Source organism: Pediculus humanus, genomic scaffold, assembly GCF_000006295.1.
Source record: "Pediculus humanus corporis 1103172108293 genomic scaffold, whole genome shotgun sequence".
Classification (NCBI taxonomy): domain Eukaryota; kingdom Metazoa; phylum Arthropoda; class Insecta; order Psocodea; family Pediculidae; genus Pediculus; species Pediculus humanus.
In genome coordinates this window covers 525,337-597,061 of record NW_002987862.1, presented here as the reverse complement: position 1 = coordinate 597,061, position 71,725 = coordinate 525,337, and the positions used below count along the sequence as shown (strand labels likewise).

The 71,725-nt window shown below is 27.3% G+C and overlaps 2 protein-coding genes across 2 annotated transcripts; both read left to right on the top strand.

The window, feature by feature from the left end:
* Positions 1-14,661: 14,661 nt before the first annotated feature.
* Positions 14,662-42,002, top strand: Phum_PHUM547190 (Homeobox protein Meis1, putative; the record flags this gene model as incomplete). The annotated part of the gene is made up of 6 exons (XM_002431741.1): positions 14,662-14,840; positions 19,591-19,732; positions 28,952-29,002; positions 30,151-30,201; positions 41,663-41,860; positions 41,958-42,002. The coding sequence occupies 6 exons, from the start codon at positions 14,662-14,664 to the stop codon at positions 42,000-42,002; spliced, it is 666 nt and encodes a 221-aa protein (XP_002431786.1).
* A 29,264-nt stretch (positions 42,003-71,266) lies between these two features.
* Phum_PHUM547180 (uncharacterized protein) lies at positions 71,267-71,599 on the top strand (the record flags this gene model as incomplete). The annotated part of the gene is made up of 1 exon (XM_002431740.1): positions 71,267-71,599. One exon carries the CDS (start codon positions 71,267-71,269, stop codon positions 71,597-71,599), a length of 333 nt encoding a protein of 110 aa, XP_002431785.1.
* Between the last annotated feature and the right edge of the window lie 126 nt (positions 71,600-71,725).

Genomic DNA, 71,725 nt, shown 5'->3' with positions numbered 1-71,725 from the left:
CGGTTATTGTGTTTTTCTTAAAACAATTATGCGGTAGCTAAATTCCGCCGTGGTTTTTTTTTATTAAATGCTCACCGTTTCTGATTAATAATATTTTATTTATTTTTAAATAGAATTCGTTCATCTCTCTCTCAATATCTCTATCTCTCTCTCTTTCTTCGAAAGAGTTAATGAGGAATCGTTAAAGATTAATAATAATAATAATAATAATAATAATAATAATAATAATAATAATAATAATAATAATAATAATAATAATAATAAAATCGATGACGATAAATTAATTTTTTTTCAAATTATTAACTTTGACGTCATCGTGATTCGGCCGAGTCTTTCCTCATCCCGAAAAAATAAATAAATAAATAAATAAAATTTTATTTAATTTATTAAATTTATTAATATAATAAATATAAATAAATAATAAATTTTTTTTCTGATAATGTTATCAATTATCATCGACTACGACGACATTAACACTTTCAGTTGACCTTGAAAATCCTTTTTTTTTTTTTTTTTTTAATAAATACAGCAGAAGATGATATTTTTTTAAAAAAATAAAACATGTTTTTTCCCAAATTATTAACATATTATTATTATTATTAATATTAATAAATAAATTATTTAACTTGTTTAAAATTATTAATAAATTTTTTTTTTTGGTTACCTTTTTTTGTTGGACAAATTTTCACACCCTAAAAATGTTAAAAATTGTGAGTCGAATGAAGAAAAAAAAAAAAAAATTTATCATTATTATTATCATCATCATTATTATTATTATTATAAAAAGGTAAAAGGTTTTTTTTTTTTAAAGGACCCCTGAATGATTTTCGGATGATCTTTGTTACGTAAATGAGTATAGAAGGAATTGAAATAGAAATAAGAATAAGAAAAAGAAGGAAATATTCAAAAAGGAAAAAGAATAATAATAATAATAATAATAATTTTTTCTCTCTCTCTCTCTCTCTCTCTCTTCCTTTGTTCGAAATACCTGAAGAATAAAAAAAAAAAGTCAGTCAAGTGAAAAAATGAAAAATCAAAAAGTTAAAAAGATTCAAAAAGAAATGAAAAGAAAGAAAAAAAAAATTTTTTTTTTTTTAAATAAACCACCGTTTAAATTTTTTTTAGTTTACGCGGTTTTAATAAGAACAAGCAGAAGAAATCAAATTTTCTCTCTCTCTCTCTCTCACTCTTTGTTTCCGCCATTTTGTTTTTTTTAAAATATTTAAAGAGTATTTTAACCATTATTATCATCACCTCTCATTATTATTAATCGTTACGAAACGATTTCAATTTTTAAAAAATCGTCACAAATCGAAAAACAACCAACAAATTGTTTGTTTAACAAACAAACAAACAAATTTGAAAAATTTATTATCATTATAATAAATTTATCAAGACTAGAGAAATAATAATAATAATAATGAAACAATGGGAAAAAATAAATACGAAACGCAAACAAATAAAATTCAACACGTTTTTTTGTTAAACAACCACAAAGACAACTTGTTATTTCCTATTTTTAAAAAAAAAAACGACAATAACAAACAACAAACAACAACAACAACAATCACACATTTTTTATTACGTTGTAATAAATATTATATTTTATTACTATTAATACGTAATAAATTTTTTTTTTCTTTTTATTATTACAACAAACAGTTATGAATTTAAAAATATTTTTTTTTTATTTTTAAATTTCCCGCCAAATTTTTTCCCCGCCCCCCGCATTAAAAAATCAAATTATTATTATTATTATTATTTTGCTATAAATTATCGATGCCGTATCATTTCTACCTTTTTTTTTTTGGTAGCAAAAACTTTTGTAATAAATCATCGAATCAAATCAATGGTTGGTGGTTGACGCGGCGTTTGTCAGTTTGAATTTTCGGTATCTTGGGGGTAAAAACCACCCTTAAAATTTTTTTTTATATATAATGCGTGTGCGTGCGTGCGTGCGTGCGTGCGTAAGTGTGCGTATTCGTGTGAAATTATCACCGATCCCGTTTAAAAAAAAAAAAAAAAAAATTTAAAGTTTTTTCGACAAACGCTAAAATTTTATTATATATTTTGCGCTATGTAAATTATCGTCGTGTCATTAGATTATATGGGTGAAAATTATGAAAATTTAACCCGTGACCTTGACGACTAATTTTCCCGCCATTTTTTTTTTTTTTTTTAAATAAAACAAGTAAATCCTTGAGAAAAAAATTGCGTGGGGGAAGAGATTGGGGGGGGAGGGTTTAACATTTTCGGACATTTAAAAACTTTAAACCGAAAAAAATCATTATTATTATTATTATTATTTTTTCGTACGAATTTTTGTTTCCAGTTGATCGAATCGAGAATTGAGTAAAAATATCAATTTCAATAATGGAAAAAAAAGAAAAAAAAAACGTTTCCCGTTAAATTCTTTTTATTTAAACGTTCTTTGTTTGTTGTTTGTTTTGTATATGTGACATTCATCAAATATTTTTTTTTTTTATTATTTACGAATTGCCAGCCAGATTTTATCCAGCAAATTTTTTTTTTTTTTTTTTTTTTATTGAGATTTGAAATTAAGTCTGACAAAAACGTTCTAGAATAATCGACGATCGATCTATCGATCGATCATTAACGCGATGACGTTTTTCGTGGGTTTAAATAAAAGAAGAAAAAAAAAATTTTTTTTTTTTGATCTTTTCGTCGAGAGGAAGGCGGGTGAATATTTTAATAAGAATAATAATGATTATTATTATTATTATCGATTTGAAAATTTTTTTTGTAATAATTTTTCAACAATACAACAACCGTTAATACTTAACAAACGCTATAATAATAATAATAATAATAATAATAATAATAATAATAATAATAAAATATTCTTTTTTTTCTTGGGTTCTAAATTTTTTTTTTATGTAGGTGTGTCTCGCAAACAACAACAACCACATCAAATTCATTATCATTATGATCATTATCATTATTATTATCATCATCATTATCATTATTATTATTTTACACAAAATCTCATCCTATTTTAATCTAAAAATTATTAACAATAATAATAATAATAGTAAACAAACAAAAAAAGAAAATTTTTCAAATTTCAATTTCCGTCGTTTTTTAACCGTTATTATTATTATTATTATTATTATTATTATTTGATCCTGGAGAAATTTTTACGACAATTCTCCAGGAAACCAATCGATTTTTTCAAATTTTTTCCAGCGCAGAATAACATTATTATTATTATTATTATTATTATTATTATTAAACGAGAGAATTAAAAATTCGTAAAAAAAAAAAAAAATTCGTGAAAATAATAAAAGAAAATTTTCAGTAGTGTGACGTCAGAAATGTAAAAAGCGCGGGAAATTCGAATCATCGTTGACATATATTAAACCCTTAAATATTATTATTATTATTATTAACACGATCGAGTTTGTATTTTTTTAAGGTTTTCAAAAGTAAAACGAAAAAAAAAACGAAGAGAGAGAAGGGGGGAATAGATAAAATGATAAGAAATAGAGAAAGAGAGAGAAAGAGAATTAATATCGTAAATTTGATTTTTTTTGTTTTGTTTTGTTTTTTAAGGATCGGCTGCTAGTATCGCCATGTTTTTTTTTTTTTTTTTTTTTTTTAAATCAAGTCAATAAAATATATTTAAATAAGGTTTTGTCGTCGTGACTTTTTTGTTATTAAATGATCATGTAAATAACATAATAAAGGAAAGAAAAAAAAATTAATTTCGGAAGCTGGAATTCATTTTAGATTTGTACCTGAAAAAAAAAAGAAAACCTAATCATTATTATTATCATCGTTTTGTATTATTCGTCGCGTTTAAATTTATAACCGATAATGGAAAAAAAAAAAAAAAAACATTTTCGTTTTTTAATTAATAGTTATTATTATTATTATTTGTTCATTTTGTATTCGTCGAACGTATACAAATTTTTTTAGGTTTTCGAGAGAATAAAAAGTAAGAAAAAATGTCGACGTTTTTTTTTTTTTTAGGTTTGGTCGTACCTGAAATTTTTTTTTAATTTTGGTTTATTTATTACAAAAATTTTTAAAAGTAATAAAAATTAATTTTTTATGTCTTTTGCGAGACAATTTTTTTCCATCCACCCGTTTAAGGTTTGGTTGTTGTTTGTTTGTTTGTTTATTTGAAGAATTTTATCTGATGTGATAAACAAACAATGAATAATTTAAAACTTTTTTTTTTTTGGGGGGGAGGGAAGGGGGAGAAGGAATTAAAAATTTTTCAAGGTTTAAATTTTTGCAATTATCCTTTTATAAAAACTGGAATGAAAAAAACATTTTTTTGGAGAATTCCAGGAGCGACCGGACGTTATAATAATAATAATAATTATTTTAATGTATTTATTATTTTAATAAAATTTTATTTATATATATCAAGGGTCGATGATGATGATGATAATAATAATAATTTAGTCGTTAATTAAAACGAGTTTTAATTACCGAAAAAAAAAATTTTTTTATTTTTTTCCTGGAGCGACGGTATAAAAACTACTGGAAAAATTTTTTCCTTAAAATTTTACCTTAAAAAATTTATATAAATATTTCTCCAGTTTTTTTGTCAGATCACTGGAAACGTTTGGAGTTGTCAAAACCGACATTTTGTTTTTAAGAAAAAAATTTTTTTAAATTCCAGTAATCAAAATTGAAATTTTAAAAAATTCCAGTTTTTTTTTTTTTATCAAATAAAAACTCTCTCCTGGAATTATTATCAAAATAATTTAAATATTAAGGGTGTGTGTGTGTTAACTTATGAATCGATTCCAGAACTAATTTTTAATATGAGTTTTTTTTCGTTTCTCCAGTTTCCGCCTTTTTCATCTCCTCTATAATATTTGACTGTAGAATTTTTTTTTATTAAAATATCATCAGAAAAATTTAAAAAAAAAAAAAACGAATTCGTGAATTTAAACGTCCATAAAAAAAAAAAACCGGAAACGTGGCAGTAGATTTCAATCAATCAGATACAACAAAATAAAAAGGAAAATTTTTTTTTAATTTTTTAAATAATTTCCCGATCGTTTTGTTGTTTTCTTATCGATTTATATAATGATAACTCGTTTCATTTTTTAGATAAGAGAGAAAAAAAAATCGTTTAAAAAATTGTCCAGGAATTCTCCAGTGAGGTTCATAAAATATCCTCCTCATTCATGGCTTAAAGGTAAAATAATTTTTTTTTTTTTTTTAATTAATTATCGTTTATAGTTTAGGGTAAAAAGGTGGAGTAGAAGTAAATTTACAAAAAAAAAAGTGTTATTAAATATATATAAATTAAGGTCGTAAACAGTGTGTTAATATTTTTCTCCAGCGGATTTCTCCAAAGTCTTTCTCTTCTTCTTTGGAAAAATTAAAATTTATTAACTGATAAAATAAAAATACGTTTGTTAAAACATGCGATGACCACCAACGTGATCATCTCGAGGCTGTTTTTTAAATATTTATTTATTTATTTTTGATTTCAACGTTTACGTTTATTAACGCGCCCCCCACACCCCTCACACTCCCCACCCCCCAACTCTTCCAGATGGAAAATTCTCCAGTAAAAATACAATTTTTCTTTATTTCCTTTTTTAATTTCATCAATTAAAATTTTCTTTTTTTTTTTTTTAAACTAGTCCCACGATTTTTTTTTTCAATTTGATTTTTTTTAAAATTTCCTGGAGAATTTTTTTTTCTCCATTTCCATTCTCTCCATCATTTTTCTCCAGACCGAAAAAAAAACAAAAAACCGTTAAAATATAATTTACCAAAAAAAAAAAAAGAAAAAAAAATGTCCGAACATTAATTTTTGGATGAACTCAAGTAAAAGATAAAAATTCGCCACGATTCGGTTGATTACAATTTATCCAGGTAATAATGATGATAATGATAATGATAATGATAATAATGATAATAATAATGATGATAATTTTCTCTCCAGGTTTTTTTTTTAAACTTCGCCAATTATTAATGTATTCTAACGTTTTTTTATTTTTTTTTTAATTTTATGATCCGTAACAAAAATTTTTAAAATGTTACATAAAGAGAGAGAGAGAGAGAGAGAGAGAGAGAGAGGTAAAGATAGAGAGAGATAGAGAGAGAAAGAAAGAGAGAAATAATAATAATAATGATTTTTTTTAAAAACTTTTTGCGAAATAGAAATGAATTTTTTTTTTTTAATGTATTTTCTCCAGTAATCGATTGCAATCAGACGGGATAAAATGGGGGGTGGGGGAATGGGGGAATGAGGGGAATAAGAGGGTAACCGGAAACAGTTCGCGGTAAAACGCGGCGTAATTCAAACGTTTCGCAACGATTCGCCATGTAAGGCATTAAAAAAAATTTTTTACATTTTGCATTAAACGACGCGCGATCTTTGTATCTCTTTTGACAAAAATGGCTTCGAAATAATAATAATAATAATAATAATATATATCTTTACGCAGGTGTAACAATTTAAATAATACAAAAAAAAAACAAATTTAGGTATAAAAAAAAATTTTTTATTTTATTTAATATTCTTTTGAATCGAGTTCCAGGTTTTGTTGTTCCAGGTTCGTTTCGGCTTTTAAAAGTTTAAACAAATTCAATCAAATTTTAAAATTAGAAAAAAAAAAAAAAAATTTTTTTTAATTATGTTCAACGACTTTAATAAGGCGGTTGACCTTTTATTAACCTCAACATCCATCCAGGTTCGGTAAAAAAAAAAAAAACCGCCCATCGTCGTTTAATTGTCTACAAAACGATCGAAACCTACAGAAAAGAATAACCAATCAAATTTTTTTTTTTTTTTTATTCGAATTTTCGGCGCCAGGTTTTTTTTAATAAACAGCAGAAGAAAAATAATAATAATAATAATAATTATCGTAAAGTTTTTTTTTCTTCTTTGTTTTATAATTATTATTATTTAAAAATCAGGTAGGATCGAGAAAGAGAGAGAAAAAGGTTTTTTTTTTTCTAACCGTCGATAAATAGAATTTTTAATAAGTGGGGGTTTTTTTCTTTTTCGTGTAATTAATCATTTAAAAAAAAAAAAATTATGTTTAGTCGTGGAAGGAGAATGTGAAGAGAGGAATGGAAGAAGGGGAAGAATCGGTTTGTCTAATTATGATATTATCCTTAAGAAAAAAAAAAAAGGCTTTCGGTACCCGCGAATGGAAAAAAATAAATTATAATTAACAAAATAAGGATGGAATACGCACACAGGCACAGACAGTACGCGGGCGTTTTACTGTCGAAATAATTTTTTAAAAAAATTTTTTTTACCGTCGTGGCACCAGCGTAGAAGTTTTAATTAAAAATTGATTATTAATAAATAAATTTATTATATATAAATCGACGCCGCGTTATTTTTTTTTCTTTGGAAAATTTACGTTATGAAAAGCCGGTGTAATTACGCGGCGTAATTATTTTTGTAATTTTTACAAACGTTTCCTTCGGGCGATTTTTTCTTTTATTCAATCGTCTCGTTAATAAAAATAATTTATTAACCATTTATTGATTTAAAAAATTTTTTTTTCACGTGTAAGCACGTAAAACGCGCGTTTTTTTCTCTTTCTCTTTCTTTTATTAAACCCGAACGAAAACCCGACGAAATCATTAAAACAATTCATCGTTCGTTTCTTCGTTCGTTTCTTCCTTCGCTTTTTTCTTTCTATTTACACGATGAAAAAAATAATAATAATAAAAAAATAATCATCGTTAAGTTCTTCTTAAAAAGGAAAAACGTTATTAATAATAATGATGATGATGATGATGATAATAATAATAATAAAATCATTGAAATAATTTTTCGTTTTTTTTTCTTTTTTTTTTTTTTTTTTTTCTTCTTTTTCTATCATATTATTATCATTATTTATTAGTGATTACGATTTTAATAATAATAATAATAATAATAATGATAAATACATACCGAATGGCGACGACGATAATAAGGAGAAAAAAAATGATGATGATGATGATGATAATAATAAATAAATAAACGAACAATGTTGGTGGATTAAACCGCGGATTTAATTTGCAATAAAAATTTTATTAATAATAATAATAATAATAATAATGATAATGATGAGGGTAGTATTCGTTCCATAGATGACGTTTAAAAAAAATATACATAAAAGAGTTTAATAAATTAATAAATAAATAAATCGATTGTTAAAAAAAACTTCAGTTTCTCTTTTTTTTTTTTCTCTCTCTCTGAATTTTCCATACGTAAATTATTAATAATAATAATAATAATGAAATTCCCATATTATTATTTTTTATTCGGACGTTATTTTAATAAAAAAAAAATAGTTAATAATTTATTTATTTATTTATTAACGAATGAAAAAAAAAATGAATAAATAAATAATAAAACGGTTTTCACATCATCATCATTCGATAATTTCCTGAATGTCTGTTTATGTGTGTGCTTGTTTATTATTATTATTATTATCATTATCATTATTATTATGTTTATTATTATTATTATTACTACGGTTAATAATTTTTTTTTAGTGGCGCTTAAATCGCATATTTACGTATGTAAAAATTTATCGTTTACAATAATAATAATGATAATAATAATTTTTATGATTTGTGTTTAAGTGACGTCACACACAATAAATAATAATAATAATAAAGTTTTTTTTTTAAGAAAAAGAAAAAATTTACCATGGGGGCGGGGGGATTTAATAATTAGAAAAAAGGGGGAGTAAATGACGTAATAAACGAATCTCTCGAACGTAAAAAAAAAAAAATTATTTTCGTTCATTTCTCTTTTCTTCTTCTTCTCCGTTTCTTCCTCTATTCATGCCCCCTTTTCCCCTCCATTTCTCCTCCCCCAAATCCTATCGAATTATTTAAAAACTCAACAACAACAACAACAAAAACATTAACAGAAGTCAAAATTAACAGAATTAAAAAAAAAAAAAAGTCTTGATTTTGTTATTGAAAAAATAATAATAATAATAATAATAATAATAATAATAATAATGATAATAACACGAGCGATGATTGGTTTTATTGCCAACACAAAAATTAGAATGTTTGTATACGTGTGTTAGTGTGTGTGTGTGTGTGTAAGTGCGGGGGCGAAGAGGGATTCAAAAAAAACATTAATGTGTTATCACGTAATTTTATGTTTCAACAAAACAAAAATGTCTTCCCTCCTCCTTTTTTTAAACAAAAAAATAAATAAATAAATAAATAATTCATTAACAATTTTGTTGTTGTTGTTTGGTTTACTATTTTAGGTTAAAAAATTAAAAAAAATAATCAATAATCGATTTATTGATTTGGATAAAATAATAACGAGAGAGAGAGAGAATTAAACCTACCGCAACATTATTTTGTTTGTATAAAAACCTTGAATACCTAATGATTTCATTATCAAACCTGAACAAACTTGGACAACTTGTGTAACCTTATTAACATATATCGATTATTATTATTATTATTATTATTACGTCGTCGTCTATTTTTTTTTCTTCTGCTAAAAACTAGTTTTCGTTATTTATTAAACTTGCTAAAAAAAAAAAACTAGTCGGTAAAATGATCTCTACTCGTTTTTCTCTTTTCTCCCAGAGATTTCTCGTTTTAATTTTTACACTTTTTTATCAAAATCAAGGTTCGTAAATATTATTAATGGCGTCGAAATAATAATAAAATCAATGATGATGATAATAATAATAATGATATAGAGAAAAAAATTCTGGAATGGATGCGAAAAGAAAAAAATTGTTTTTGATGACGTAATCGTAACGTTTATTTTTTCCTTTTGGAAAAAAATTTTTTTTTCTTTACTTATTGATCACGCACGCACTCGCACACCTCCCCACCCCCCTCTTCTCCTTCTCCTCTTCTCTTTATCCCCCCAAAAATTCGTTCCAGAATTTGGAGTCGATTAAATTAAACGGATTTTTTTTTCTTTTTCTTTTTTTTTTTACGGGGTTTTGTTTGAAAAACGTCAATCAAATAAATTTAAGTCGTGTTAAATATATATATGTAGAAAGAGAGAGAGAGAGAGAGGAGAATAAAAAGCAGACGACGACGACAACGAGGAAGAGGAAGAGAAAAAAAAAAAATTGTCAAGAAAGCAAGATGTGTCACTAATGAACCATAACCAAAAGTGTCAAGGGAAAAACTTTGACTGATGATTTTCTGTGTGTGTGCATCAAAAAAAAATTTTTTTCTTCTTATTTTTATTCTTATTCTCATTCTCTATGTGAGGAAGAAAAAAAAAATTTTTTTTGGAGAAAATTCCAGCGATTCCAAAATTAAAAAAAAAAAAAAATCGACCAAATTAAAAAAATTTTTTTTAAATTTTTTTTCTCCCGGATAAATTTCAATAACGACTGGAGATTATTTCATCCCCCTTTTCAGGGATTCATCCCTTACCAAATCCCTCCCCCCGGTTAAAACTCCTGGAAAATTATTAAAATTATATAAAATCACGGAAAATTTACTGAAAAAACAAAATGGAAGGTTTGAACTTTAATGTCAACCATTTTTTTTTTTTAATCCCCTCAATAATGCAAAATAACAACAATATAATAATCGATTGAATTTATTTAAAAAACATTTTCTTATCACTAAAAACGTGATAAGAAAACCTTTTTCTTCTTATTTACGATCAAACTTTAAAAAAAAAAAAAACCCGCGTAAAAAAATTTCCGCAGTAGAATTTTATTCAAGTATTTATCATTTTAGTACTATTAAATTCCGATAGGTGTCTCTGATTGCAATAACAATTTTTTTTTAAATACGACAACAACAACAACAACAAAATTTTAATGGATTTTTTTTTACGTTTCCAATCGGATAATTTTCTTATCAATCCGGGTTTTTTTTTTTTCGTTGATAATTTCATATCGATTGGAAATTTTAATTATAATTATTATTATTATTATTATTATTATTATTGAAATTTTAAAATTTTCCTCGTTTGCGATTATTAAAGAAAAAAAAAATTTTATCCCACATTTTCAATTGATTTTGTTAAAAAAAAAAAAAAAACAAACTTGTATATAAAAATAAAAATAAATATGTATAAAATCGATGGCCTATATTTATACGTCACGTGACAAATAGTAATAATAATAATAATGACTTTAACGTTGAAAAAAAAAAAAAAATTCGGGAAATTTTTAAAAATTTGTTTGGAAAATTGCCTAATCATCATTTTTAGGGCGAAATTTCAAAAAAAAAAAAAATTAAAAAAAATTTTTTTCTGAGATGATCTTTCCAATAATAATAATAATAATTTAATCGGACTCACGTTAAATAAATAAATAATAATAATGATAAGGTTTAATAAACTTTCCCCTCCTCTCCCGCTCTTCCTTATCATACCCTTCGAAATAAAAAAATTTTAAAAATTAATAATGATAATAATTGTCAAATCCGAAACAAAAACAAGAACAAAAACAATTTTTATATAATAATAATAATAATGATGATGATGATGATGATGAAAAAGTTAAAAGGAAAAAAAAAAAGAAAAAAAAAAAAAATTAAAAACGATATTCATGATGGTGGCAAGTGGAATGCAATCGGACAAGTGGTTGCCTACGGATCGCGTTAAATCTTCCCGCCCATCGACCCATTGTCGTATTTGATCCTCCAGTTATTTTACGCGCCAAAGTTTTTATGGGCGTTCTTTAACCTGCGCAGAAAGAATTCTAAATAAAAAACGTATCGCGCAGCCCTCTTTAGAATGTCATAACACCGCCGCCGCCGTTGAGCTTACAACTACTCCCCTCTCGGCGGTGATTGACAGTTAGCAGACGGCTGCTGAACGCGCAGGGTCTGTCCAAAGTGATCGTGTTTGTAGTTGTTTTCTTATTTTTTTATTATTATTGTTGTTGTTGTTGTTGTTTTTTTTTTTTTTTTTTACTGTAATTCTTTCGAATCGTGTTTGTCTATCTATCTTAGACAAAGAGAGAAAAAAGAAAAAGTTTTCTTTAACGCGCAGTAGCAAAAGTTCTATTTAGAAAAAATATACACACATACACACACACACACCGTGTCGTGAATGTCTTTCGGTTAAACATAAATAATAATAATAATAAAAACACAAATTTGTCGGTTGTACTCTCTCGCGCACAAATACACACACACACACACATACACGAACGTGTAGAAACACACAAACGTTATCGTGTGCACGTGTAAAGTTTTTCGTTTTTTTTTTTTCTATCGAATACACACAGACCCTGATTATTAAATGCGTTGTTTGCAGCCTTTTCCGGTTCGGGTCGTTGTCGGTATCAAAGGCTGCTACTATAAGTGAAAATCGTAAAAATAATAATAATAATGTGCTCATACTGGAAATGTGTTGTGAATACGAGGTGACAGCGTCACCCCGAATCTGATATAATAATAATATAAGTGAATACTCTTGTTTTTTTTTTTCTGGATAAGAATAAAAATAGTGGAAGAAGACAAAAAAAAAAAAAATTTATGATGTTTAAATCAATTATTATCGATCGGTGTTATTTTTGTTATTGTTGATAAACGTATCAACGTGTCGTGGTAGTAGAAAAAAAAAGAAAAAAACGTTTAAAAAAGGAAAAGTTTTTTCGTTTTCCTTCCTTTCTTCCTTCCTTCCTTTTTTTTTCTATTTTTTTTTTCTTTCTCGAAAATATTATCACTTTCCTTATTATCATTATTTCTATCTCTCTCTCTCTCTCTCTCTTTTTTTCTATTTCCACTTTAAAGTGTTTGTTAGAAACGACGACGATTTTTACGTTTAACCGGTCGATAAAAAATTATTTACAGTGGCTCAGACTGCGGAATTAACCGCGGTAGCCAGGGCGTTCATGGCTCAACCCAGGGTGAGTTTTGTCGTCAATTCAATTGACATCACAAACAAACAAACAAACGAACGAACAAACAAACCTTTCCTATTATTTCCTAACGAAACGAAAAATATATAAAAAAATTATTATTTTTTTTTTTTTAAAATAAAAAACGGCGTTGAAGCGAAAACTGGCTTAGACGATAAGATCGCGAGGATCCCATGTGCTCTCTCTCTCTCTCTCCGATGTGTTTTCCTAATGTCACCATCAATCACTCGTGGAAAGAATGCCGGCGGCCATGTTGGTTTCAAGCAACAACGGAAACAAACGGGTCCACGATTTATCATCCTTATATTAGTTTTGCCTTGCTCTATTGAAATCGTTTTTTTTATTTTTCTTCTGCTTCCACTTCTTCTTCTTCTTCTACTTCTTATTTCCTTTTGATTCATTTTCTTTTTTATTTTTTCCAAAAAAAAAAAAAAAATTTTTTTTAATTTTGGGTTCCTGTTTCCTTTATTATTATTATTATTATTTACAACTTTCCACAATTTTTATATTTCCTTCCGTTTGTTATTTTAATATCATCATCCGTTCATTTCATCTCTATCGATTTTCTTTTGCCGGTTGTATTTGTTATATTATCATTCGAAACGTACCTGAAATAATGATGATGATTGTTGTTTGTTTGAATGCGACGGCGATGAAATTTCCCATAATGTTCGCTAAAACGTGCGTATAAAACAAAAAAGTAAATATGGCGCGTTTCGTTGTGTTAAAATTTTAGGAAAAAAAACTCTGGAAAGAAAATAATAATAATAGTAAGAAAACCTGGAATTGATTACGCGGCGTACCGCCGGTAATAAATTCCAGGTTCGTATCCGACGGAGATCCGCCGATTTTTTTTATTTCCGGTTTGGATTTTTTCCCGTAAAAATGAAATTAAAAAAAGTTTTTTTTTAAAGTTCCGTCGCTCCCCGTAAAAATCTTTACGGATTCGACGTACGTCGGTCCCCTCGGTAAAAATTATTTTATTGGAAAATTTAAATTCTAATCGTTTTTCCTTTTTTTTTTCCATTACTTTTACCGGAAAATTTGTTACAAATAAAACTTTTCCGCCGATTTTCATTTTTCCCTCTTTTTCTTACAAAAAAAAAAAATTTCCGTGTATCGTTTTTTTTTTCTAACCCTCCTGGAAAATTTTATTTATTTTTATTTTTTTTTGGGGGGGGGGGTTTTAACGGAATTTTCCCAAAAAAAAACTTTTCGTAATTTTCCGGGGAAAAATCGATTTGTGGAATAAAATTTTTTTTTTTTTTTTCGTTTCTCAAATCTTTAAAAAATTTTTTGTTTGTATAAATTGTCCGTGTGCGAGTTTGTCGTTGTTTGTGTTTGTTATTGCCGTCGGGAAGATAAAAAAAATAAAAAAATTTTTTTTATGGATTTCAAAAACGGATATAATAAAATTTAAAAGTTATAGAATTTTTTTTTTCTTTTTGTCTAAAATTTCTGGAGAATAAGTTTTGCCAACATAAAAAAAAAAAAAAAATTTTTTTGGCAAAAATTTTAACGTTAAAAAAAAAATGGAGTAGAAATTCGAGTTTTTTTTTATATATTTTCGTTTCTTTGTTAATCCCACTTTCCTTTTTTTATACTAATAATAATAATAATAATATTTTTCCATGATGGATATATTCCGGATTTTGTTGGGGATCCGACGGAATCGAACATTCCATAAATAATCCATTATCTTCCTTAAAACAACAACGACGACGACGAGATTTGCCATTTTTCCTAATTCTTTTTTTTTTTTGTTTTTCCCCGATTGTTTTTGTAGTATGACGACGGAATCCACCCTTACATGGACGCTGCTAGCGGGGGAGGCATGTACGACCCCCATGTGGGGCACAGACCTTTACAAATGGCTCATCATTCGCCTCACATGAATCATGCGGCTGCCATGCATGGATATCATGGAAATCACGTTAGTTCGGCTGTTACTAATCATGTGATGAGTTCTGGAGTTCCTGACGTACACAAACGGGATAAGGATGCTATTTACGGGTGAGTTATTATTATTATTATTAACATAAACCCGGATATGGAAGTGAACGAGAAAAGATATAACGAAAAAAATAATAACAATTCGTTGTGGGTGTTTGTTGTTGGTTTAGATTTCGTTAAAAAAAATTTTCCGAAGGTTTTCCACCCACTTAAATACGACAAACTCTCGCCGCCACCCCCTTCTTCCACCTTCCTCATCAAATGACGCCACGAAATTTTTAAAAATTATTTTCTACGAAAATTTTGAATTTAATTATTTTTTCGCACTCTCTCTCTCTCTCTTCTCTTTGTTAATATTATCGTAGCAGAAGAAAATCATATCCGATGATGACCAATGATCAATGATTTTAATTATTATTATTATTATTATTATTATTTGAGATTGTCGTTGTTGTTGTTGTAGTGTCATCGAGGGTGAAATTTCAAACTGAAAACAAACAAAAATAATCCGTAATATTAATTTTTTTTTTTTTACAAAAAGAAAAGAGAACGATGCGAAAATTAAAAAAACGAATTAGCGAAAAAAAAAACGATCGTGTCAGAAGATAATTTTATTATTTAAAAAAAAATTCCGACGATACCTGATTCGAATCACAAATTTTTTTTTTTTTTGTTTTATTCTACCGAAATTTAAATAACGTGTCATTAATTACAAAAAAATTCCGCGTGCGAATTTTATCTTTTTTTTTCATTAAAAATTCAACGACGTGTCATCAGAGTAACGTTCGTATAAACGACGTTCGCGGTTTTTAAAATTTTTAAATGTGCGTGTGCGTGCGTTTTCGTACGTGTTCGCTTAAAAAAATTTTTTTTTTTTTTTTTTTAATTATTTTTATTTTATTTTAAATTAATTTTGTTATTTTTTAATTCCATGCCAGGTACGATTTCTCTCTCTCTCTTTCTTCGCATAACCCTTACGACACAAACAAAATTATTATTATTATTATTATTATTTTACGCAACCGATACGATTAGATAGATAGATAGATAGATATTGACCCCCGGGGTGGGGGGCTACCGTACATAAGTTAAAAAATTTCATTTTACAAAAAAAAAAAAAAAACTTTTTAGAAATGATAATGATAATAATAACGACCATAATGATGATTATGATGATGATGATAATAATAATTTTTTCGTGCCTTTTTTTTTTTTTACAACTGGTTCAATTTGGTCGATCCGGTAATTACTATTATTATAGTTTTTTTCTCATTACAAAATTACAACTCTCTCTAATTTATATGACAAAATTTTGACGCCTCTCGCTATATAATTGTATAGCGCTATAATTTTTTTTTTTTTTTACTCTCGACGGTTTAAACTATTAATAAATATTTACGGGGGTGTGCGCGAGTGCGTGTGGGGGGAGGGGATGGGAGGGAGAAAAAGAAAAAAAGGGTGACGAACGAGCGCAAGAGTAAACAAATAAAATAAAAATAATTCTAATTATTTTTTATCATTATTATTATTATTATTATTATTATTATTATTATTATTATTATTATTATTATTATTATTATTATGGATATATAAAATGTCTTTTTTATTTACGTTTTTGCGGTTGTTGTTGTTTGTTGTTTGTCGTAGAGAAAATCAAGGCAAACAAGCGTTAAAGCTAACTGAAATGTTTATTATTTTGTTCTCTTGGAAAAAAAAAAATGCGAACGATTACGCGACGTTTATTATTTAATTTATATTAATTACAAATAACAAACGGATGATGTTTGTTGATTGTGTTTGTTACGTTCACGTGAAGTGTTTGTGTTTATTCTCGCGCACACACGCACGTGAAAAATCCCCGAAAAAGGGAATTAATTGATAAAGAAGAGAAGAAAAAACGTCATCGATTAATTATTATTATCATTATCGGAAAATTACGTCATATGATAAAATTTTTTTTTTTTCTACTAAGAGAGAGAGAGAGATTGTTATAGTCGATCGATGATTACGTCATCATCATCATATTCATATAGGTGTTGGTTTTTCGTCGAAAGGTGATGGATGTTGGTATTAGTTGTAAGGCGGGAAAAAATAACCACCCACCAATTTATCAATTGAATTGCTCCCGCGTATACGAAATTTTCCTTTTTTTTTCATTTCTCTCGTCTTCCTCTTTTTTTTCCCTTCCTGTTTTTCTCCCTTTTTTTAAAAAAACACTTCGATTCGTTCCAGAACAATATTCTGGAAAAAACAAGGAAAAAAACACACACATCGTTCAATTTCAAATCCGTGAAATTTAAATATTATTATTATTATTATTATTATTATTATTATTATTATAGTTTTTACTACGTCGATCGTGCCACGACAAAAATAATAATAATAATAATAAATAAAAAGAAATTCTAAAACCACGACGATTTTATTATTATTTAATTTAATAATTAATATAAAAGTAGTTAATGTCAACAAACAAGAATTGAATCCATCTTTACCCCATTCGCACCCCTCCCCCCTTTCTTTTCGTTTTTTTTTTGATTGCGTTTAAAAGGTTAAACCACAAATGCTAAGTAAAGAAGTGGAAGCAGAAGAGAAAAAAAAATTTCAAAGGATTACATTGTAAATATTTAAAACGTAAAACTCTCATTTTAAAAACCCATAAAATGATTTATTACTTTTACTACAAAATATATAGTATCGTGAGTTTTTTTTTTTTTTCGGGTCGAATTAGTGCGTGTGTGTGCGTGAGTGAGTGCGTGTATGCGTGCGTGCGTGTTTGTACCTTTTCGGTTAATTGAAAATTTTTACCTTTAAGAAGAGCAAACGGTTTTTTTTTTGACGTGACTTGAAAATGTTTAAAAACGCATTAGTTTTCTTATGTTTTTTTAACGTTTAGCAAATAACTACTACACTTCATTTAATCAAAAATGCAACGAATTTTTCTACTTACACGTTCGTTCTACGTACACGTTCGTGTAAGAGAGCAAACGAGAAAAACTCCCCTTAAAAAAAATTTTTTTTCATTTTCATTTCATTCAAAGTAATAAAAAAATTTTTAACTTGTAAAATAATAAAATGTTACCCTTAAACCTTATAAAAATATCAACAACAAACAACAAACTACAACAAATCGGAAGAAGGAAGGAAAAAAAAGTGCGTGTGTGTGTGTGTGTGAGTCTACGACACCTGGCTTAAAAGTAACATCATCCATTGCCATGATTTAGTTTTTTTTTTTTTACTCATCCGCCATTTTGGATTTTATTTCTGGAAATTTCCAGAAAAAAATAAATTTAGAACTGCCATCGCCACCACCACCCCGGCTACTACCGTCGTACGCAAAAAAGAAAAAATTTTTTTTACGATTGTTTCTAATAGTTTTTTTTTTATGGTGGCAACATTGATTTTCTTTTTTGTATAAAAATTTATCGACGTTTTATTATTATAATAAATATTATGTTTAATAAAATAATAATAATAATAACAATTTCAACAATTCAACACCCATAAAAAAAAGAAAGTTAAAACTCGTTAAACATGACAAATTGTTAAGCAAACAAACAACAAACTCAATTCGTAGTAGTAAAAGGGCGGGGGTGGTGGTAGTGGCGGTGGTTGTACCGGTTTGCATTAAATTTTTTCGATAAAAATTAGTTCCACCGCCTTGTTTTAATAACGTTTCCGATTTTTTTTTCTTGGTTTAATAATAATAAAATTGTCTGATTCCACGTTTGAAATGAATTTTTTTTTTTTTAATTTTCTCATCGGTTTTTCACGATTATTATGAAAAAAAAAAATGATTAATTTTTTTTGTTGCTATTTGTTTGTTTGTTTTTATTATTGTTTGTTAAGACGTGAAATTTTCCGTTCGTGTGGTTGTTTTCTTTGTTGTCGTTTGTAGGATTTTTTATTTATTTCATTTACGATTAATTTTTTCCTCTTTTTTTTTATTCGTTTCGCGTTGGTTTTTTCTTTTCTTTTTCAAAACGTCTTCTGACACTTTTTTTTAAATTTATAAATAGGGGAGGGGAGGGAGAGATAGTACGAACGTAATCGTAAAAACGTTCGATTGATTCGAACGTTTTTCTTCGATGAAACAAACAAACAAAAAAAATTTTTTTTTCGAACGTTTCATTGATTATATTGTTGTAAAATTTTCTGGCAGTTTTTTTTTTTTTTCATATAATTTTCGTTCGAATTTATTGAAATATTTTTAAACGTGGAAATAGGCAAAGAGAAAGAGAGAGAGAGATAGAGATAAAGAGAGAAATGGCAAACGTTTCAAAATAACTTTTTTTTTTTTTTTTTTTTTAATAAATTATTTTTCATTTTGTTATTAAAAACTTTTTCTTTTCGTTTTTTTTTTGTTGCTGACGTCATTCGTCTTTCTAATGCCACTTAGTTTACGTTTTTTTTTTATAATTTCATCCCGGATTTTATTATTATTATTATTTAAAAAAAAAAAATTTTTTTTTTGATTGTTTTCGTAAACAAACACAACCGACAGGAAATTAAAATTAAGAAATTTTTTTTTTATAAACATTTTGCGGTTGTTTTATAAAACAAACAAACTCGTTTGCGCCAAAAAAATTTTCTTATACGTAATTAAATTGCAGAAAACAAAATAACTACAACCACGACAACAACCGCCACCGCCATGTTTTTTTTTTTTTATAATTCGATAATAATAAGTTAAAATTTCAATTTACTCTTTTTTTTATTTAAAAATCCAGATAATTTTAATAACATTCGGACGACGGAAACGGGATTTTAACAATAATAATAATAATTTTTTTTTGTATTTTCGTTCCAGGCATCCGTTATTCCCTTTGCTAGCGTTAATATTTGAAAAATGCGAATTGGCAACGTGCACGCCTCGGGATCCTGGAGTTGCCGGTGGAGACGTTTGTTCTTCCGAATCATTCAACGAGGATATTGCCGTTTTTTCTAAACAAGTAAGTTTTTTTCCGAACTCACCCGAACATACCCGAACGTGTCACCCTGTCTCTCCAACCCACCCCTAATAATAATAATAATAAATTTAATTATTTGACGTATTCATAATCGACGCGTTTATAAAAAGCTACTAATAATAATGATGAAAATTAATAATAAAATTTAAATCGATTTATCGATTTATTGATTTATTCGTACTTCGAGGTAATGATAATAATAATAATAATAATCGGTACTTGTTTCTTATTGATTTTTAAAACCAGACGACGACGACAACGACGACGCCATTTTTAAATCCTTTTGTTCGATTTTTAAAAAAAAAAGTTTTTGTCATTTTTCAAAGGAAAAAAAAACCGTTACGTTTAAAAATTTTTTCCATTCATTAAAAAAAAAAAAAACTTTTTATTTAAATAATAATAATAATAAAAGGAAAAAATTATTTTTTTTTTAGCATTTCTTTCTTACGGGGGATGGAAAGGGGAGGGTGGGAGGGGAAAAGGATTATTCGAAATAATAATAATAGTATTCTTATTGTCATCCTTTTTTTTATATTTTTAGAAAGTTTATTGATCTTAACTAACCGAGCCCCCAAAACTAATAATAATAATAATAATGATTTACAACAACGACAAAAAAAAATTTTTTTTTAAACTCACCCTTTTCTGGATTATTATTATTATTATTATCATTTTTTTTTTGTCTCGAAAAATATTTCGTTCGTGTTTTTAGAAAGACAAAAAAAAAAAAAAATGAGTTGAACGAACCAAAATGGCGGAATTATTGTAAAAATTATTAACGACGATGATGATGATGATGATACTGATGGTGGTGGTGATGATGATGATGATACTGATGGTGGTGGTGATGATGATGATGATGATGTTGTTAGCGATGATGATGATATTGTTTTTATAACAGTTCGAGAGTTTGAAACCAAAAAAAATTTTTTTTGCTTCTTGTGTTGTTTCGAAAACGTTCGAAATTTATGAGTGTGCACGTGCGCGTGCACGTTTAGACTGTATATATCTGTATATTTTCTACAAGGGATTTTTTTATATTGAGGGTTGAGAACCATCGCTAATCTCACGGTGTTGCATTTAAATTGAAATTGGATATTTTTTTTTTTTTAAGGGAAAAAAAAACTTTGCCAACCATCGTAGTTTCACCCGCATTTTTATTTTTCATTTTTTTTTTTTGACGAATTCAAGGTCGTTAAGGTTTTTTTCGAGTATGCGCGTGCGCGTAAAAGTCCGTACCTACGTACCGATCTATAGAGATTTGAAAAAAAAATGAAATCCGAACGGATTTCGTACATATATTTAATAACGATCATTTAAATGATAATTAATTATTCCACATTACGTCGTTTTTATCTAATCCCACGTTTTTCACGGGTTTTTCTATAGTTTGCTAACACGCGAATATTATTTTGGCAATCGTTCTTACCTTTTTTTTTTGGCATGATTAATTCAAAACCATCTTTTTTGTTTTTTCACGTTCGAAAAAGTAACGCAAAAGAAAAAAAAATTGATTTAATTTATTTCGACGTGTAATAATAATAATAATAATAATAATAATAATGATAATGCTAAAGAAAAATAATAAAATTCTCACACGGAACAAAACAATAGGACGACAAACAACAACAAGTCCTTGATATAAAATTCATATTATGTATGTATCGTAATTATCATTATCATAATAATAATTCGTGGCACAAGTAAAAAAAAAATACCACCCATGATTACGTGTAAAATTTTATTTTTTTAAAAATATGAATTGATTCTAGTGCCACGTTAAGTATATTTTATATAAAAAACGATATTATATTTAAAATTAACCGTCAAACAATAAAAAAATTTTTTTTGTTTTGTTTTGATCTTTTTGACATCATTTCCCGTTTGAAAAATTTTTATGAATTTTTTTCGTTTGTTTGTTTGTGTTTGTTGCAACGTGGAATTTAAACCGATTTTAACATTCGTGCCACGTACTATGTAAATTCTTATGTAAAATGACAATTGCAATTGCATTATGAATTTTTTTAAATAAACAAACGTTTTTAAAAAAAAAAATTTTTTTTTTTTTTTTAAAACGATAATATTTTTTTTTTGTTTTTAATCGTTAATGACACGTTTTTTTTAAGTTATCGGTGTAATTGATAGGCGTAACTAAATGCCAAAATGGCACAAAATAAATAGGAAAACATCTCAGTTAGGAGCCTTTTATGTGTCACAGTTTGCGGTGATTTCATTGTTTGAATTCTCTTTATGACGACGACAAAACTCGTGGTCTCATAAAAAAACTACTATCTACTGCTTTTTTTTTCCTTTCTTCTGCCACGTTTTTTTTTTTTTTTTTTTTTTTTAATTTTCTTAAAAGTTTCGAACGTAAGATTTGTAAAAGTTTATTTATTACGTCGACCTTGTTAATCCCGAATTTATTTTATGCCCAATTTGGCCAATATGATAAGTACGATCAATAAATAAAATGAGAGTGAGAGAGAAAGAAGAGAGAGAGAGAGTAGATGTGGGTGTGCGTGGATGCAAAAAAACGGTTTAAAAAAATATTTTCTTTCATTCATCCACCCCGATCCGTTCCATCGTGTCGTCCATTTTCTAATTTTCTTTTTTTTTTCGTTGTCTATTTACACGTTATTTCGTAAATTTTTTTTTCTTTCGTTTCTATCAGACATATATTCGATCATTAAATGACTGGCAGCTTGAAATTTTTTTTTTTTTAAATTTCAAAGGAGGGTTAAAAAAAAAAATGGATAAATTCGTTCGTTCGTTCGTTTCCTCGCTCGCTAGCTGGAGTTTTTTTTTTGGAGAAACAAAATAATAATAATAATATTTAAATATAATGACGTTGCGTTATTTAATTCCACGCATCGTCGTTCGTAACGAACGAACAACAACAACATTAGAAAAAAAAAAGCCTTCGTTTTAAGGCTGCAACCTTTTTTTTTTCTACAAAAGATCCCTTTTTCTTTTTATTAAACAAATAAAGTAGGTGAGAAGAAGTAAAAGAAATAATAATAATAATAATAATGGCGTTCGTCGAACGTATCATCATCATTATCATCATGAATAAATTTCCAGTAATTTTTTTTCACTCTTTATTTAATCCCCGCCATATTTGTTTTTAATTTATCGATAATTTTTTTTTCTGATTTAAAAAAAAAATCGAAATTTATTATTATTATTATCATCATTATTATCATTATTATTATTATTATTATTATTATTATTATTATTATTATTATTATTATTATTATTATTAGTATTAATATTATTTCAAATAAATGTTTATATAACTTATTTAAAAAAAAAGAAAAAAGCACACGAAATTGAAAAGAAAAGAAAAGAAATAATAAAAAAAAAAAAACGTTTCAGGTTTTTTTTTCTTCTATTTTTTTTTAAGGTTCGGTTTTACCGAGAAGATAAAAAAAAAAAGTTGGTTTTGTGGCTGAAAAGGGACTCCCCGGGGAGAGAGAGAGAGAGAAAGAGAAAGAAAGAGAGAGATAAAGATAGAGAGAGAGAGAAGTTGTCGTAAATAACATAAAAAAAAAGAAAAAAAATTCAAGGTATTCTTTCGAGTAAACGTAGACGATATTTAAAGGTATATACACATAATTCAGGTATCTCGCAGTGCGTGTGTGTGTGAGAGAGAAAGAAAGAGAGAGAGAGTGAGAGAGATGTTTCCTATGAGTTTCTCTTGTATTAAATAAAAAAAAATCTTTATAACGAGACAACATAAGGATTTAAAACAATTTTTTTTTATCTATCTCTCTCTTTCTCTCTCTCTCTTTCATTAATTTCCTCTCACCCACTATCTCTCTCTCTCTCTCTCTTTTTCTTTCTTTTTAATACGTATACGGGAATTTTTCTTTCTTTTCTTTCTTTCTTTCTTTTCCCCTTTAATTATATATCATTTTTCATTGTGAGTTTTTTTTTTAATTCCATAACGTCTGGAGAATTCGATTATTTAAAAAAAAAAAATGGCGGATTCCTTGTTTCCGGTTTTATTCGAACAAATCGAACCCATTGATATTTAATTTACATCATTCTCATTTAATTATTATTATTTATCGAAACTATTGTTTATCATAAAATCCATTGTACCTTGATCAATTTATAACGAACGAATTTTTAATAATAATAATAATAATAATAATAATAATAATGATGATGATGATGATGATGATGATGATGATGAATGCCTTTTCTTTGTAAAAAAAAAAAAAACATCAACGTTCCATATCTTTCTCATCGCAACAATTAACATTAATATCATATCTCTCTCTTTCTCTCTCTCTTTTCCAGTAAGAAAAATTTACGCTTCGTAATAATAATAATAATAATAATAATAATAATAATAATAATAATAATAATAATAATGATAATGATAATAATAATAAATGATTTGCAACGTTGTTGTTTGAATTTAAAAAACAAAAGCAAAAAAAAATTCTCGAAGGTTTTTTAATACGAAAAAAAAAATACGTAAAATGATAATGATAATAATGATAATGATAATGATAATAAATAAAAGTTCGCACCCTCATATTTCACAACATATAAAGAAAAAAAAACTAACAAACTGGGCGTTAAGTAATTGTACGTAATATTAATTACCTGTAGACAAATTTTTGTTTGTTTACCTTCAATATTTAAATTTAGTTAAATTCAAGTTATGGTTAAAATGTCGCAATTAATTATTATTATTATTATTATTACTTAACTTGGCAGGGTTGTGTTATTTTTCTTTTGACACGACTCCAATAAATTTCAAATCGCTCACAAAAAAAAAAAAAAAAATTATTTTAAATTTTATTAATTAAATTTTCGATAAGTTAAAAAAATGTCAAATTTTATTATATTTTAGTATTATTATTATTTGGTTAATGCCACGACATTTTTTTCCATGATGATAATAATGATAATGATAGAGAAAAATTTAAAGGGTTGTTATTATTATTGCTATGTAAAAAGGATTTGTTGTTTTTTTTTAAATTTGATTTTGCGGTCATCGAAAAAAGAGATAAAATAAAAGTCCATTTTGATATCTTGCATCTGTCATTTACATCCCTCATTCGCAACAAACAATAACAACAACAACCGACGGTGATTTTAAAAACAAACAAACAAAAGCAAGCAAAATATATTCTTAAGTACCGATAATATAAATTATATTAAATTTTTTTTTGTTTCTGAGTGAGTGTATGTTTCAAAAAAAATAAAATAAAATGGACGAAGTTTGTTACGTATTATACAATAGCAGAAGATTTTAACCAACAACAACAACAACAAACAAAAGCAGAAGTTTTTTTTTTCTTTGGTAGTAACGCTTCACGTAACACACGTTTCGGGATTGGTTTTCATATATATACGTATTGCATCCCTTTTTGTTGCTCTCTTTTACTCACCGGAACCGGTCTCCTTTTATTATTATTATTATTATTATTTCTAACTAAAAATTTTTAAAATTTAACATTCCCAAAAGGAAAAAAAAAATGTACGGGATAAGGGGAAGAAGGGAAAATGAAAATAATAATAATAATAAATGAAATGACGAGGGATTGACATTTTTAATTTGTACTATTATAACACATAAATTATATTCGATTCAAATTTTTTTTTTTTTTGTTACGTAATAAATTGTTTTTTTACTACTACAACTACAACTACTACTGCTGCCACGACGACGTGACGTTTGTATTTAATACATTTTTTTTTTTTTAATATCGTGATTGTAATTATTAAAAAAATTATCAAAACGATAAATTTCGGACACGTTTTTTCTACTTTTTGTGTTGTCACATTTGTATTCGTTTCTCGATTTTTTTAAATTTAAACCTTTTCGAACGTGTGCGAAAAATATAATAATAATAATAATGATGATAATGATAATATTTTATTATTGAACGATCGATAGAGAAAAAAAAAATTACCGTAATAATATTTTTTTTTTTTTTTCCCCCGTCATTTTATATTTAAATATATCGTTCGGTTCTTGTCAAATTTTTCCTTCTTCGAGATATTTTTGTGCATTTCCGGTTTTTCGGGAATATTTTTTTTTTGAGGGAAGGGGGGAAGGAGAATTTGATCGTTTGGGTATTTTGTTAAAATTAAAAATTCCCGCCAAAAAATAATTTTTAAAAACGTTTAAACGACTTGGAAAAAACAGAATAATGCTCGCATATTTTTTTTTGTTGTGCGTTTGTTTGTACGTGTTAGTGTGTGCGTGTGCGTGTGCGTGTACGCGTTTGTAGTTTTATGATTCACTAAGGTAAAAAAAAGAAAAAAAAAAACATTTTTTAGAAAAGGAAAAAAAAAAAATTTTTTTTACTCGAATAAAAGAAGCAGGTAAAAATCATTTAGATTTGAATAAGCAAACAGCAGGGGTGAACAACAACAGTTTTAAGCTAAACAATGGACATCAATAACAATAGATTTGGTTGTTGTTGTTGTATGTACGTATATGAGGAGAAGGAGGAGGACAAGGGTGACCGTTGGCCTTGAGCTTTGAATGCAACAAATCTTTAATAATAATAATAATAATATTTCTATCGGATCAATAACCCCAGGTATTTAAGGTTTCCTTCTTTTTTTTCGTGAATTTTAACTTTGTTTTTTACTACCACGACGGTTTCATCACTCCCGTTTCTCTTCCCTCTTCCTTCTTCCCCTTTACATCCCGTTTCCCCCCTCCTCCCTTCCCCTTCCACGTTTTCGCTCCGATATCTGTTAAAACTAAATTTAATTTCAAGAGCGTTAAATTAATGACGGTTGTAATTTTCTTTTTTTTTTAATTAAATTTTATTTAACTCATGTTTAATTAATAAATCCTTTTTGTATGTGTGCACGGTTCGCGTTGTTGTTTGTTGTTTGTTGTTGTTGTTCTTTTTATTAACAAATATGGCGGCGTAATGTATATAATTTTAAATGTTTTATCCGTGGTTTTCACTTAAAAAAAAAAAAATTGATTTTTTTATTAATAATGAGGTTTTTGGCTCTCGTTCAAACCGCAATTTTTTTTGTTGTTGTTTGTTTGTTTGTTTGTTTCTCTCTCCCTTTAAACGTATCGGTTTTCTCATGATTTAACAAACGCCAAAGGGTTTTTTTTACCAACCTTATTCATCGATCGATTTCTGACTATCTTTTTCCTTATTGGTTTCAACGTAAAACAACATTTTACGTTTGTGCAAATAACTAAAAAAAAAATTGATAAATCTAATGCCACGTTCGTTCATTTGCCGCACGTTTTAAAAAATTTATTATTATTATCACTCATAAATTAAACGTTTTAAATACGACGAGAATCAAAACGTTATAAGAGAAAATAAAATGTCGAGACGGTGACGATCGGGGAGAGGAAGGAGTTTCCATCGGGAAAATTTACAACGATGATGATGATAATAATGATAATAATTAAAAGAAATTTGTCTTTTTTGTTGCTAAATCTAGCGCCTCTTATTTAAATAAATTACAATTAATAAAACTCGGTGTAAATTGGATCGTAAAAAAAAAAAAAAAAAAAAAAAATTTCAAGCGAAACAAGTGCCAGTTCATAAGAGTTGACTTTTCTAATTAATGTGGCATAAATAATTTTCTTTTCTTTTTCTTTTTTTTTTGTTTTTCGTACGTGACTCCTGTTGTCACGCGGTTGACGACGATAAACATTTTTCTATAATATTATTATTATTGGAAAATTTATCATATTGATTTTTCCTTAATTTTCTTTTACGTTTATCTCTCCATTCACGTGACGAGAAAAAACGTTTTTAACAATTTCCAATTAGTCCTTTTGGATTTTTCTAATTACACGTCGAATTTCCCGAATCGAGTGGTGTCACTTTAAACATCGTACTTAATCGTGTAACGGATAATATTAAAAAAAAAATCTTCGACGTGTAACAAAACAATAATTTGACTCTTACGAGAATAATTCTCATAAATTAAGACGTTTTGATAGATTTGCAAGTTTCTTTTCGTTTGTTCGTCTCTGTCCCCTCTCTCCTCCCCTTACCCCCCCCAGCTTGACATAACCTTTTGAACTCTTTGCCATTTCATCAATAACAACGCCAATACATTGACACACATTGTTGTTTTCATTCTCATTAAATTTATTGTTAAAATTATTCGCGTGGTAAAACTCGCAACAAACAACAACAACAACAACGCACGTTTTGATTTATGACTTTTAAATCGAATCCATCTTTAATGATTATATACGATAAAAAGAAAATCCCGCACCGCAGGAGGAATCAACTCAAAACAATCGACGAAAGATTTAACAATAATAATAATAAAAAATGACAAATTTGACGTGGAAAACTTTTTCCAGAAAAGAAAAAAAAATTTTTTAATTCTGGGAATGTGTCATAAAAATACTCACGATGTCAAATTATATATGAAAAAACAAACAAACAAACAATATTGCAAAAATATAGAAAATTTTCCCTCCGCGTTTGTTGTTGTTGTCGATTGTTTAAATTCGTTTGACCTCACAAAGGAAAAAAATTTTTTTTTTTTATTCCAATAGAAATGACGAATTGCGCGGTCGTAGGCGAGCGATTCCTTTAAATACATAAAATCCAATTATTCAACGTCCTCGAGTGTATCAAACAATTTTTACAATAATTCGAGTGTACAAAAAACCAAACGCATGAGTGCACATTATAAACTATACACACACACACACACAATGAGAGAGACAGAGAGAGAGGGATAGTAGAGTCAAAAAAAAGAAAAAAGATAGATAGAAAAATCTCCCACAATACCTGGGGTAGTAGGTAAAGAGGAGAGAAGAACGACAAAGAAATCAAAAATGGCGACCGCCGCTATATAAATGAAGGTGCTTTTATTATTATTATTATCATTATTATTATTAAATACAATATCAAGTTTTTCGGTTTGACTGTGTAAAGAATTAAAAATGAACGATTTTTCTACTACCACGTTTTTATATTCAATCAAATCCCTTTTATTTAGCAAAAAAAAAAAAAAAAAGAAGAGGGTCTAACAAAAAAAAAAAAACTTTTTTTTTTTAAATATTATTATTATTATACCGTTTGTTGTTGTTGTTGTTGTTGTACCTCCAGCAATGTTTGTTGATTTTACCCGGGAATTTTTATCCCTAATAAGACTTATATTAAAACCAACGTTGCCAATTTTTAACGCGACGTAATTTTAATTTTTTTTTTTTTTCTATTACAGATCCGCCAGGAGAAACCGTATTATATTGCCGATCCGGAAGTCGATTCACTTGTAAGTATAACAAACAAACAAATTTGTTTAAAACGATAATAATAATAATAATTATTATTTTAAAATGTTTAAATGACGTCACAACCGTTCGTTAAATTTAATTTTATTGGGATTCTACCCAAATTACCACCCCCAAACACACGAAAGCAATTCTGTTGTTTTTTATTTTAAATTTCGCGCCATTTTTTTAAAAAAAGTTTAACGTTTTTCGTGTAAAAAGAAAAAAAAACAAAGATTAGGTAAAAAAAAAAAGAAGGAGGTAGTATTGGATTTCGTTTGTCGTTTGTTTATTTGTTTAAATTTAAGATAAGTTTTTCAACCGTTTTTTTTTTTATTTGTATGCCAATATTTACACATTCGTGTTCGGATTATGTCGAAGACATTTTTCTCTCTCTCTCTCTCTCTCTAAACCAATAAAACGTTCGTCCTTGTTTAATAATAATAATAATAATTATGTTTGTTTATGATTCCGATGGGTTTATTTATTTCAAAAAAAAAAAAAAATATTTACACGCGTAATAATATGTTTTATTCTTCCTCTTTCTTCTTCCACGTTAATTTTTTTAAATTTTTTTATATTTTTTTTTCGTAATTATTTATGTAGATTTCTTTTTTTTTGAACGTGTCAATAGAATTTTTTTTCGGTTGAGTCCGTCGTCGATTTATTTCTTATCAATCGTAAAAAAGAGAGAGAGAGAGAGAGAGAGAGAGAAAATTTAAAATCCCACCTGCCAGTTTTTTTTTGATAAAAATCTTTTATTTTTATACCTACGAACGGTCCCGCGTGAGGTTTAAGAAAAACGTTAAATAATTATTTGATGACGTAGTGACGTATTTAATGTTTTTCCTAAATTTTAGTTTCCTTGAAACCACGATTTTACCTGACACGTCACATATACTTATCAATTATCGTATACCTTAATAAGGTATTTTTTATCATTATTTTAAGGTTGCTAATTTAACCGGTTTAATCTCATTTTTCTTTCTCTCCCTCTCTTCCTCCCTCCTTTCCCCTCCCCCACTCTCTCTCTTCGTCATTTAAACATTGTCGTTTGTTGTAAATTAAAAAAAAAAAAAAAAGAAAATTTTCCACCTGTACCTGAAAAATAAATTTTTTTTTAATTAAAACTTTTTTTTTAAATTTTTAGATGGTGCAAGCAATTCAGGTACTTCGGTTCCACCTTTTGGAATTGGAAAAGGTAAGTTTTTTTATTTTTTTATTTTTTATCGGTACTTATTACAAAAACAACAAACAAAAACAAACTGTTTGTTTTTAATCGTATCTGTTTGTTATGATAATAATAATAATTATTATCAATTTTATTTCACGTCCGACGAATAATTTTTTCCTTTGGATTATTTCGAATTTATTCGGATTTTTCCTCTTTCTCTCTCTAAAACCGCAGTAGCCATTTTGTTATTATTATTATTATTAAACAATAAGTAAAAACAAAATGAGAAGAAAAAATTGTTTGTTGTTGTTGTTGTTCCCCATTGAAAAATAAGAAATCAATTACTTGATAAAGTAGATTTAAGAAAATCTACGAACAACAAAAACTTTTTCTCCAGTTTTTGTTATTTTTCTATTTGCACGATCGTCATTTTTATATATATAGAAGGGGGGTGAGAGGGGGGAAGGGGAAGAGAGAGAAAGAAAAAGAAAAAGAAAGGGAAGAAAAAAAACGGATGAAATGGTTTTTAGAGACAAACAAGATTTATGACAAATCGCCATAAGAAAATACGTGTCAGTAACTGGAAAAAAAATTTACAATTTATATCTTTTCTTTTTTTTCCACTGGAAAAATAAATAATATTTTTTATTTATTTATTTATTTATCACTGTTATCATTGTCAAATTGTAAAAAAAAAAATCGTGTGTGCCTGTAAGCATTATTATTTATTAAAACAAAAAAATTTTTTATCTCTTAAACGTTTTCGTGTTTGTCTGGAATTTTTTTTTTATCCAGTTATAAAAAAAAAAAAACTGGAGAATTTCATTTCGTGACTAAATTAATATCATGTATGTAACAACCTTCGTAATTAGTTTTTTATTTTATATAATTTAACAAATTTTTTCCATCGCTTTTTTTAAAAAAAAATATACATAAATCCCTGGTGATAATAAATCCCCTCCTCTTCCCCTCCCACTGATAAGAGATCAACCCCCCCCTTTTTAAAATTATTTTTTCTATCCAGATCCTCATTTTCCTCCTCCTACACACACACCGGAGAGAAAAAAAACGTTTGCGATAATTATTTAAATAATAAAATCATCATTATTATTATTATTTATGTAAACGTTACTCGTATACGCACGCGCACAACCTCACGCACATATATTTTAATCAAACAGGTATTTTATACATGTACCTTCCATTTTTTTTTTTTTTATTGATTTTATATTAAAAAAATTTATTTTTTAGGTATTAAAACTTAATCAAAAAATTTAATAGGGTTTAACAATTTGAATTATTATTAAGCTATCAATTATTATTATTATTATTATTATATTGTAAGTAGGTTGTGTGTGTGAGAAAGAGAGAGATAGAGTGAGTGAGAGTGAGATGAAGTGGGCGGGTATTAACACCTTCGATATATTATTATTACTATTAATAATAAAAGCGTTTAATTTTATTATTATTATTATTGCGACAGAACGTCGGACATTTTTAAAAAAATGAAAATTTTAATAAATCAATTTATTAATTTATCGTTTGTTTTATTTATCGAATCGATCGATAAATCGAATTTTTATAACAAAAACCCCCTCTTGCGAGTTTTTACGTACGAACAAACAAACAATCGAAGACGTCATGGTAGGAATTCAACCGGGGTTTTCAATTTTTAACACGAATAATAATAACAATAATAATAATTATTATTATTATTAAATTTATTATCGATTAATTGAATATCGATAATTAATAATCGATCGATTATTAACCTATTAATAATTTTCTTCTTTTTTTTTTTTTGTTTCAAATCTCTCACCGTCATCGTCACGATCGCACGTTTTTTTTTTTTTTTTTTTTTTTTTAAAAAACTACGTGGAAGCAGACGGCGAAAATTAAAAAAAAAATTTATTTTTATGATTCGTTAATAATAATAATGATAATGATAATAATGATGATAATAATAATAATAATAATATAAAGCTTAATTGTGGTTTATTGAAATTTTTTTTCTCTTTTTTTTTTTAATGCGTCACGTTGTTGTTGTTTCTTTTCATCTTTCCTTTTTTTTTTTTTACATCATTTGCTAGATAATGTTCGTACCGAACCGAAGAATACGATAATAATGATAATGATAATGATAATGATAATAATAATAATAATGATAATTAATTTTAATTAAAAAAAAAAAGAAGTGTGTGTATATACCCGAATGTAATAAATTAAAATTATGATGAGATGCACATTTTTTATTATTATTATTATTATTATTGGATACAGAGAATTGCAACATTAATAAATAAAATGCAAGTGTTTATTATGTACATAATACATAAGTTACAATAAAAAAAGATTTTTTTATATTTGTAATAATAATAATAATTTAATAACTTTGTAATTATTAAAAAAAAAAATTGATGATGATGAAAATTGCAACAGGATTTTATGTGAATTTCGTATTTAATTATTATTATTATTATTATTATTATCGATAACGCGGTATTCGTGTCGATAATCGTCATCGTTGCCAACATTTGAATACAAAAAAAAATAAAATGGCGTACGAATAACAACAACAACCGTGACCTGTCTCTCTTTCTCCCTTCACTTTACAACCGAGTGTTGTTTTTTTTTCTTTTTTTTACAAAAAAAAATAATAATAATGATAATGATAATGATAATTTTTTTTTGTTTTTTTCACTTAAGCAATTTTAATCAAAGAAAGAAAAAAATTTTTTTTTTTTTGTAAACTTGACCTTTGAAGCATAAATTTTTCCTTTAAAAAAAAAAAAAAACTTTGAAATATTATGTAATTAAGAATAAGATGAAGAAAAAAGCAGAAAAAAAACATTTAAAAGAATTTCGGTTTTGTTTTGTAACAGTTTTTTTTTTTTTTTCAAACGAATTTACATAATTAATATTAATAATAATCATAATAATAATAATAATGATAATGATAGTAATAATAATAATAAAACGCATAAATTTTAAAAGGTTAACCAAATAAATTGCAATTCAACGTTTTTCCAATTCTCTTCTTTTTTTTCCCTTCCCCCACCTTCCCACCTTCCTCTTACCATTTCTTCCCGTCGACTCGAATAATAATAATAATAATGATTATATATAAATAACGTCATTGTAATAATAATAATGATAATGATAGTAATCATTTCCACGTGTTTGAAAGTGGTAACGCGATTTTTACCTCTTAATGACAAATTCAACGATACGATTTAATCAATAGAAGGGTTGGGCGTGTTTCGAGGGAAAATAGGGGGTAAGGGGAGGTCTTTACGAAGTCCCTTTTCTCCTCTCCCCCTAAGAATAATTTTCTAGAAGTGGAAAAAAAAATTAGAAAATTATTTTCGATTTTTTTCTAAGTGAGAGAGAGAGTACATCGATAAATACCTGGTGAAGTATCAACGAAAACGTTCGAGAGGGTAATAATTTTTCCTTTTTTTTTTGTTATTTTCACACTCTTAACCGGAAACGGAAATAAATATTTACGAAAGTAGTAAAAAAGGGATGAAACGCCATTTTTTTTTTTTAAATATTTATTTTAAAAGAAATAATTAACGAGTTTTTCGATAACACTCGAAACGAAAAAAAAAAAATTTTTTTTTCTATTCTTAAATCCATTATTATTATTAATACCTATTAATTTATTTATTATTTAATGCTCTGTTCTAATTTACGATATTGTTTCATTAACACGCGGTGTGTTATTATTATTATTATTATTGTTCTTATCAACCATTTATTTATTCATCGTGGCACTACCTAACTTTTATGAAAGTGGCATTAAAAAGTAAAAAAAAATCCTTTTCTCTCTAAGGCATTTCTGTGAGTCAACGTTTTTACTGGTTTTAAAATTTTATTTTAATTTAACGGTAATGATAATAATAATAATAATAATAATAATAATAATAATAATAATAATAATAATAATATTGATAATAAAATAAAATAAATTAACGTGTAAAAAAAAAAAAAAAAAAATTTCATTGATATAAATATCGACATTTAAAATACGTTTTAATATCTCGAGCTTGATAATTTTTTTTAAAATTCAAGCGTGGTTTAAATTATTATATTTATGTACATAAGTTTATGTATTAAAAAAAAAATTTTAATAGATTAATAAAATACATAAATAAATAAATAAAAAAAAAGCATTAAAAAAAATTTTTTACATATATATATATATGACATCATCGTAATGATACAGATCAGGTATGAGTCAAAATTATATAAAAAAAAGTTAAGACGTTTTTTAATGTCTCTCTCTCTCTCTCTCTCTCTCTCTCTCTCACACACAGGCACACGCACAGGCACTCTCTCTTTGTCTCTCTCTTTCTCTAAAGTTATTTTATTCAATTAATAATGACGTGATTGGTTGAAATCGATTTTTAAAAAAATAAAATTTTAATGCGAATATTTGTTAAACATATGGAAAAGTATGATCGGGATGCTGGATAAATTTTAAATAAGATTTCATCTCGAATTATCATAATAATAATAATAATAATAATAATAATAATAATAATTAATTCAGTTAAAATAAAAAAAATATGCAGTGGAAATGCAAGAGAAAAAACGGGTAATTAACGTTTAACTTGATTTTTTTTTTTACGTATGACGATGCAATGCGATTATTAATTAAAAAAAAAAAATTGACGTGGAAGTAGACAAATTATTCGCCGTATTAAAAAAACGTATTATACTTCGTCTAAAGAAAAATTTCGTAATAAATCGTCTTACGAATGACAATGCAAATATTTTCTTAAAAAAAAAAAAAAAAGAGTTTCCAGACTTTGGAATCACCATCACCAACACCTCCCTTATCGCCCCCCATAACCGCCACCACCGTCGTCGTCGCCATCGTCACCATCGTAAACAATCATCACATCTTTTAAAATATTATCATTCATTTATTTATTAAAAAAAAAAAAAAAAAACACTCAATTTATTAAGTTATCGATCGTGAAAAAAGTAATAAAATAAATTTTTTTTTTTTTTTTTGGAAGGTTAAAAAAAATCCCGTTTAAAAAATTGATCGTTACGCGTTATTATATCGCAATAAAAAAAAAAAATTATCGATCCATCGATCGATCGATATATCGTTTGTATAATAAAATTCAAAACAAACAAACGGATTTTAAATAAAAATAAAATTATAAGGTTACGTAAATAAATAATTTAAATTAAATTAAATAATATTTTCTTGTTAAACTGGTTTTTTTTGCAAAAATTTCTTTTTTTTTTTTAAGTACGTGTCATTAGACATTGAAAACATATTAAATCATATCCGGTTTCGTAAAAATAAATTATATCGAAACGTGTAAAAATTTCGATGATGTTTCCAAAAAAAAAAAAATTAATTGGGGATAAATAGTAAATGGTTGATTCGTTTGTACATGAGTTTGTTCGTTTGTTTGTTTCATTTTCTATATTTTAAATGACAACCGGATCAGACAAACCCTAAAAAAAAAAAGGTTCTCGCTTGCTGACTAAAACTTTTGAATAAAATATAAATTAATTAAAATTTTTTTTTTTTTTTTTTTTTTCGTTTTTTTTCTTCCATTTTGAATGAGAGTTAACGAGTTAACAAATATGGCCGACGATTCTATTGCATTTACAATAACAAAAAATCCCGACAACCTTTTTTTTTATCCTCCGGTAAATTTTTTTTTTTTTTTTTTTTTACCTCGTCGTTAAATTAAACGAATAATTTCCATTTTAATTTTTCCATAATAATAGTAATAATAATAATAATAATAATAACCTGGAATGAAAAAATAATAATAATAACGATCGATAAATAAATTGACTCGCTAATTTTTTTTTCTCTCTCTCTTTCTCTCTCTTTTTTATGGAACATAAAATTTATTTATTTATCGTTTATTATTATTATTATCATTATCATTATCATTATCATAATCGTTTGTTTAAAAAAAACCTTTTTCTGAAAATTTAACAGGTTTATTATTATTATTGGGGTCAAATTAATCGGATTTGTGTATCGTTTTTTTTTTTTTTGTCGCAGTAAATTTCAAAAAACCGGTTTTATTTTTTTATTTTCCCGCGTTTAAAATGTGCGTAAGTGCGTGTGTGAGTGCGTGAGTAAGTGCGTGCGAAGACATTCGTAATATTTAATCGTTAAAAAGTATTTTTTTTTTTTTAATATATATAAATTTTTTTCGATTGCGTATATACATATTTCGATCGATGAGCACGAGGATAAACGTGGTTCTATTTATCATTATTATCATTATTATCATTATGGATGCGAACGCACACGCACTCCCGCACACGGTGATATTTTTTATATGTATTTATACCATTAAAAAAAAAAAATTTTGAAATTAATGATACTGTTAAAAAAATGAAATGAAAAAAATCGATAAACACTCTTATTGATATTGATTTATTATAATAATTTATTTACATGTTTTTATTATTATTATTATTATTAAATAATAATTTAAATTAGCCAATATATATATAGCACATTATTAAGGAAAATAAGTTTTCACTCGCACGATTATTATTATTATTATTATTATGTACATAATCCATAATTTTAATGGTTAATCATTATAACGACGACGATGGTGGTGGCCGTGATGGTGATGGTGGTCGTTTGTTCATTTTTTTATATTTCGATTACGAGGATAAGAAAATTGTTTTCGTCATTTTTTATACACACACATATTTATATATTTATATTATTAAATGTTAAAAATCCTTTTTTGTCGCGTTTGTTGTTCTTGTTTGTTGTTGTTGTCGTCGTCGTCGTTTGGATAAAAAAAAAAAAAATTTTTTTTTTTTATTTATTTCACAATCGTTTCTTTCTTTCTTTTTTCCTTCTTTTCATTCGAATCGAATTTTATCCGTTTCGTACATAAAAAAAATTATGCCTATTATTATTATTATCATTATCATTATTATTATTATTTAAACGTGGGTGAATATAGGGAAAAAAAATTACCGGAGTGTTAGTTATGAATACACGAAAAATTGAATAAAAGAAAAAAAAAAGAACAAAAAAAACGTCGACGTATTTTTTTTATTTTTTTTTCCGGTACGGAACCCCGATGATAATAATGATAATAATAATAATAATAAATGAAAGGTAATATATGTATTCGTCGCGTTGCATATATGGCCGTATATATATATATATGTGTGTTCTTCGATCCCCGCGTTTTTATTAACATCTATTAAAAAGTTTTTGGTTGTACGTATACAATTTTATTGACCGGTCATAAATTTATGTTCATTCAATTTGATGACGTTTGTTTGTTTGTTACCTCAATTACAATTTGTTAAATCGTCATATATAAATATTTCACGTCGTTGTTGTTGTCGTTGTTGTTTGTCATAGGTCAGTTTTATGACAGATTAGTGTGTTGCGCCTCTTCGGATTCGTACGAATAAAAAATTTGTCATTTTTTTTGGACTTCCTCTTCGTCGCGTTTTTCATTTAAAACACCGACGATTTAACGTTTAATCATTATTATTATTATTATTATTATTATCGATCGTTACGGATGATGTATTACGTGGCAGAAGATAATTGTTTTATTTTTTTTTTCGTTCCCGATTATAATCGAATCGTCGATTTTTATTTTTTAATTTTTTTTTTTTAAAATGGCGGGAAAAGGAAGAGTGGAGGGGGAGAGGGAATGAAATGGGGAAAAGGGGGGGGGGTAAATATGGAGGATGGAAAAAAATTATACGTAAATTGAAACGAGTTTTTTTTTGTTTTTTTTTTTCCCGATTTTGTTTACCCGTCCGTAGTTTTAAATCAAAATGACAAGTTTAAAATTAACTTTAATAGGTATTATTAGGTACTGGTTAGTAACAAATAAAAAAAAAAATTCTTCATCGTCGTGTCAAAAAAAATAATGAAAACGACCGTGGCACTAACACGTTTCCACGTGTTTTTTTTTTTTTTTTTTACAAAAAAAAAGAAAATTTTCCCTTCTGTTTTCTCACAAAAAAAACAAAAAAAAAAAATTACTGTTTGTTAAATTATGAGTAATTTTATTAAAAATAAAGTGAGAGAGAGAAAGAGACAGAGAGAGAGAGTTGAAAAATTTTCTTTCTTTTTCTAAATGACGTTTTAAAATTTTTTAACCCCCCTCCCCCTCGTTCATGTCGTAAAAAACAAACAAAGAAAGAAAAGTCGTTCCGAATGAATTTCTTAATAGTCATTTGTATAAAAATTATAAAATTAATTATTTTTATATACAAATTTTATTATTATTATTATTATAAGCTAGCAGACGACGGAAAGCAATAACATGATGACGACATCCCTTAAAAGGTAAAACGACGTTTATTTTTAATAGAAAACTACAAACCCCCAGTTTTTTTAAAATGCAACGTCGTCGTGTTGTTGTTTCTCTATCCATCCATCCATCTATCTATCTTTTTTTATTTTTCATTTATCTATCTATATATCTATCTCTCTTTTTTAAAATTATCATTATCTCTCAACAACATTCTTCATTTTAATTTTCGAGAAAACATTGGGAATGTTTCAAATTCCAACAAAAGCGAATAACGTCAACCCCGCGTTTCATTTTGTTTCCTCTTTTTCTCTCTCTTTCTCTCTCTCTCTCTCTATGGATTTTTACGAAGGGATGATGATTGTTTGTTGGTTGTTCCTTTTCTCTCCATCTCTCTTTTTTTTTTTTTTTTTATGTAAATCAAAACTTACAAACCCGTGAACTATTTAAAATATTTGTAAAATTTAATATGAACTGACAGTTTTGTTAGTTTTTCCACCATTTATTCCCTTTTTTTTTAACACTTTTTTTTTTTTTTTAATTGAAAAGCTCCATTTTTTTTTCTTCCAATTTTAATTTTAATTTTAATTTTTGCTGTCGAAAAAGTTTTCCCAAGTAAAATGGGGGAAAAGAATTTTTATATTTAAAAAAAAAAAAAATTTAACGTTATTGAGAATTTTTTTTTTTTTTTTAATGAAAAATCCGACATCAGTGTTGAGGTTAATCCGCCATCATTTCAACACAAAAGTTTTCACGACATTTATTTTATTTCTAGTAAAAAAAAAAAAAGAAGGAAAAAGCAAAAAAAAAAAAAATCCCAAGCGAAAGATTAAAAAAAAAAAATAATAATAATAATAAAATAATGGTTGGTTTTTGTGTTGGTGGTAGAGAAAATCCAAAGCACAAAAACCTTTTTTTTCCCCCCCCCTCTTTCTCTTCTTCTTTTTCTTCTTTACAAAAGATAGAAAAGTCAGAGAATTGAAATAGAGAGAGAAAGAGAGAGAGTAGAAAGGGTCAGATCATTTTGAAATCCACCAAAGAGAGGCTTTGATTAAAACTATTAATCATGAGTATTTCTCTCTCTCTCTCTATCTCGTGTCTCCATTTTGATTCTTGTCGTTTAATACCACATGGGGGTCCTCAGCAAAATTTCATTCTTTTACTTTGTCACGGTTTTAAACTTCAATTTTAATTTTACATTTAATATATATTTCATTTTTTTTTTTTTTTTAATTAATTTGTTCATTAATTGTTTCGACCATTTATTTAGTAATCGTCTCTATATAAAATTTTCTATATAAATTTCAAAAATTCGAAAAAAAAATCGTTACGTTTTGACATGTGTCCTTTATTTTGTCATAGAGAATAAAAACACATATGAAATTTTAATTTTTTTAAAATTCATTTTTTTTATTTTTTATCTCTCTCTCTCTTTATCAAATTAAATTATACCGAGTAAGCATTTTTCATTTGCTTTCAAACGATAATCAGATTACAGTGAATTCCTTTATTTCGTTTGACCAATCAAATTTTATGACGTCACAAGTGTCAGTTCAGAAATTGAAGCATTTTCATATGAATCAGTGACTCTACCGGTGTATAATGCATTGTTTTAATTTTAAAATTATGTGTGGTTTTTTTTCGCGTGTGAGTGTGTGCGGGGTGTGTGCGCGTGTGTTTAAGATCTTAAATAATCGTATTTAATTTATTTTTCAATAAGTAATTATTCACGGTTGCAAAATGTTTGTTTTTTTTCTTATTTTTTTTTCAAATTAATATTCGAGAATGCGAAACCAATATGGCGGCTTTTGCACCGATGTCAGAATTTTATAATAATAAATTTTAAAATAAAACTAAACAATTATTATTGTTATTAATAATAATAATAAGTAAATTGGTATTCCGTAACAGGTTTACTAAGAGAAAAAAACCTTGTTTTCGAGAGTACGTTATCGTGCATAAAATAAACTGTTGTTGTATTATTTATAAAAATGCTTTATTGAAAATGACAAAATTAAAATTTTTTTTTTTTTGTGTTAAGAATATGTTTTGGAAGTGTCAGTGTTGGAAAAACAGGTTCTATTTTTCACACTGTAAATAATATGCAAAAGGTATAGGTATGATTTTATATATATGTATATAACTAAATATGATTATGTTGTGAGTGTATATGAAACATGTGAACATGGTGTTAATGTATGATAGAGAAACATTAAACAATTTAGGGGATTGTAATTAGATTTCATTAGATTGTTTGCAACACTACAATCATTTTGACATAACAATAAAGCAGAAGAAAACAAATTAAGTGTACCAAATAATAAGTTATTTATGGTTTCAGGTACTCTATATATAACCTAACCCCATTGAAAAATTTCTTTTTTTTTTACATGTATGTCAATTTGAAATGATGATAATAGTAATAATGAAAAAGATATAATCAAAAAAGTTAGTAGTAATAGTTGAGGAGGGGAAGGGGGGTAGAAAATAAGTTCATCCATATGATATAATTTACAAAAAAAGGATTTATTTTAAAATGTGACAAAATTTTGACGCGACAATAATGGCTACCATTAGTAGTTATACAGTTGTAGAATGGCTAGTGTATCTCCCGCAGATTAAATGATAACCTGTTAACTTCCTGGCAGGAGAACAAAAGCCGGCTGACATTTTAACATAAACTTTAGTATATTCTTTAGTTTTTTTTTTTTTTTTTTTTCAAAAAAAATTTTCAACCATTCCTTCCTTTTGTTCTTCTTATTCATCTTTTTATATTTTTTTTTTTTTTACTTCATTATCAAACACACACGCGGGCGCTTTACCACGCACTCACGCATACACACACACACAAATAATTTGGCTGGTTTGGTTGACCGAAAAATAAAATAAATAAAAAAAAAAACATTTTGAAAAATTTACTTCCCCCTCCCCCATTATCCACATTGATTTATATTATTTTATTTTGTATTTATAGTTCATTTAAGTTTAGTCTTGTCATTTAGTCGAGAACAAATGACTTGTTCTGTTGGACGTCATCTTTTTTTTTTTTTTTTTTTTTTTTTTTTATATGCATATACGCATCGTGGTCCTTTATCGATAACGTCGACTACTACTGTCTCTGCAATATTTATATTATCAATAAATATTTTTTTATTAGAGTTTAATCACCTCTTTTGTTTGTTTATTTACAGGTTCACGAACTCTGTGATAACTTTTGCCATAGATATATAAGTTGTTTGAAAGGCAAAATGCCTATAGATCTTGTGATCGATGAGAGGGATCCAACGGCGAAACCTCTTGAATTAGGTGGATCAACAAATGGCAATGAAGGGACGCGAAGCAATGCTGATTCAACGTCACATACGGATGGTGCCAGCACTCCTGATGTGGTAAGTTAATGCCATCTTATTATTATTTTTTTTTTTTTATTAAATATTCACCTGTCAGTGATTTTAATTACGTTTAAAAACTTATATTATTGTTAAGGAGGCAATGGTTGTCGTTTTATTCTCGTTCGATCAACGTTTATAAACATAATTTTTACATCTCTATCAAATGAATTTAAATATCAATTACTTAAAACATATTATGTTTCAATCGGAATGTTGTTTTACTTTTTTTATTTTTTATCTTTTTTTATGTTTTTACTGTCATGATATTATAAAAAAGATAAAGGAGGGGAAAAAAATAAAATTTTTAATTCGATCAACACACAATAATCACGAGTTTTGATTATATGTATATATATTGAAGGATTTTATTATTATTATTATTATTCGCCGTATGAAATTACATGGCAAAAGTCGTAAAAAAAAAAAAAAAAAAAAAAAACATTTTTTTTTTTTTTTTTTTTTTATGCAAAAAAAGGGAATTTTCCTTTTTCTTTCTTTTTTTTTTTTCGTTATTTACGGTATAACATTGAAATTGTTCTATCATATCGATTACACAAGTAATTTACTATTCAAAATCCTGGTTTCGATTACTAAATGACATCGAGTTAACTTGAAATTCAATATCACCGCCTTTTTTTAATGTTTGTTTTTCGGCGGGAACGAGAGAGAGAGAAAGAAAGAAAACGATGGAATAAAAAAAAAGTAATAATAATAATAATAATGATCTTGAATTTAAATAAATAAATAAATAAATTTTTTTTTTCGTTTTTTTTTTATTACGATTTTTAAAAACCGTACCGGAATCGGTAAATTATTATTATTATTATTATTATTATTATCATCATTATTCTTATCATTATTATTATTATTGTTGTTACGAAAACGTAATAAAAACGCGAAAAATATGTTTTTAATGTAGTGGTAGGTTTTTTTTTTTTATTAAATACACTATGCTACTTTTGTCGATCGGATTTTTCTTTTTTTTTTTTTTTGTTGTTTTTAAACAAACAAACAAACGAACAAACAAACATAAAAAAAGGTTTTGCTGGTTAAGATGAAGTACAAACGAATGGAAATGAGTTTTTTTTTTTTTTTTAAATTTGAAACAAGGAAAAGCGAATATAGGAAAAAAATGTTTTTTTTTTTTTTTGTGTGTGTGTGTTTGTTGTTGTGGTTGTCGTTGTTGTTTTTTTTTTTCGGTTTTGCTTTATCCTTTTGTTCGGTACCTCCTTTTCCTTGTTTTTCGTTTTAAATTTTTTATTTTTTTTTATTCTTTGTATCTTTTTCCAAAAAATTTTTTTAACGGAATTGATGATCATCGTTGCCATAGTTATCCGTTTCAACGATGAATACAAACGATTTCGAAAAAAAATTTAAAAAACGCAAAAGTTTTAACGTTTAAAAAAAACGCCTCGACGCTAACAACGACAACAACAAACAAACAAATGAAAAAAAAAAAAAAAATCTGTTGGAGTTTGTTAGGTATTGTTATGACACCTAAATAGGAGTGCCATAGTTTCGGGTTCATAAATTATGTGAAATGAATACATGAATTATGGTTGTTCGTATCACATTAGGCACAGTTAAGGTATTATCATTATTATTATTATTATTACTACGTTGCCGCGGCGTAATTCTAATGAATAGATTTTAATTACTAAGTTTTTTTTTTCGGTTCTCGACCGAAAATTCTTTACGTTGATTTGTTTTCTCATCGATTATTTATTATTGATTTTATTACGATTCATCGACGGTGATGATGATGATGATAGCGGTGGTGAGAATTTGAAAAAGGCGTTTTAAAAAAAAAATCCAGCAAGCTGCGTGTGTGTGTGTGTGTGGAAGGGTACACTGTAGAAAATTCCAGGGCAGATGTTTGATTGGACGAAGGGATTAATTAAACCATCCGTTGCGAAGGAAACAGTGTATACATATACATAGGGTGTAGATTGTTGTTAGAAAAAGAGAGAGAGAGAGAGAGAGAGAGAGGGAGAAAAAAAAATCATCCGTTCCATTATTATATTATCCCGAATGTTTTATTCATCGACAAAATTGTGGCAGGAAGTTAACAACTAAACATAATGAAATAAAGACTCGCACGATTTTCACCACCGCCACGAAAACGCTTGTACTACCGGTACAAGGGGTAGTAGGGGTGGTGGTGGTAGTAGTAGTTTTTTTTTTTTTTTTTTATGTAATAAACGAATGAGAATAAAAGAATTTAGTTATACACGTTCATCTGTCAGTCCGTTCGAATCCGAATATTATTCAAAACGCATGAATACCTTACGATTGTTTAAATTTCTATATAATTGAAAACCTTTTTTTTTTTTCAAATGTCATCAATGCGTCAAAAAATTTATGTTAATGTATTCACACGCATACGAACCCGCAATCGATTCTTTAGGTGTATGTATATTTTTAAAAAAGTAAAGGCAATTAGCCTTGTACATAATTTTTATGTACGCTGCTGCTGTTGTTGCTGCCACGACGTCCTTGTGTTTTTAGTATCCATAGCAAACGCCTTTTTTTTTTTTTTTTTTTTGAAAAATAAATTTATTTTATTATTCGTCAGATAACTTTTTCTACAGACATCACACGACTGACTGACAAGAATTTTTTTTTTTTTTTGTTATTCGTTAGTGACAAGAGTAAAAGAAAAAGGAAAAAAAAAAGGGGGCAAATTTAATTTCAAGGGTGAAGGGGTTTATATATATATACGAAATTGCAATGGTTCCATAAACTGTTTCCTGTTTGTTGTTGTGTAGGAGTTTTTTTTTTTTTTGTTCGATTTAAATACGGGGGGTTAAATCCTTTATGCCTTTTTTTTTTTTTTACTAGGGGGTAGTTTTGATATGAAAAAGGGATGATTTTTTTTTTTAAAACGGGACTTTAGTGAGTCTAAAAAAAAAAAAATGGAATACTTTCGAATTGTATAAGAAAAAAAGAAAATATTTAAAAAAAAAAAAAAAAAACGACGAGTTGAAAGGTTATTCTTTTCTTGGCAGTTTTATAGTTTTTATTCGTGGCCCACGGTTTTAGCTGTGGCACTATTCTGGCACATATCCAAAGCCTAATTTTGTCAACCCCTTAACGACGACAGCTTTCTCTCCTCTCTCTCTATCTCTCTCTCACTCTCTCATTCTTCCGACTTTGTCTTTTTTTTTTTTTTTTTCTTCTTCTTCTGATCCGGTCGTCAACATCTCACACGCACACGCACGCACACATCTAGGCATATATAATTTTTATTTGTGAAAGACACAAACCATACGCCATGACACTTTAGATTTGTTATAAGCCAAGGTGACATAAAATTATAGGAGTTTTAAAAAAAAAAAAAAAAAATTGACATGTTTGTGGGAAAGCACATTCTTTGACATTCCTATTAGATTTTTTTTTTTTTTTTTTGACTAATAATAAAAAAAAACGACAGCAATTTTTTTTTTTTTTTTCTGGCAAAAATTTTCACCGGGCGAAAATTATTTATTTTTTGGCCCCCCTTTTGATTTTTTTATGTTCTGGCAAAATTTATATTTTTTAAAATACACCTTAGGGTTCTCTTATATATTGAGGGTAAGTAAAAAAGTATATAAGGTATATAAAATAGTTTTTTTTTTTTTCCCATTTGCGTTTAAATAAAAAATGCAATATAACCTTTTTTGTTTGTTTGTTTGTTTGTTGTACGAGTTGTTTTTTACGTGAGAAACCCTCTAAACTCTTTTTTTTTTTTTTACGACTTTGAAAATAGTTTTTAAAAGGAAAACAATTTGATTTTTATTGATTCCTCATCATAATATGATTCCCATAAGACTACGGTCCGTCCACGACAGTTATTTCGTATGCTGTTTGTTGTTTGTTAGTTTTTTTTTTTTTTTTTTTCGTACTCAATTATCACTCATCGAATTTTTTTTTATTTTTTTTTATAACGGAACGTACGTGTCGATTTGAATTTTACTCATTCTTTTTGTTGTTTGTCGGTGTGATGAATGATCATCGAGTTGGGAAAGTGGTAATAGAAAGAATGAAAAAATCAATGTTGCCAACAAAATTCACATCTACGATATTTATTAAATTAAGTGTTAATATCTATTTTTTAAAACAAAAAAAAAAAAAATTTTTTTTCTTTTTTTTTCTTTATCTACGCGCACGACAATTTGCTACTACCTGAAAAAAAAAGAAAAAAAAACAATTAGTTAAAATATTAATAACCTAAAATATATATTTCCATTAAATATTTTTACACCTGTTGGTAATAAAAACATATATTTTATTATCATTATCATTATTATTATTATTATTATTATTATTATTATTATTATTTCCCTCTTTTTTATTTATTTATTTATTTATTCGAAAATCTGAATTGATTTTTTTTCTTTTTCTTTTTTTTTTCATTTTCTATAAATAGAATCGATTAGTTTTCTATTTTAAGAAAATCTATCGAATATATTATTCGTAACGAACGTAATAAAAAAAAACAACAACAACAATAATAATAATAATAATAATAATAATAATAATAATAATAATAATTAAGTTTTTAAAAAATTTGTGGTGGTGACGACGACGACGACGACGAGAACGAGGACGACGACATTTTGTTTTTTTTTTTTTTTTTTTTTTCATTCAGTTCAATTTTCTAACTAATTTATTATTCATAGATCGTTATTATTATTATTATTATTATTATTATATATTTATACAAACGATTTTAACGAAGGGAGATTAAATATTATTATTATTATTGTTGTTGTTGTTTGTGCAAAAGTCGACAACCGATAACTTTATATTACTACTTCACAATATCATCGTTTATTTGGATTAAGTTTAAAAAAAAATATTGTGTGTTGTTATTATTATTATTATTATTTACTCTGTTGTTTGTTGTTTTAATCGTTCGTGTTTGTTTTTTTGTTTTTTTTGTTGTTGTTGTTGTTGTTATTGTTGTTGTTATTATTTTGATTTGAATTAAAATTAAAAAAACATGAGCTTTGATTGTTTAATTGAGTCCGGAAATGATTATTTGATTTTTATATTATGATCATCGTTTCAACATTCAACAAACCAGAAAATTTTTTATACTTTTTAATTATCATTATTATTATTATTATTATTATTACTATTATGTGCTATAGATATAGCAGAGTGAGGAGGAAAGGGAAAGAGACGGGGAAAGGGGGAGGACAGAATGGAAATTTCTAGAAAAAAAAAATTGTTTTCTTTTTTTTCTTGATGAAGTAATAAAAAAAAAAAAAAATTTTTTTTGTATCGATTGAAGAAGAAATTTTTTTTTCTTTCTTTTCTTTCTTGGCTCGTCTTGTCATTTCTATTTTGATTTTAGTTTCTTTTTACACGACGATCTCTCTCTCTCTCTCTTTTTTTTTCTTTCTCGTTTCCATCCATTCTCCATTAAAAAAAAAAAAAAAAAATTTTTTTGTGTGTGTGTTTAAAAATATTATTCAGAACCGTATTTAATCCATTCAAACAAACAAAAAAGTTTTGCGTTTTGTGTCTGCTGTGGCTTCCCTCTTCTTCTTCCACGTCAAATAAACGTGGCATTAGTTCGATTAAATCGATTTTTGAATACAATCGAAATCTCAATTGGTTTTTTCATCAAACGATAAAATTAAATTTTTTTTTTCTTTTTTTCGATTCTTTAAAAAAAAAAGTAGTTTATTTATTACCACGAAACAAAAAAAAAAAAGAATTCTTCGAGTTGTTAAATACACGACGGAAATAATACCTGAGAATCTTTCACCTTATTATTGTTGTAATTTAAACAATTTATTCTTCTTGTTTACCAGACAAAACGGAGCTAGCGAACGAGGGAACTACAGCCAAGATATAAATGATATTATTCATGGGATCATTGTGTAAAAGTGTTCTTTTTCCACGTCTTTTTGTGTGTTACGCTCTCGTAAATTCTTTATCTTATGGTTTTAATCTATCTTATCCTTCCTGATGACTTGCATTGTCTTTCTGTGGTTGTTTCTTTTCTTTATTTTTGTTTTAAAACATATTTCTAGGTTTGTATCGAATTCATATAAACGTTCAAAAGAAAGAAAAAATTTGATTGTTGTTGTTGTTTTAATTCTTCTGCTGTCGTTTTATTAATTTTTTAAATATGGCGGGCGGCAAATTGGTATTTTTCTTTTTTATTAAAAAAAAAAAAAGCGTTTTATTAAAGTCAAATTTATTTTGTGATTATTATTATTATTATGACGGTGTGTTGTTGAATGAAATTTTTCCGACGTGGTTTTTGGCATACGACAGCCTTGACCTTTCATCGATTTTTTTTTTTTTTTTTTTATTCTGTCGCATTAAAAGGTTTTAAAGTTGTCAAAATCAGACATCACGAGATGTAATTAATAATATTCGCAGCAGCAGCAACAGCACCAGCACCAGCTGCAGCTGAAAATTTTCGTTAATCAATCGATCAACGTGTCCGTAGAAAAAAAAATAAAAAATTTCACATTTCGGTTACTATATGTAAATAAATAAATTTTTTTTCTTTCGTTACGACGGTCGGATCGTTGTTGGGTTTGTTATCATCATCGTTTGTTTGTTTGTTTTGTTTTGTTTGTTTCAATGAGTTTTTTTCATAAAGTTTAAAAAATTTTTAATTAAGGGATGTGATTTTAATAATATGATAAGAATCGATCACCGTGTTTGTTGTCGTTGTTGTTGTTCTTTTAATTAAAAATATTTCCGAGAAAATTTTCAGGTACGACCGTCCAAATTTAAATTAGGCTAAAGGAAAAAAAAAAAACGCGTGGGCGAAAATATTTTTTTAGTTTTAATTCATTCGATGGATATTTTTTTTTGCGCGCGCGTATCGTGATAATAATAATAATAATAATAATAATGATAATAATAATAATAATGATAATAATAATAATAATAATAATGATAATAATAATGATAATAATAATAATAAAACGTTAGTTTTAATGGCGTCGTAGAAAGACAATAAAAAAAAAACAAACATTTTTTTTTTTTTTTTGAATAAATCGGCCAAAAGTTTTATGAATTTTCCGGACGATTTGTTTCATTTTTTTTTTTTTTTCATTTAATAAACAAAAATAAATTAATTTCGTTAAAAAGATTTTTTTTGTTGTTTCAAAATGGCGGCGACGAGAAAAAAAAACCAAATTATTATTAACAAATTCCTTTTTTTTTTTATCTTTTGTCTAATGTAATCGAATTCGTATACGATTCTAATTACACGTTCGTTTCTGGACGAACAATTAGATCCACTTTTTGTTTTTATACGTAAAAAAGAAATTTTAAATGTTAGAAACACAAAAATTGTGTTTTTTTTTTGGAGATAAAATATTAGTTGATAAAATAATAATAATAATAATAATAATAATAATCGTATGATTTTGTAGACAAACAAACAAACAAAATAAAAGTAGAAGTTTTTTACACGTTTTTGAAATTTAAAAAAAAAAAAAAAAAACAATTTTTTGTTTTAGTTAACACAACTATCACAACATAATAAATCATATTTCATTGAGACTAATTATATCCGGAGAATCGTTCGTTGTGTTTTGTGTTTGTTGTTGTTGTTGTTGTTGTTGTTGCGTGATCAAAACACAATTTCATTTTTTTTTTTTTTTTTTTTTTTTTTTTACGAACAAACACACATCAAACCTGTTTTCGTGTTTGCGTATATATATATATTTATATTTAAATATTAAATGACATGATTTAGTTGAATTATATTAAATTGTTTGTATAAAAAACAAACAAACAGACAAACGAACAAACAATTGTTACGTTAATTTTTTTCTTTTTAATTCAATCACAGGTGCGTCGAAAGGTATATTTTTTAACACTTTTTTAATAATATTTTTACATGTCATTTGGTTTTTAAAAAAAAAAAAAACTGGAAATGTAAAAAATTTATCCAGGTACGAATTGTTTCCCTCTCCTCTCTTCTCCTCCCCCGTCGAAAAGTTTTTGTTAGGTTTTTATTAATGTTTATCATTATTATTATTATTATGAAAACATTGAGTTGGAAAAAACATGCGACAAAATATAATCATTTGAGAATTTTTTTTTTTTTTTGGTTTTTGTAAAATTATTTAGAAAAGTTAACGCCCTTTTTGTACAGGTGGGTGGGTGGTTATAATGATGAAGTTGACTTTGGGCGTTAAGAAAAAATCTTACGCAACGTTCGATTTTTTTTTTCTTTTTTTTTTTTCGAAAAGAAAATTTAAATTGCAAAGTTTTCCTTGGAAATTTATTATCTCTCTCTCTCTCTCTTTTTTTTTAAGACGAGAATTTTTTTTTTTTTTTGAGGTATTCATAAAATTATTGAAATTGTGAGAAACAAAAAAAAAAAAATATATTCATGGCTGTCAAAGTTAAAGACAAAGACAGAAAATAAAAGAGAGAGAGAGAGTGTGTGAGAAGTATCGGAATCGGTTAAGGTTTGAAAAAAAAAAAAAAAAATGTTCGACACCTTTTCACCTTGCAAATTAAATTTTTTTTTTTTTATTGTTCGGTTTGAAAAAAAAAAAATTCTTTTTATTCTTCTTCTTCTTCTTCGGAGAAGAATTCAAAAATGTAAAACTCCGCCATCAATTTTCATTAAGAGGAGAGAGAGAGAGAGAAAACAATAAGAGTTGCATTTCACCATGTTCGCCATCTTAACCAACCATTTCATTCTATTAATTTACCGATGATCATGATAATGATTCGCATATACTACAAATTTTTAAGGTTCGGCCGGTTTTTTTTTTTTCTCGTATGTTTCCATTACCTAAAGGTAAAACCATTAAACCGTTTTTTTTTTTTTAGCGTTATTAAAAGAGAGAGAGAGAGAGATGAAGGTATATACCATAAACTAATGCATCCGTTTGCCCGTCCGTACATACACGAATGAAAAACGATCCTAAATGAACGCTCGTGTGCGTGAGTGCGTGAGTGAGTGCGTGCGCGCAAACGGAAAATGAGTCAAAAAAAAAAAAAAAATTTTTTTTTGTTTTGTTGCGCTCATTGTAATGACTTAAAGTAATTTTTTTTTTTAAATTTAAATTTAAATTTAAATTAAGATCTTATCAATGGTTTTTTTTAAAAAAAATTTTAACCTTTTGATAAGAATCATGTTGAAGTTTTATTTTTATTTTTATTTTTATATTATTTAAACTTATTAATTAACATTTTTAACAACAAAAAAAAAATCAGGTTTTGAAATCGAAGAATGTCGGGGTTCTAGAATAGTCGGTGTGACGTGGTTATTTTTTTTTTTTTCTTATTAAAAATGGTTTTTCCAATTAAAAACAAAAATAATAATAATAATGAAATTATTTATTCACGTGATAATTGTATATTGAAATCTATTTAACAAACACGCGCACGTTAAAACAAAAAAATAAAGCTACAAACAAACAAACAAACGCACAAACACACACACACACACATGGGAGAATGACAAACGCTAAATTTATTTTTAAAGTTTTAAATGTCTTTTTTTTTTTTTTTGCCGGGATTCCTCCTTTTCTCTCTCTCTTTCTTTCTTCTTTTTCTAACATTATATAAATCATTCGAAAAATAGATTTAGAAATTTTTTCTTCTGCTTCGACGTTTTCTAGTTTTTTTTTTTTAACAGTTTCTCCCCATAATTTTGTATAAAATGGTGGCTACCCCAAATGCCAGATTGTTTTGTTTATTTTTAACTTTCTTGATGGTGTCAAATGATCCTTTCCATTAAGTGTCAAAAAATCTATTCTCTCTCTTTCTCTCGCTCTCTCTCTCTCTCTCTTTTTTTTTAGAAACTTTTAGGCGTGTTTTTTTTTTTTTTTTACTTCGGCAATAACTCAACGTTTCATCTGGTTGTTTCTCACATAATCTCGAAATATATATATTAAAAAAAAAAAAAAAAAAATCCCAACTCCTAATTATAAATTCTTATGACTTTTTCAAACCGTCATTTAATTATTATTATTATCATCATCATCATCATCATCATCATCATTATCATTCAGAATGTGCGTGTGCGTGTGTGTATCGATCAACGTTTCGTTTAATTGACAGTTTTTTTTTTTTTTTTTTTTTTTGGCACGATCTCGAATCGATTTCGATTTTTATTTTATTTTAAAATGGTCGTTGACATTTTTTTTGTTTTTTCATCATCATTTTTCTTATTAAAATTTTTTACTTATTCCGACCCTGAAATCCACACACACACACACACACACGCATCATTCTAACCTTCGCATCGTATATTATGTGAAATAAAAATTGTAAACGTGTATGAATCAATTTAGAAATATAAGGGTGAGATCAGGTGAGAAAAATTCTGTTTCGTTCGTCGTTCACCCCTGCACCAACAGGGATTTGGGAATATTATACGTAATAGGGAGTGATAATAAAAAAAAAAAAAGGCGGCAGGACCGAAAGGAAAAATGATAAAATAATAATAATAATAATAATAATAATAATGAGATTTTAGGGGTTTTTTTTTTTTACCTCCTCTTTGGGTGGCGTTATTCGTAAAACTTTTTCCAAGTTTTTTCTACTCGTTTTTCTTCCTTGTTTTTTTTCTTTCTTTCCATCTCTCTCTCTCTCTATCTCTCTCTTTTTCATTGTTTGTTGTCGTTAAATTTTTTTTTTTTTTTTTTTTTCAACCAATGAGAAAACGAATAAAAAATTCAAAATTTGAATTTTATGAAATGAATTGTTTTCTTCTTTCTTATTTTTCCCTTTTTTTTTTTTGTTACTCGTGAGATGGAAATTTTTTATTTTACGACAGACGTCAGTCTTTTTTTTAAACATTTACAATAAAAAAGAGAGAGAGAGAGAGAAAGTCGGTAAAAAAAATTTTTTTTAATATAAAATTTACATTCAACAGTTGACACTTTATTTTTTTATTTTGTGGTAAAAATATTTTACTTTTTCTTATTCTTTTTAACTTATCCTTCTTTCATCTCTCTCTCTCTCTCACTCACTCACTCACTCACTCAGGTTTATCCCATCGGAGAAAAAAAAAAATTATTAATAATAATGATAAAAGAAAAAGAAAAAAAATTCATTCATTTAACTCGATCGGTAGGTTTTTATCCGGGTTTGGTAACAATGAAAGGTTTTGTAAACCTGTTCACACGACAAAACAAAAACAAAACAAACCTTACAAACACAAACAATTTTTTTTTTTAAATGAAAACCTCGTTAGACTGATACGCTGATAACATCTTCCTGTTTTATAGACACTTTTTTTTTTTGTGAAACGTATTCTAAAAAAAAAAAAAAGAAAAAAAAATCTAAAAATATAAGAAAACAAAAATAGATTTTTATATATTTAAACGAGATACATCGAAGATTTGTTAAAAGTTTTTTTTTTTCAAGTGTCATTAGATTTTATTAAATTATTTTTAGGTTTTTTTTGTGGTTGTTGTGCGTGCGTGCGTGTGTGTGTGTGTCTTTTATTTAATACGTGACAAACAAACAAAGGAATAATAATAAAAATAAAAAAAATTATTATTTTATGTCGTGGTTTTAGAAAATAATTCGCGGGTGATTTTCTTATTTTCACCTTTTTTTTTTTTTATTATTCTATTACCACTTTCGTTTTTTTTTAAAAGGGAAAATATTTTATCTAGCGTGTATAAATCCTTTTTAAAAGAAAAATAATGAGGTCTGAGGGGTATTCGAATAGTAATTGAGCAGCCCCAACTTTTTGTAAAAATAAATCCTATTACAGACCCATTTGGGGCATTTTTACCCTCTTTTCACCGCCGCCCCCACCGCCACCGCCGACGTCATCATTCCCTTCATCCAACTCCCCCGGGCTCCCATCATTCTCGTTTGTTTTCCTTTGTGGGAAATCTTTGTTTCTTTCCTTTCCTTTTTTTTTTTTTTTTAATATTGTCTTTGATCCGTGGCAATTATTCGGTCATTGTGCTTGTCAACCGACCGACGTACCACGTCTAGGAAAGAACAAACACGCGTGAATAGAAAAACGATTTGGGATTTGTCAATTGTTTGAAAATTTAATAAAGAATAGAAGGCGGTGGTGGTGGTGGTGGTGAAAGGTGGTATGATGCGTCCGTCGGATTTTTAAAAATCCTAACAAAAAAAAAATAATTTTTTATCAATTTGATTTGTTGTTTCGAAACATTTAGAAAAACAAAAAAAAAAAAAAACGTGGAAGAAGAAGAAAATGACGTTACGCCACGTAACCGCCATAAATTTATAATAATAAAAAATATTATAAATGATTGTTTGTCGTTTGATGTATCGATTGAAAAAAAAAACGATTTAATGTTTGTTTATTCGATCATTATTTTACTCGTACACACCATATAGGGCGTTTACAAACGACGACAACAAACACAACAACAACAAACAACCCTCGATATTTTTTTCTCTTACCTTTTCTACCAAAAAAAAATTTTTTTTTTTTTTTTTGCTCTTGAATATATTTAAAAATATGTTTACCGCATAAATTTAAATTTTTGTTTGTTTTTGGTAAACAATAAAGAAAAAAAAGAAAAAAAATTTTTTAGCGAACGTTAAACTCATTTTTTTTTTCTTACGGGTTTTACGTTTTTCGAATTCCGGAGAATATAAAAAAAAAAAAATTTTGGAATTCCATAAAATAAAAAGAAACATGGAGAAATTATCTTATAACAACATCTTTGGAACGTTTTACTTAGACAAAATGAGTAATGCATGATATTATGTCTTCTACCCCTCGTAACACTTTAACAAGCGGTATTCTATTTCACCGTATCTGGAATAATACAAAAAAGAAAAAGGGAAGGGTAAAAGGAATGAAAGAGATAGATAGAGAGAGAGAGGGGAGAAAAGGGAGGCAGGGGTAAAAAAAAAAGTGGGAGAAGAAAGAGAAGGCACGAACGTGATGAATGCGTCCCAGTTGGAACGTCACAGGTAAACTTAAAACTACCCCATCTTCACATCCTCAACTAATAAAGCTTACTTTTAAAATTTCCAATTTATCTTTTTTTTCTTTCCTCCATTTTCTCTCTCTTTTCTTCTGCTGCTGGAGTTTTTTTTTTTTTTTTATATTAAGGAACTGGATAAAAATGTCTTTCACGTTACGTATTGATTTTTTTTCCCGTTGTCTGTGCGTTTCATTTCCCTTTCCTGTTTTTAACTAAACAAAAAATTAATTTATTTTATTTATTTTTGTTTTTTTTAGGTAAGTTTAATACAATCGATTCCGAAACGATTTAAAATTTAAAAAAGCGCGCCAAAATTTAAAAGTTTTGAAACATAGACACATTCAACTCATCAGGTTTGTCAATCAATTTTTTTTTTTTAACCGCGAGCCTTAGAAAACGGTCACGAAATTATATTCCAAAAAATTTCGAATTTTATTTTTAGATATAAAACTCATCCTTATAAAAAAAAAAAAATTCCAGTTTGTCTTCTGCTTTGCCAGATTAAAAATTATATATATATTTTATGACGTAATAATTTTTATTAATTTTTTTATTTTATTTAATTCGCCATCTTAGAGGGAGAGTGAGGGGTGGGAGAGGGAGAGGGGAAGGGGAGGAAAGAGTATGCGGATGTGATATTATAGGAAGTCATATTTTATGGATTTATCTATTTTATTTTTAATTGAAATGATATTTTTGATAAGAAGAAAGATGCTGAGTAAAAAGATTGTTCGCATCTATGGGATTTAACTCAATAAAAAATGATAAATTATTTATATAAAAAAAAAGAAAAAGAAAAGTTTCGATACAATGTAAAGAGAAAGAGAGAGAGAGAGAAAGGAAGGAAAGGAAAAGGAAAAAAGGAAAAAAAGGAAACCACGGAAACCGGTTATGTTATTTGATGAAAATTTTTGCTAAATCAGACAAAAAAAGAAAAAAGAAAAATTTTTTTTATTTTCGACTACGGGTTACAAAAAGGAAAAAGGAAAAAAGGAGATCAATTTTTGTTCCCTTTCCTACCAGTTAAGGATAAAAAGAGGGAGGATGATGATGATGATGAAGGAGGAGGAAGAAGGAAAAGGAGATGGAGAATAAGAAGAGAAAAAGAAGACAAAAAGCAATTTTTAAGCTAAAAAATAATAAAAGGCATTGTGGAACGTTGCAAGACTATCAAGTCATAAAATTTCAATCCCTTCGCTTTCTCTAGCGCGATAAATCACTGCGACAAATTTAATTATCCTGCTATCTCAGATAAGAGACAGTTTGGTTGGTACAGAGTGCAGCATCACAGAGGAAAAATATCTACTCAGTTTTCTTTTTGGTCGCCATTTTCATTTTTTTTTTCTCTTTTTTTTTCAACTTTCATTCTCTCTTCGTTTTTATTTTTTTTGTTACATGAATTTAAAAACAAAGAGTGAGAGAGAGAGGGAGAAGGGAGAAAACAGGACGTGAGAGAGAGAGTGAGAGAGAAAGAGAAAAGGAAAAAACTAAAAAAATTTTTTTTTTTTTTAAAAAGTTTGCGTGAGTTTTTTTATTTATATGTGTGCATGCCTGTGTGGAAATGTGTTTGTTGTTGTTGTTGTTGGTGATAGCCTAGCCATGACGACGACCACGAATTTTTAATCTTTTTCTTTTTTCCTCCAGCATCTTTTTTTTAAAAAAAAAAAAAAAAAAAAACTTTTGAATGATGCCGATTAAAGTAACCAATCCATGTATGCACCGGACCTGCTCGAAGGTACAATTATCTTACTCTCGAAAGTTAAACTAACCCTTTATCACAATGGTCGTTATTTTTGACCCACCTTCAAACAATCATGGAAAAAAAAAAGAGAGAGAGAGAAAGAGAGAGGTGGAGAATTTGAATCGATTATTGAATTATTCATACGGATACTCTATTAACCGTCAAAAAGTTTGTTATTGAAAAAAAAAAAAAAAATTGAATTTTGTTAAGCGAAATAAATGACAGAATGAAAACGAGGGAAAATTTTTAATAATGTAAATAAATAAATAAATAGTCTATAATTAAAAATCAAGTCGACAGTCTATTTCTAAAACCACGGACGCCACCATCGTCACCACCATCGTCACCGCCACCACCACCACCGTCAACTTTTTAATCTTAGAAAATGGATTTTAATCCGGGGGAACAATGACACTCGACATACGCGACCCCAAAAAAAAAAAAAGTTTTTTTTCATTTGACCACATGATGAAAATTTTTTTGTATTGTGTTTGTGTGTGTTGACAATTATTGTTATTCGCATAATTTGTTTTTTTTTTTTTTCTTTTTCCCCATTGTTACCCGAACGTTTATTCTAATTCCACGATTAAATTTTAATAGATTTATTAAAAATGTGGTTTTTAACAAACAAATCGCGAATGATTGATACAAAAAGAAAAAACGTCGGAAAAGTTGTGGCAAAAAAAAAAAAGAATTCATGTTATTTTTGACGGACAAGTGAGTTAAATGTATATATATATATATTTACTTTCGACGGAAATGGGAGCATCCATACTATTACTGCCACGACATGTGCTAGAAATTAACCATTTATAAATTAATGTTGGATTTTTTTTTTTTTTTTTTGCGTCGAGTAAAATTTAAAAAAAGAAGAAGAAGAAGAAATTTTCTATCTCGTTCATTAAAACGATATTTATTTTAAAAATAAAAAAAAAAAATTCTTAAATTCGTGGCACATCGCCAGAGGATCGCGTTTGACGTGGCACGATTCACGACGAAAATTTAAAAAAAAAAAAAAAAAAAAAAACTTAGCGGGGACGCGAGAACGGAGACTGAAGAGGAGAAGGAAGGGAAAAAATAAGGAAAGCAAACGCGCCAAGGGAAATCGGAAAAAGCAAAAAAAAAAAAAAAAAAAAAAAACTATTTTCCAGTTTTGACAGCTACACATGTAAATCTTTGTAATTTTTGGCACACGACCGTTCGGTACCCACGTTCATAAACAGAAATTTGTGCGTGCGTACGTGCGTGCGTGCGTGAGTGAGTGTGTAAGCCACCCTCGAGGCCGAATATTTCGTCGCCGCTCCCGCCGCCGCCGCCGCCATTCTCCCTTTTGTTGTTGTTTTCAAACGTCAAATACAGATTACCAATTATTATTATTATTATTGTTAATCAGAACGGACGTTCGATCGGTTTCGAATGAACGTTTGAATAATAATAATAATAATTACAATTCGCATGAATGATGCGTCGTTTTACTTATTTATTTGTTTGTATATACATTTTAAAAGAAAAACATTCACCCCCGTGGGAAGGGAGGAAAGGGGGAGAAAGGGGAGTAATGAAAAGGGGATTACGGTGAAAATTAATGTTAATGAAAATTTTTGTTTTTTTTTTTTTTTTTTTTTTTCACGAACACTCTGTATATATATATTTTAGTTATAATTTAAAAAAAAAAAGGAAAGAAAAACGTTTTTACGGGGAGGGGGGGAAACTTCAATTACTCTGTTTTTCCTTTTGCCCTAATATTTTTTTCATAGATTTAAACGTCAAATCCAGATGTTCGGGGGTTGATATTTACTCACTTTTTCAATTATCTCTACAATTTTTTTTTTGTTCTTCGATAATTCCAGTCCTGGAAAATTTTTCTTGCTTTATTTTCCTTTTTTTCCTTTTTTTTTTTAATTTTCCGTATTTGAAATGAAAGAAAAATAATGATAATAACGATTCGATCGTAGTTACTAACTAACTCCAAAAAAAAATCGATTCGTTTTCGATTTATATATTATTTTTCCAAGGAATTTTCTAGAATTTTAAGGGGTGGTGAGGAGGAGGAAAACGAGAAGGAGAATGAGAGGGAGGGGAAGGAAATAATTAGAAATTAATTAAAAATTTAATTTACGTTAAAAAAATAGGAAAAAAAAATTCACGCGGATATAATTATCTCGATGGATAATTAAAAAAGAAAAAAAAATGCAAAATTTTGCATTTTCATTCATTATTATTATTATGACTATCATTATCATCATTATTATTTTTTCTCTTCAATTACCTTAAATGAATATTTAATATAAATATATGGAAATTTCCAGAACATTTTTTTTTAAAATTTAAAATTCGAAGCAGAAGATTTTTTTTTTTTTAAATTTATTTTGCGCACAACCCGAAATCGATTTAATAACGAAACTTATTATTATTATTATTATTATTATTATTATTATTATTGCTTAACATAAACCGTTTGTTGTTTGTTTGTTTGTTAGCTTGTTTTCTTAAGTAATAATAATAATAATAATAATTTATTAAAAACAATAAAAAATCTCGTTTTATTATTTCACCATAAAAAAAAAAAAAAAAATTATCAAGTTGTACATACGTTAAATCGTCTTACCGAATAATTTTTATTACTCGTTTAATTACTCGAATAACAATTAATTAATTTATTAATTTTTTTTTTTTCATCATTTACATGCGTATAAGTAATTCTAAAAAAAAAAAAAAAAAAATGGCGTCCACAGTAATTTTTTTTTTTAATTTTATTTTATTTCAAACGACGTGCCCTAGAAAAAAAAAAAAATTTTTTTTTTTTTTTATTTATTTATATTCGTGTGAGTAAATTTAATCAAGTATTTACGAGTTTTAAGTAGCTGATATGGATAAGAACGGTTAATCCTAAAAGTGATAAGACGGGTCATTAGAATAATACCTGACTCGTAAAATAAAAAAAAAATAAAAAAAAAAAATGTATATAATTTAACTTACACGCGCGTTTGTTGCAACGTACTCATATTCACGCCACATTTTATACGAAATAAATTCTCGCGAGAAAAGGGTTTTTTTTTTTTTTGATTTTATTTATTAGGGGATTTCTCGTTGAATTTTTAATTAATTAATTATTATTATTATTTTTATTATTATTATTATTATTATTATTATTATTATTATTATTTCGGTTAAGAAACTTTAAAAATTTTTTATGTTTTCAAATGTTGGCAATTTAAAAAAAAAAAAAAAAAAAAAAAAAACAAAAAACGAGGGAAATTTTTCCGGTGCGTGTGTGTGTGTGATGTCACACCGCACTGATGAAATCGTAATTAAAAATCAAAAGATTTTATTATTATTATTATTATTATTATTATTATTATTATTATTATTATTATTATTATTATTATATTGTTTTTCTTGTACGCTGCGAATTTAAACGTAGTAGTAGAAACATTTCAGATTTTTGTCATTTCCGTTTCCGCTTTAGTTTCCCGACGATGGTGTATATATAGTCGAGTTTTCGCATATAATTTTGTTCGAATAAATGTTCGTTTTCGTGCGTTTTTCTAAATTTGTTTTCTCTCTCTCTCTCTCTCTCACTACACAAATGATTGATTGATATTGTTTTTAGTATTATTATTATTGGGAATATAATTCGATATCCGCACAAACGAGAAATCGATTCTCGTGTTGTGTTGTGAAAAAAAACGGACAACATGTCGTGCACGCAGACCGTTTGTGTCACTATAATTTGGCATGTCATGAACAAAAATGATATAATAATCCGAATTCGTTTCGTTGCATTGCGAACGACAAACAAACTTTGAACACATGTAATTACGTCCGGTTCGAAACAACAACAACAACAACGCGACAAACAACAACAACAAAAAAGTATAAAAAAATCAAAATTTTTCTTTCATTTTTTTTTTTTTTGTAACTAAATATTCGTGAGCGCAATTTTTTTTTAAAGATTTACCCCCTCTCCTCTCCTCTCCTCTCCTCTGGGTAAAGAAAAAAAATGTCGCATGTACGGTTGTGACGTCATTCAAAACATCATCCGGCGTTTTATAGCGAAACATTTTTTTGAAAAATATAAAACTCGTTTCGGAACAAAAAAAAATGAAAAAAAATGTCTTTGTAAAACGTGTTAATGTTCATTTTTTTTTCTTTCCACCAACCCATTTCCACTGTTATTATCATTATCATTATTATTATTAGTATTAAAGAAAATTTCCCCTAAATTTTTACCCTTGGAGTTAATTTTAAAAATGTCATTTTAATTTTTACGATATAAAACTTTTTTTTCTTTATTTTTTTTTTATTTTTTTTTAATGTTATTAAGTCCGATGGTCGTTTTCGATTATTTTACTACGTTCGAACGTATCTGTCGACGGCGGTGGCGACGACGACGACGACGACGACATTTTTGGCGTAAACATTTTCGCGGGTTTTCATTTCGCAAAAAAAAATTCCAACAAATATTTACAACAGACATAAAATTTTTTTTTGATATTAAATATGTGGGAAAGATTTAAACGATTCTCGAAAGAAAAAACAGAGAAGAAAAACAAAAATATTTAGTTTATTAAACAATAATTTTTATTAGCAGACGACAAAACGATCTGTCGAAATGATGACGATGATGATCAGGGTTTTACAATGCAATAAAATTTTATAAAATTTTTTATTTACGAGACCATATTAATCGCCAAATTTGATTCAAAAAAAAAAAAATTTAAAACTCGTTTTTTTTTTTTTTTTTTATAATAGCAGAAGACGTTTTATTGGTGTTATAATACAATCGAATAAACCACTTTACTTTTTTTTTTTTTTTTTTATAAATTTTATGTTTACCTTAATTTTATTACCCGAAATAAATTTTTTTATAATTAAATCTGCATAACAATTAATTTTTTTTTTTTTTTTTATTTAAATATGGCGGACACACCCGACGGGTTTTTTTTTTTTATTTTTATGTTTTTTATAACGTGGCGAAAGTGAAAATAATTCGATCGATAAAAAATTTTCGGCGATGGAAAACACAAACAAAAAAAAAAAGAAAAAAAAAAGGGAAAAAAAGGAGGAAAAATGCGTGAGCGTTCGAAAATTTATTAAAAACCTACGCCGCCGCCATTTTCGATTCTGTTTTTTTTTTTTTTTTTTTAAATCGAAACTATCATTATCATCGTCATCATTACCGCTGCCACTGCCGCTGCTGCTGCTGCTGCTGCCACCGCCGCCGCCGCATCTTGCAGTTGTAAAGAAACCGCAAACGCAATACCGCGTAATAAATATTTTAAATACGTTTTAATTGCTCTTCTGAGAAAATAGTTTAAAAATAATATAAATACATAAAATAATCTTTATCGGAGGGTTGTTGTTGTTGTTGATGATGATGATGATGTTGTTGATGTTGATGTTGTGACTGAAAATAATAAAAAGTGGTGTGTGTGTGTGTCTGCGTGAATGAATAACACGTCGTTTCTTTTTATTTTTTATTATTATTTACACCTTCTTGGATTTATGCGTGTGTGAGTGCGTGTAAGCATGCGTGCGTGCGTGCATGCGTTTGTCTGTTTGTATTTGCGTTTTTATCACCGACGGTTTTGTTGTTAAACATCGTCAAAAAAAGAAAAAAAAATTTGATTTTCATTCGACCGGACGTTTATTAAAAAATTTTTTTTTTTTTATTATTCGATCGCTCGAACTATTGAAAATTTCCCGTAATTAATTTCGTCTCTCTCTCTCTCTCTCTCTCTCTTTTCATTATTCCATTGTTTTCTTTTTTCCTTTTCGGACGTGATTTTGTAAAAAAAAAAAAATTTTTCCAAAATTAAACGAAATTCCCTGGGAAAAAAAAAAAAAAAATACGAAATCGAAGGAAACGGAAAAACTATTGAAATTATTTTTTTTTCGTGGCAATAGAATAAAGAAAAAATAAATTATTATTATTATTATTATTGTTACGAGTGAGAAAAAGGAAACGAAAGGTAGTAGTCGCAGGTGATAATTAATTAACGATAATTAATATCGTCTGCAATTATTATGCTGAAACATAGCAGGAGGAAAAATATTTTTTTTTTTTAAATTTTTTTTTCCTTGTTGAAAATATCAGGTGCAGGGTTGCCACCTTAATGTTTAATTAATTATTCTCATGCTCATCAAATTCTCCAGTTGAAAGTTTTTTTTTTTTTCATTTCGATTGTAACGATGATAATGTAACGTGAACGATATTCGAAAAGTTCCTCTTCTCACTGGAGAAAAAAAAATAATGATAATGATAATAATAAGGTTTTTACATTATCTAATTCGTATTCTCGAAGCTTTTGTCAATTACTACCTCCCCCCTTTTTTTATTGGTCGAATCAATATTCCAAAAGTGAAATTTACAATTGAATAAGGGGAAGAAGTAATTTTCTGGAATAAAATTTTTTAAAAAACGAGTCGGAAAGAGAGAGAGAGAAAGAGAAAGAGTGAGAGAGTGAGAGGAGTAAATGAAATAAAGTTAAAAAATAAAATAATAATGTGATACAAGCACATTTTCTGAACATCAATAATTAAGTTAAAACGTTCTGACACCCCATAAAGTCCCGGGGGCCTAAGGGAGCCACCCCACGAATGGAACACCCGATCTACGTCTCCATAACGCGATTATATGCATTAGCGTGTCACAGTTAATCTCGTCACTTTCAATTCTTTTATTCATTCCTTAACAACAAAGAAATGAAAGAAAGAAAAAAAAAAAAAATTGGCGCGTTTTCGTTGTGTACGTGCGTGCGTGCGGGAGCGGAAGTGCGTGTTGTGTGCGTGCGTGAATGCGTGTCGGGTCGGTAACGGAAATCGAGGTTTGTAAGAAACCTTTTTTTTTTATGAAATAGTTTTTTTTTTTTTTTTTTTTTTTTTTGTGAAAAATCAATTGTCTTAATTAAGTTGACGCCAAGTTTTATTTTGACTAATCTGCAACGAACGGGGATAAAACTTTTTCTTTTCGAAGAAAAGAGAGTGAGAGAGAGGGGGAAGTGCAGGGAATTCAAGCTTTTATAAATTGATTACTTTAAGTGTTTGAAAGGGAGGTAAAAGAGAGAGAGAGAGGTTGGATGATTTCGTGTCGGGTGGAAAATATACCGAAAATTTTCATCGGCGGTTGTAGTCACGGCGATGGCGGTGATTTCGTTTGTTGCAAACGTATGCAATGTTGACAGCCGAGGGAAATAATAAAACTCACAAGTACTTTAATTTAATTTTTTTTTTCTTTCGCTCTCTCCAAGTTGTTGCCCCCCCCCCCCTCTCTCTCTCTCTCTCTCTCTCTCTCGTTTTCTCTTCGTTTGTTTCTCGTTACTTCCCTCGCATGAAACTAAAATGTGGTTGTTGTATCATACACACTCACACACACACAAACATTTATATATAAAGTCGTTTGTCGCACGTTATCATCTCGCATAACATTCTTCGTTACGTAACTTTATATAATATATATTATAATTATATACGAATGCCATCATCTTAAACGAAAAAAGCTACAATAATGATAATAATAATAATAATAATAATAATAATAATAATAATAATAAATAATTAATGTTATTCAATGCGAACCAACGAAGACAAAAAAAAAAAAAAGAAAAACTTGAAAAGAATCAAAAAAAAAAAAAAGGAGGTCATATAGAGAAGCCGAAACAACTTTTTTTTTTGACTTCATAACCGGCTCTTTATAAATATTCATGAATAATAATAATAATAATAATGATGATGATGGTGATGATGATGATAATAATAATGAAAAAAAGAAAAAGATTCTCTAATCTCGAGAATAAATTCATTGTATTCATTTTGTGGCACAGACATACACACACACACTGGACACACGCACGCACACGCACACGCATACACGGACAAACAACACACGCTCTAAAGTTTCTATAAACTGTTTCGACTTCATTAATTTATTATTATTATTTAAAGTTCTCCGAAAAAAAAAATGAAAAAAAAAAAAAAAAATTTTTTTTGATTTTTTTCTTTTCGGGGGAATTGTAAGAAGACGGGAGTATACTATGAATCCAATCGTGTTTTAATAAATTTTCTTATAATGTAAATTAATCAAATGTAAATTGGAAAACTGAGTTTTTTTCATTTGTTTTCTTTTGTTTTTCGTTTGTTTTTCGTTTGTTTGTTGTCGTTTGTTCGTTTTTTTTTTTTTTTGAAAATTTTAATTTTTGTTTAAATGGATTTTACGGGAATTAAAATTTAAAATTTTGGGAAAAAATTTTTTGGTTTTAATGATAAAAATGAAATGACGCGATGGTGTCGGTCGGACACTCCATCTCCAGCTGGTTAAATTTTTTTTTTTTTCTCCAGACGGTTTGAGGTTCCTCGCGAACAAACGTGTTTCCCCTCCCCTCCCCCCGTTGGTTGATAAATTTCGTTCGAAAATCTCATCGTATAAAAATCATGGAAATTTAAAAAAAAAAAATTATTTTTCTGGAAAATTTTTGTTGTTGTTTTTGCTAGAAAGTAAAACGATGAAAAAAATCATTTTTTTTTATTGTCGTTGTCTTTGTTGTTGTTGAATTTCATATTGTCGCCCCCTCCCCTCCCTCAATTATTTTTCGAACTCGATAGTTTCTTTTTTTTTTCACCCTTAAATTTTTCAGGTATAAAAATTCAAAAAAAATTTTTTTTTTTTGGAAGAGTTTTATCGTTTGTAAAACCTTTTTCATTATCCAGAAGAAAAAAAAATTTGCAAGCGACCCTAGTTTTGACTATTATTTATAACAACTCATTTGTTGTTGGCCGTATAAAAAAATTTATAGCTCCATAGCTCTTTTTTTTTTCATGGAGAAAATTTTTTTTTTTTTTTTTAGTTCGACAGGTAAAATTAAATTTGTTTTGTTTGTCCAGTTTATTTTCCAAAAAAAAAAAAAAAAAAAAAAAATTAAAATGGAGAAACGAAATAATTAATCGTTTGTCGAGTTTACGAGTTTGGTAAATATCATAATGGCGGTGGTTGTTTACTTTTTTTTTCTTTTTTTTTAATTTGATAAAAAAAACTCGTTTTTACCTAAAAAAAAAAAAATTCTCGTTTCAGTCAAAAGAGTTTTTTATAGAATTTAATAATAATTTTTTTTTATTCTTGGCCGTCTGTCGTTTGTCGTTTGTTGCGATTTTCCCGCGCGCATAAAATCCGCCGCTTGACATTGTCAGTCACTCGGGGAAAATGGAGAAAGTTCTAAGATTATTTTTCTGTTTGTTTTTTACCACCACACTAAATCGACTTCCTTTCCGATTTTTTTCTTTTGTTTGTTGTCCAGTAACAGTATAGCCAACTTTAACTTTTTAAAAAAAAAAAAATTTTAAAAAGAAAAATTCACGTTTGTTTCGTTTCTTTCTCTTTCGCTTTTCTCATTGGAATAGTGTCCGTCAGGATTAATAATTAAGGTATGAGTTAAGCCTGCTTCTTCTTCTTGTTTTTTTTTTTATGCACGCCACAACCCCTCCCTCCCACCATCACCAGCATGATGTGAAATATTATTATTATTATCGTTTCGTCACGTCCGTAATAATCGAACGATTTAAAATTTTGTTCGTATAATTTCAGCAAAAGTATTTTTTTTTTATTTTTAAAGTTTTAATTTTCATTTTACGTACCTGACTGACATCTTGATCTTTCTTTCTTTTACCTTAACAACAAAAAAAGGTTTTTTTTTTTTTTTTAAGAAAAAAAGGGGGCAAAAACCTTTTCATTAAAACATAATGTTGCACTTTTTTTTTTTTAATACCTGGAATTAAAATTTAAAAACTTGTTGTTAATCATTTAGAAAAAAAAAATAAAACGTCTGTCAAATTTTTTTTTTTATCTTTCGTTACCCTAAATTTTTTTTTTTTGGTAACCTTTTATCTCTCTCTTTCTCCTCCCTCCCTCTATCTCTCTTCGTCTCCCCGAAGAAATTCTTTTTTAATTTTGCCAATTATTAATTATTAATTAAATTTCAAAATTTATTATTATTATTATTATTTTTTAATAATCAAATTATCCCACTCGAATTCATCGCCGTCGGCCATATTTAAAAAAATCATTTCCGGTATGAAAATTAATAAGAAAAAAAATGCAAATGAATGCAATTATGGTTTTTATATGGAATCGATTCGATATATCGATTAATTCGATATTTATTTATTTATAAATATTCGTTTGAATCGCGAGTGACTCGATCGAGAGATTCCGTCGGTTATTTTTGTTTCATTGAAATTTTTTTTTTTTGAAAACGTTTGTTGTCGTTTGTCGTTTGTTGTTTTTAACGAAATAAAAAACGGTGAAGGTAAAAAAAATAAAGAAATTTTTACTTTATTTTATTATTATATATAGGAGAATATTGTATAAAATAATTGTTTGAATCGTTATGACAGGTCGTAAATAAATGAATTTTTTTGTATTAAAGAGTTTAATGGTAAAAGAGAAGAGGAGAAGTAGAAGAAGAAGAAGAAGGTCGTCCTCGTTTTTTTTTTTTTTTTTTTTTTTTTTGTACCGACGATTCTTTTGTAAGAATTTTTATATAATTTTTTTTTGCCTTTTAAACAACGACGACGACGACAACGACAACAACAACAACCAGAAAATAAAGAAAGAAAAAGAAAAAGAAAAAAAAAATTTTTTTTTTATTATAGGTGGGTCTCGTAAGTTATATGACGCGTTCAAAGAGGTTGAAGCAATATAGAGAGAAGAATTTCAATTGGTTTCGAATATTCCTTTTTTTTTTTTTTTTTTTTTTTCGTCTTCTGCTTTTTTTCTTGGAAATGAAAAATTGTTGTTGTTGGTGTTGTTATGTTGGGGGTTGTTGGCAAACCTTTTTTTTTTTTGGTGTTTCTTGGAATTTTTTTTTGTTTTTTGTTTGGCGAAAAGTTTGCGTAAGAGTAAATGGTTGTAGGAATTGATTTTTTTTTTTTTTTTTTTTGGAAAGCTGTCGGCGTGCGTGTGTGTGCGTGTGTGCGTGCACGTAAGAATTTATGATAATAAATAAGAGTAATGTGTCTTGTCTGTCGTTTGCACGACAGTTTTTTGATGATGAAATGTTGCCGGGAGTATAAAATGCAAAAATGTTTTTTTTTTTTATATATAAAACGGTTGCGTGCGCGTTTCGCGTTCGCACGCACTTGGTAATAAGCGTTCGAAACGTGTAAGAAGAAACGTGTAACAAGTTATATGAATAGATAAATAGATAATAAGCGGAGTAGATGGAATCGTGAAAAGGAGATGTAAAAATTTATTTAAAAAAAAGTACGAAGAGAAAGAAAGAGAGATGGAAAGATTCAAAAGTCATCCCTCATTCACAATCATATCTCTCTCTCTTTCTCTTTCTCTTTCTCTGTATTTTCTTTCCATCTTCCTCGCCACCCGAGGGTGATACGAGTTGGGACCCATTATCATTATCTCCCGAACTTTAACTTTATGACGTTCATTCATATCAACCTCAAATGCTGCTTTAATGTAATATTCAAATGGAATAATAATGGAAAAGAAATTTGCGTAAACTTTAACAATGATGATGATGTTAATGATAATGATAATGATAATATATATATAATTAATAATTTTTTGTTTTTTTTCATTTGGGAAAAAAATTAAAAAATGAAAACAAGGGGGTTTTCCTCTTTTATTTTATTTTTTTTTTTTAAACCGGTGTTAAAGTCGGTAAAATAATAATAATAATGATAATAATAATGGCGGCGGCGACGGCGACGGCGACGACGAGGACGAGGACGACGATAAATATAAATATATATATAATTTATTTAAAATAAATAAATAAATAAAAACTAACTCAATCGAATTTTAAAAATAATCGAATTTGACGTCCATGTTCGCCCCATCAAAAACTTGTTTTTTTTTTTTTTTTTTTTCGAAAACTAAATTTTGTCTTTTTTTTTTATGTATTATTGAAAAACCGCCAAAAGAACTTGTGCGTTGTCATGTATTATTTATTTTATTTTATTTTTTATTTTATTAAATTTATTTATGTATTTATTTCACGTGAAAATGCGTTTAAAAACCCGGAGGCGAGTTTTTTATTTTTTTTATTTATATATTACCATTATCATTATTATTATTGTTGTTGTTGTTGTTATTATTGTTATTGGTTTTTGTTTGTTTGTTTGTTGCGTTCACCCTCTCCTTCTCCTCCTCCTTCTCCTCCATATTCTTTTTTTTCTTTGTGTGAAACTCGTTTTCTATAAGAATCGAACTGTAATAAATAAATAAAAATTCAAAAAATTTATTTTCGCGCCTTTTTTTTTTTTTTTTTTTTTACGTCCGTCCGTAAAAATGGCGAATCGCACGTCGACGTGGAAATTGAAAAAATTTTGTCGTTAATTTTTGACGAACCCTCGTTTCGTATAATCGGGACAAATCAATAAGTTTAGCGAGGCGGATAAAACACGCGCACGCACACGCACACACGCACGCACAAACGAAAAGAAAAAAAAATCGAAATTAATTAATAAATCGAACTAAAAAATAATAATAATGATAACGATAATTTTTAGGCGCGTATACATGCGTGTGCGTGTGTGTGTTTTTTTTCTTAAATGTATTAATTAATCGATTTGAAATCGATCGAATATTATTATTATTATCATTATTAATTTCGGGTTATTAATCAATAAACAAGAAGAAGAAGCGTGGTTATTAAAAGAGGAAAAAAAATTTATACGTTAATTATTAAAAAAATTTTGATTTATTTATTTATTTATAGAAACTTTTTTCTTTTTCTCCTTAGACTGCGTGACGACGATGACGATGATGACGTAATCCAAATTTTTTTTATTTTTTATTTATGTATTTTAAATTATTAATTTTTTTATTTTTAAAAGGATTTTTAATAAATGCCGTCAATCGATCGATGGATCGATAGATCGATATCTAATCGGTTGGATCAATCGATATTTTTTAATAAAAAAATTACGTCACGTGTGTAAATTAAACGTCATTTAATTAATTATTATTATTATTATTATTTAATATTTTGTCGCGTTCGCTTTATTGTTATTATTGTTGGGGTGATGGATATGCGGAAGAGGAAGTGGTTGTTGAAAGGTATCGTCGAAGACACTTTATCGATGAACCCCTTCGCCGCTATTACGAGTTATTCTTCAATCATTATCATCATCATCATCATCATCATCATCATCATCATTAACGGAATTATTTTAATTAATTACAAAAGGTTAAGGGGTCACGTTTAAAATGACATTATTTTCTAGGTGGTTGATCTTTTGTAAAAAAAAAAAAAAAATAGAAAAGAAAAGAAAGAAAGAAAGAAAGAAGGAAAGAAAAAAGGCGGAAACGTGTCTCACATTCGTGTTCTTATTATGAATTTTAAAATTAAATATCTACCTCCTTAAAAACTTCCGGTTTCAAACAATTATTTTCGGATTGTTGTTTGTTGTTGTAGTTGTAGGAAAGAGGAAAAAAAAAAATAATAATTATGACAAAAAAATGGTGAAGTTTCGTGCATGCACACGAACTGACTCTTTTCAACTCCCTCAATGATAATTGCTCACAAAATAATTTGTTTAAAATTTTTTTTTCCTTTTTCCTTCTTCCTTTTTTCCTTTTTGGATATAAGGAAATTTTAAAAATGTGGTTGATTTAAATTAAATGTGGTTAAATTTGTTACTAAAAAAAAAAACTGAATTAAAATAATTTGGAATAATTGGAATAACGAAAAAAAAGGAAAACAATATGGCGTATGCGTTTTGACGTTTTATTTAATTATTATTATTATTATTATTATTATTATTAACGGGAATTTATCGGGAATAAATAGTTTAGTCGTATGAGTAGGAGAGTAGGTACAAAGAAAAAAAAAAATTTTTTTTTTGTATTGTGTTTGTTCTAGAATAAAAAAGAAAGCGCGCGAGAGAGAGAGTTAGAATATAAATAAATAATCGAAAGCACTTAAATGCATATGAAATATTAATATTGCAGGATTCTGGCATATGTCAGAGAGAGAGAGAAAAAAATGAATATTAGAACGTGGTACCGTGAAGGGAACGGAAAATTTTTTTTTTTTTCCCAACACGTTCGGATGGTGGGGGTGGTGGAGTGTTGTTTTGACTGGAATGGCATAGTCCTAATATATAACGGTTCCCTGGAGAAGTCGCGTTTCGAAAGTGAGATGTCGTGCTCATTTCTTTATTTTGAAATCCTTTTGGGAATATTTAGAAGTACATAAATATGTAGTCGGCTTCTTATATTCGTTTTGTTTTTTTCTCTCTCTCACTCTCTCTCTTTCCATCTCGTATTCTCTCTCTTTCTTTATCATCTTGTTTTTTTTTTTTTTTTTCGTTATTCGCTTTTAAGGTTTTTTATAAAAAAAAAATCATTTATATTGAAGTCGGGTTGTTGTGAAAGCATCCCGGGAATCAACCCTAATGCAACTCTTATTTTCTTTTACGTGTCATTTTATTATTATTATTATTATTATTATTATTATTATTATTATTATTATTATTATTATTATTATTATTATTATTATGAAAATTCGTTTGTTTGTTTGTTTGTTGGTTTGTATGGAAAACATAAAAAAATTTTTTTTTCTGAACTAAAATTTTAAATAGTTGAAAAAAAAGGAAAAGCCCGATTGTAGTACCAAAAAGTTTTAATAAAAATTTAAACGTAAAAACTTTGATCGATAGATCGATTGATCGAACGATTTATCGATCGCGACGTAAATTTTTTTTTTTTTGGGTTAATTAATAATAATAATAATGTTTTTTTCTTTTTACAAACAGAGACCGCCATCATCGTCTTTATCTTACGGTCCAGGCAATGATGATGTAAGATCACCGGGTTCTGGAGGTACTCCAGGTCCTTTATCCCAGCCTCCGGGTTCACAGCAAAGCGTGGATACAGATCCAGGTAATTGTTATTATTATTATTATCATCATTATCATTTTGTTTTTTTAAATTTTTTCACTTTGTCTTCATTTTGTTCGTTTATCGGAGTTCATTATTATTATTATTATTATTATTTTTTGATTTGTTTTCAATTACGGGTCGTAATCGTAAATTATTATTATTATGTGTTTTTAAAATATTAACTGATAAATATTTGTCATTAATGCGACCTTTAACCTTTTCGTAAATAAATTTCGAATAATAATTATTAATAAATAAATAATAATAATAATAATGATAATCTCTTGGTCGGGTTTTGTGTTTTTTTA